Below are 72089 nucleotides of genomic sequence, written 5' to 3' on the forward strand. Positions count from 1 at the left end.
AAAAGCAAATCATTGCATTTAATGCCATTATCAGACGCACCTCCACGCGCCCCCAAGTTCGTATCAGAAGATTGAGGAGGCGGCTGGAGACATTCCTGCAAAAAGCGAATCGCTGCATTAAATGACATCATTTAATTTGCCCCCACGCGCTCGAGGCTCGAGCTAAGGAAACGAGGAGTCAACCGGAGACACTTGAACAAGCCTTGGTTTATTTTTACTAAGTAAACAAGGCTTGGGGGGTAAATGTTGCTCCAGAATTCGCCCAAAATACGTGGACCAGTCGAGAGGGGACACGTGGATCGGATAACTTGGAAAGATTTGCTAAGTCTTTTTGTGCCACCAGGAAGCGCTGTTAGCATGGGTCCCGGAGGAGACACCCGGAGTACAAGGTACTCCAGGAAGCTAGTATAGCACAAAGGCTCTCCGGTATATGTCAGGTCTCTCCCGAGCAATCAAGTCGCATTTAATGCTGCATGGGAGGAAGCGTGTTGGGACTGTAACACGCAATAAAGTCTGACGGCACAACCCCCGAACAGCAGCGCTACAGTAATGATCATTTAAGTCTAGCGACGGCTACTCTGCGAAGAGTCACGTCAATCACAAGGCAAAAAGGACATTCTCCATAAAAACCCTACAGCACCTAAGGATTTGACCATGCATCACCCATGGTATATTCATCGGAAATGCCCAACTTTATGGATACTTACAGACACATGTGTAAGAATAATTCTAGGGATTACCCCACCAAAACACTATAAATACCCCCTCAAAGCTCATTTAATGGGGTCGAGAATCTTGGTTTGCAAAAGAGCAAGAAGAGAAAATACTCACCAAGAACATTCTCTGTATTTAAGAGAAAAACATTCTCTCAAGTGTAGAATCTGTATTAAATACATCCATTAATGACAGTGGCTCGTGGACTAAGGTTCATTAACGCCCCAACCACGTAAAAAATCTTCATCTCACTTTCTTACAGCTCCCTATTATAATTATATTCTAATAGTTTGCCGAAAACCTCGGTCAACAATTTCCATCTTAGTAAGAATTTCCAATAAATATTTAGAAAAATATTCAATTTAAGTTGTTACAAAATTAATTTAAATTAATTTACAACTCAAATTTAATTTTCTATAAATATATATTACATTTCGAAAAATTAAAGTATTTAAGAATACAATTTTCGAAATTGCATATTAAAATAAAAAATAAATCCTGGAAAAATTATTCTAATTTAATGTTGGCCCAAAACTAATTAATAAAATTAATTTACAACAAAAAATATAATTTTCCTATTTAATTAAATATGTATAAGAAAAATTTCAAATATTTAAGTATGATGATGAAAATCAACTTAAATATTAATTTTCTATTTAATTAAATACACTAGAAAAATACTTCAAGCAAAAATATCACCTATCTAGATTTTCCTTTGACTAATTAATTAAATTTCTAATAAAATATATTTTACTTCATTTATTTTAATTTAATCAATAAATGAAAAAATCATTGATTTAAGTTGGTCCAAAATTAAAATAAATAATTTACAACTTTAATCTATTTTTCAAATAAAATTCGAAATTCCAGCATTTAAGAAATGCAATTTCGAAATTTGATTAATAAAATAAAGAAAAAATATATTTTGAAAATTATTTAAATTTAGTTGAAAAAATAAATTTCAACTAAAAATAATTTTCTATTTAATTAAGTGTCATGAAAAAGAAATATTTAAGTATGATGATGAAAATCAACTTAGATATTTAATTTTCAAATTAATTAAATGTATTAAATTCAAGAAATAAATAATTAAGTGTAGAGAAGGCTTAATTATTAATCTCTAGTTTAATACTAGGAAAAATATACTTAAAATAAATTGTACCAAAATTAATTATATAAATAATTAATTTCACAATGTATAATATTTTCCTTTTAATATTAGAAATAATAAGTAGTCTAGAAATATCTATCTAGAAAATATTTTATTGGACTAAGTATCTTTTCCACAAAATTTGAAAAAATATCTAATTTAAGTTGTATTAGAAAAAATCTAGAACTTAAATATTTTCAAATTTAAATTTAATTAAATATCAAAAATTAAGTTATAACCACTTAATTTGAAAATATTCCATTTTAAGTTAATATTCGAAAAGATATTAACTTAAAAAAGTATTTAAAATATTCCATTTTAAGTTAATATTCGAAAAGATATTAACTTAAAAATATCTAAAGAATCTTAATAACCAATGCCTAAAATTCCTCAACTTAATTTTGAAATTTTAAATCCAAAAGATATTCAGATTTTAGTTGATTAGTTAAAGATAACTAAATATCAATTTAAATAGGAATATTTAATGAAAAATTTAAATTAAGCTTCAGAAAGAATCTAGATGGTTATAATTCTATATTTAATTAAATACAAGAAAATACACATAGTTTAGCTTAGAATAAAATTCTTTAAACTATGATTTTCTTAAATTAATTTCAAAATAAATGAAATTAATTATGTTGCTAATCAATTTTATTAGGTTAAACTAATTTAATTAACCTAGTACAGTTGTTCAAATCAGGCAAATGGACCTTCACAATTGGGGTGGTTCATGTGAGGGGGTGCTGGGTTCAGTATGTCGTACCCACTACTATGGCTCCCAACTCTCACACAAGGCCCAAAAGAGAGGAATTTAACCTTAAAATGAACAACTGTTATTAATTGAATAGGCCCCAAAACTAAATGGGCCTGAATAAAATTTATCAAGAACTATGATAATTTATTTAGCAACAACAACCTATATGCATCTATAATAAAATTAAACACATAGGCTCACACAGGCACACTTTGGATGTGCAACACCCTAACTATCTTAGGCGTATTACGTGATTTTTAAACGTACTGTGCAGCTCGTTGCTAGTCAACGAGGTTTATGGAAAAACGTGATTAATTAAAATTTTGCTTTTTCATTAAACTTATAAACCATTTTGCAAAAAGTCTCGGGATCCCGATTTATAAAAATATTTACAAACGTTTTTACTGTTCAACTTTTACATCAAAATAAAGTCGTCTAACGACAGTTACAAAATCTCAGCCTGCTGTCCCGAGGATCGTACGCTCCAGGCCTAACCGCCCCGACATGTACAATCTCATATGCTCGGTCACGGTCCATCGCCCATGACCTTGCCTTTACCTACACATGAACATAAACCGTGAGTCGACGGACTCGCAAGAAAAGCATAATAATAACATACATAAAACCGACCGCCGTGTCCAACACGATGCCGAGTCCCGCCATCGCCATGTCCAACATGGTGCGAGCACTACCGCCATGTCCAACATGGTACCGAGTTTTGAACGTTCGGGGGACGGTACTATTGACAAGTATCCTCTGATCGGTCGAGCCGGTCATACTCCGCCGTTGGTCATACTCCGGCCTCGTACCGACGGGATAGGTCAATAGCACCGAACCACCAACCGGTGTCACTGATCGGTCGAACCGGTCATACTCATTCTGCTGGTCATACTCCGACACATGCCAGAGCGTGACAGGGTTGGGTGGTTCGAAGCCTAAATACATATCTAATGTAATCTAACAGGCTTCCTACATGCACGCTAAACATGTAATCTACATATGCATGCTGTTATACTAATCTTACCTGGATTCCGATTTCAGGTGTGCCGGTCAACCTGACTGGAACTGAAGCTGAACGGCGGATTACTGGCTCCTAAACCATAAAAATCACAACGCTATAAGTGACACGCTAAATCACTTCCCGGGGACTAAAACTTGAAACTAAAAGTTTCCCTATCGATAAAAAGCATGGCAATACCCCTAAAAACCCAAAAACGAGGAAAACTAGGGTTCTGAAAAATCCCCCAACCTACAGACCAGGTTGCCCAACCGAATCGGTTCTGGGAAAATTCAGGACCCCATCCGGAATTCCGGATGCTCAACCGGAATTCCGGTTCCTCGCAGGCAGCCAACTAAAAATCTCCTAACTTGACCAATTCAAACCCAATTGGTCCCAAACTTTCCAGACCTGTTCTATATGCCCCAAATAACAATTCCAAGGCATCAAATTCACCCAGAAAACACATATGCAAAATTCACCATTGGAGCTCAAGCTTTGAGTTCCAAACTCAAGCTTGAGCAAACCACCTAAACAAGCAATCAAACTAGCTTAAAACCCCTTAAACTAGCATAATATAACCTCTGCAAACTAACAGAAACATCCAGCAATAACACAGAAACATATCATAGCATTTCATCCAAAAATCACATATTTTACATAAAAACAACAAAGCTTTGAACACCCTATCTAGCATGCTTCAAACCACTCAATTAACATCACATAAACATACATTGAATCACACAATTTAACCATAAAAACACAGCAGCAAACTCAACTAGAAATCATGCATGCATCTCATTTTTTCACCATTTTTCTCAAGAAATTTAAGGAGAAAGGAACTAGGAAACACATACCACAACAAGAGGTCTCTAGAGTTGCAAAATAGGGCTTGAATCACCACCAAAAATCCTAGCTTTGAACCCCAAGTCTCAGCCGAAATGCAAGAGGAAAAGAGAGAGAGAGTTTTCTATTTGATTTTTTCTAATTTCTTTAAAATTTGACTAAGTGATGGAATTTTGAGAAAAAAGGGAATTTAAATCATATTACTCATTTAATTTCAGCCATATATAATAGAAATAAACCTTTAATTTTCCATTTAATAAATCACATAAGACAAAACCCAAATGGGGCAAAAAGACCATTTTGCCCCTCCACCATAAAATCACTAAAATCATACTAAAGGGGTATTTTTGGGACATTCTAAATTCCCGGCCATTCCCGACATTCCCAATGTCTAAAACCCGTCCCCAAAATACTAACATACTAAGTTGTGATTTCTACTGAGCCAAACGCCGAGTTCCAAAATACGGACACGGAAATGCGAAATAAAAAAGGCGATGACATAATTATGCATATCTGAATTTCATAATTAACAATGATAAATTATTTAAATGGCTATAAATAACTTCCTGATTAACATAAATAACTGCTAATTTCCAAATTAACTAAGCGGGCTTTACAACTATCCCCCCCTTAAAAGGATTTCGTCCCCGAAATCTAACCTGAATAACTCTGGATATTGAGCTCGCATATCTGACTCAAGCTCCCAGGTGGCTTCTTCCACCTTATCGTTTCTCCGAGAGAACCTTGACCAACGCTATGGTCTTATTCCGAAGGACTTTATCCTTCCTATCCAGGATCTGCACTGGCTGTTCCTCATAAGACATGTCTGACTGAAGCTGAAGGCTCTCATAACTGAGTATATGAGAGGGGTCTGAAACGTATTTTCTCAACATTGAGACATGAAATACGTTGTGCACTGCTGATAAAGCTGGAGGCAATGCTAACCGATATGCCACTTGACCTATCTTCTCGAGAATCTCGAAAGGTCCTGTAAACCTAGGGCATAACTTGCCTCTTTTCCCGAAACGTTTAATCCCCTTCATCGGAGATACTCGCAAAAACACATGGTCCCCTACTCGGAACTCAACATCCCTACGTTTCGGACCGCGTAACTCTTCGTCCGCTCCGTGAGGCAAGCATTCTAGCTTTTATCTTTTCTATTGCCTCATTGGTCCGCCGAACCGACTCTGGACCTAGGTATTTCCTCTCCCCGTCTCATCCCAAAGTGGATAGGGGATCTACACTTTCTACCGTACAACAGTTCGTAGGGTGCCATCCCTATCGTACTGCGAGTAACTCGTTGTTGTACGAGAACTCTATTAACGGTAGGTATTTATTCCATGAACCCTCAAAGTCCATAACACAGGCTCTCAGCATATCCTCCAATATCTGAATTGTCCTTTCGGACTGACCATCTGTCTGAGGATGGAATGCTGTACTGAATTTTAGCTTCGTACCCATTGCCCGTTGCAAACTTTGCCAAAATTTGGAGGTGAATTTCGGATCCCTGTCCGAAACTATAGACTTCGGTACCCCGTGAAGTCTCACTATCTCCCTGACATATAACTCGCCAATCGATCCACCGTAAACGTTGTTCTAACCGGCGAGAAAATGAGCGATTTCGTAAATCGATCCACCACTACCCGGATGGAGTCATACATACCGTGGTCCTAGGTAACCCGAGCCACAAAATCCATCGTAATATCCTCCCATTTCCATTACGGTAGGGTTAGAGGCTGCAACAACCCCGCTGGTCTGCGATGTTCGGCCTTGATCCGCCGACACGTGAGGCATCTCGAAACGAATTCTACCAAATTCTTCTTCATACCGCTCCACCAGAAGTACGGTTTCAAATCTTGGTACATCTTGGTGGTGCCGGGATGTAGAGAATATGGAGTAGAATGAGCCTCCTCAAAAATCTCATTCCTCAGTTCCACACTGCTCGGAACACAAACCCTAGCTTTATACAAAAGCATCCCACTGTCTGTCACTGAAAAGTCTTTGGCTTGACCAGCCAATACCTCATCTCGGATCTTCACTAACTCGGATCGTCGTACGAGCAACCTTTATTCTTTCCAACGGATCGTATTGCGGCGTTAAGTTGTGAAGCCGACCTACCACAAACTCGATCTTTGGATCTAACCATATCCTCTGCTAGCTGAGGTGAGATCTGAACCATGCTAGCTACTTGCCCGGGACCCTTTCTGCTCAGGGCATCGGCCACTACATTGGCTTTCCCGGGATGGTAAAGGATCTCACAATCATAATCCTTCACTAGTTCCAACCAACGCCTTTGTCTCATGTTCAAATCTTTCTGAGTAAAGAAATACTTGAGACTTTTATGGTCGGTATAGATCTCGCACTTCTCCCCATAAAGGTAATGCCGCCAAATCTTCAGTGCAAAAACCAATGCGGCCAATTCTAAATCATGAGTCGGGTATCGCTGTTCATAGTCCTTTAACTGACGGGAGGCATAAGCGATAACCCGATCGGCTTGCATCAATACGCACCCCAAACCCTGTTTGGATGCGTCACGATGAACTACGAACTTCTCCTCGTCCGAAGGCAAAGCTAGTACGGAGCGGTAATCAATCTCTGTTTCAGCTCCTGAAAGCTAGCTTCGCATTTATCTGACCAGATAAATCGCTGATTCTTCTTTGTAAGCTCGGTTAGAAGCATTGAAATTTTGGAGAACCCCTCCACGAACCTACGGTAGTACCCAGCTAATCCCAAGAAGCTTCTGATCTCTGTCACTGTCTTCGGTCTCGGCCAATCCCTGACGGATTCAATCTTCCCGGGATCCACCTTGATCCCGTCCTTGCCCACAATGTGCCCTAGAAAGGACACCTGAGACAATCAGAACTCACATTTCTTGAACTTGGCGTAGAGTCTATGTTCTCGAAGTCGTTGCAGTACCATCTGAAGATGTAACTCATGCTCCTCTTCTGACTGAGAGTACACGAGGATGTCGTCGATAAACACAATCACACAGATATCGAGGAAATCCTTGAATACTCTATTCATCGGGTCCATGAATCTTTGCGGGAGCATTGGTTAGTCCGAATGACATAACCGGGAACTCGTAGTGTCCATACCTAGTGCGGAAAGCCGTCTTTGGAATGTCCTCCTCTCGGATCCTCAACCGATGATAACCGAACGGAGATCAATCTTAGAAAAGACCGTCTTCCCCGAAGCCGATCGAACAAGTCATCGATCCTAGGTAATGGATATTTATTCTTCACCGTCGGCCTTGTTCAACTCTCCGTAGTCGATGCACATCCTCATAGATCCATCCTTCTTCTTGACGAACAAAACCGGGGCTCCCCGGGGTGACACACCGGGCCGAATGAACCCTATGTCAAGCAACCCTTGGAGCCGAATCTTCAATTCCTTAAGTTCGAGTTGGAGCCATCCTATACGGGGCTTTGGAAACCGGATCCACCCACGGTGCCAAGTCAATCACGAAGTCAATCTCCTACGAGGTGGTAACCACGGAAGTTCTTCGGGAAAAACGTCCAAAAATTCCCGAACCACACCGATATCCTGCGGCCGAATGGTGTACGGCCGAGTGGTGTCCACCACCACGGCCGAAACCCTAAGCACCCAGGTGCAATAGTTCTCTCACCGACATAGCCGAGATCACGGGATCCGAGATCCCCGAACCGAACCCACAAATACGAACGGTTCTTCACTTTCGGTTGGAAGACCACCATCTTCCTCTTACACCAATGCTCGCCGAATATTTAGATAGGAAATCCATTCCTAAAATAATATCAAATTCGACTAAGCTCATCTCTATCGGATCGGCGCTTAACTCTCTACCATCTATCCCGATCGGCATAGACCTAATCCACCTATTGGAGATAACCAATTCTCCGCTGTGTAACGGGGTTCCAAACCCCGATTCATATCTATCAAAGGGTCTACCCAACTTACTAAAGACTCGGCCGCCACATAAGAACGTGTAGCCCCGAATCAAACGACGGAATAAAGCGAGTCGTTAATAAAAATCCGACCCGTAAATAACCGATGGGCCGGCATACGCATCGGCTGTGTGATAGCGAACACCCCGGCCGGAGTGGGTATCGCCGGAGCTCTCGGTGCCTCCGGCGGAGCCGGGGACATTCCCTCTTGAAGTGCCGGGCATGCCACAATGAAAGCATCCCCGCCCCTTGCACTCTCCCCGATGATGCCTCTTGCGGCTAGGGCACTCGGGAGTAGGAGAATCGGGTCTCATTACCACCGGGACGACTCCCTCCGTTCGGTTCCCCCGAACCTCTTGTTCGGCTCGAGCCGCCGAAGCGATGGGTGCCCTCTTCCTCCGATCAATGGCCGAACCACTACTCCCCGCCGAAGCCCGATGCGGGAGGGGTAGGAGCTCCGCCACTAACCGAGATGCTTGGGCCGATTCGGACATGCACCCCACCGCGCCCTCGGCTCGCGGTGCCTTCTCCACCATCCGAGCATAGGTGGTGCCGTCGTCGGTGGTAATCATCGGGTCATGCACGATCTTGGGATTCAACCCGTCCGGATACTTCTCCTTCCCGCCGAAGTCGGTCGGCACAATTCCCGAGGCTAACCTCGCCAGCCGGTCAAACCGAGTAGTATACTCGGTGACACTCATGTTCTCCCGCCGGGTCGGGTGAACGAACTCTTTCCTCTTGGCGCTTCGACCGCCTCATTATAGTACTTCGCGTTGAAGAGTTCTGGAACCTTTCCCGAGTCATGGTGGTGACATCGTGAATGCGAGACACCATGTCCCACCATACCGGGGCATCCTCCCGGAACCGGAATGTGGCGCACACCACTCTGTCGTTCACCGGTGACACCCATAAAGTTCAGAATTCGGTGATCACCGTAAGCCACCGCTCGGCTTTCGACACATCCGGACCTCCCGGGAATACGGAGGTGCTTGCTTCGGAACCGCTCATACAACGGTTCCAATCTATGGGCCGCCACCACTATCTCGGCACAGGCGGCGGGGGGCGGGGTGCCACCGGAACTGCGGCACCGGGGCTGCGGGAGCACCCCGCCGTCTCAACCTCTCGAATCTCGAGGTCTTGTTCTTCGATCCGGGCTTGCATCTCCGCAAACCGCAACTCCCGGTTCGGGGCTCCCCGATCGGCCGGGGAGCCCGGGCGGCCCGTGGCGGGTTCTCGACACGCCGAGCCACGAGCCTGCCTCGGGGACCTGCTCGCCTCGCCCCCACGCAGGTGGGGGAAACCGAGCTCCCTCTCCCCGATTCGACCCCACGGAGTTGCCCCGACTCCCGGTAGTCCGCCCGGCGTCCATCTAGTTAGAACCGCCTGCGAAACCAAGAGTTGGCATATCAGGTCGTATTCAAGGCGAGCTTACTAATGCCGCTTAATTTGGAAATTAGAAATGAAACATGCGCCTATTCTACTATCAGGCTACTAACATGCTTCCTAACAGGCTTTTCTTTTTCATAACCGAATAAAATAAACTACTAAAGCAATAAAGGCTTATCGAACCGTGAACCGAGCTAGCTCGCCGATGATGATTGTACATGTCGTGACGATCTTCGGAAGACAACACAGCGGCTACGATACCAAGTTGCAACACCCTAACTATCTTAGGCGTATTACGTGATTTTTAAACGTCTTGTGCGGCTCGTTGCTAGTCAACGAGGTTTATGGAAAAACGTGATTAATTAAAATTTTGCTTTTTCATTAAACTTATAAACCATTTTGCAAAAAGTCTCGAGATCCCGATTTATAAAAATATTTACAAACGTTTTTACTGTTCATCTTTTACATCAAAATCAAGTCGTCTAACGACAGTTACAAAATCTCAGCCCTGTTGTCCCGAGGATCGTACGCTCCAGGCCTAACCGCCCCGACATGTACAATCTCATATGCTCGGTCACGGTCCATCGGTACTGACCTTGCCTTTACCTACACATGAACATAAACCGTGAGTCGACGGACTCGCAAGAAAAGCATAATAATAACATACATAAAATCGATCGCCGTGTCCAACACGATGCCGAGTCCCGCCATCGCCATGTCCAACATGGTACCGAGCACTACCGCCATGTCCAACATGGTACCGAGTTTTGAACGTTCGGGGGACGGTACTATTGACAAGTATCCTCTGATCGGTCGAGCCGGTCATACTCCGTGCTGGTCATACTCCACTGTACCGACGGGATAGGTCAATAACTGAACCACCAACCGGTGTCGGCTGATCGGTCGAGCCGATCATACTCCGCCGTCGGTCATACTCCAGCCTGTACCGACGTGACAGGGTTGGGTGGTTCGAAGCCTAAATACATATCTAATGTAATCTAACAGGCTTCCTACATGCACGCTAAACATGTAATCTACATATGCATGCTGTTATACTAATCTTACCTGGATTCCGATTTCAGGTGTCTTGGTCAACCCGACCGGAATCCGAAGCCGAACGGACGGATCGGCTCCTAAACCATAAAAATCACAACGCTATAAGTGACACGCTAAATCACTTCCGGGGACTAAAACTTGAAACTAAAAGTTTCCCTATCGATAAAAAAGCATGGCAATACCCCCAAAAACCCAAAAACGAGGAAAACTAGGGTTCGAAAAATCCCCCAGCCAGACCGGTTGCCCAACCGGAATTCCGGTTCGGGAAAATTCGGGACCCCATCCGGAATTCGGATGCTCAACCGAATTCCGGTTCCTCGCGAGCGACCAACTAAAAATCTCTAACTTGACCAATTCAAACCCAATTGGTCCCAAACTTTCCGCACTGCTCTATATGCCCCAAATAACAATTCCAAGGCATCAAAGTCACCCGAGAAAAACACATATGCAAAATTCACCATTGGAGCTCAAGCTTTGAGTTCCAAACTCAAGCTTGAGCAAACCACCTAAACAAGCAATCAAACTAGCTTAAAACCCCTTAAACTAGCATAATATAACCTCTGCAAACTAACAGAAACATCCAGCAATAACACAGAAACATATCATAGCATTTCATCCAAAAATCACATATTTTACATAAAAACAACAAAGCTTTGAACACCCTATCTAGCATGCTTCAAACCACTCAATTAACATCACATAAACATACATTGAATCACACAATTTAACCATAAAAACACAGCAGCAAACTCAACTAGAAATCGTGCATGCATCTCATTTTTTCACCATTTTTCTCAAGAAATTTAAGGAGAAAGGAACTAGGAAACACATACCACAACAAGAGGTCTCTAGAGTTGCAAAATAGGGCTTGAATCACCACCAAAAATCCTAGCTTTGAACCCCAAGTCTCAGCCGAAATGCAAGAGGAAAAGAGAGAGAGAGTTTTCTATTTGATTTTTTCTAATTTCTTTAAAATTTGACTAAGTGATGGAATTTTGAGAAAAAAGGGAATTTAAATCATATTACTCATTTAATTTCAGCCATATATAATAGAAATAAACCTTTAATTTTCCATTTAATAAATCACATAAGACAAAACCCAAATGGGGCAAAAAGACCATTTTGCCCCTCCACCATAAAATCACTAAAATCATACTAAAGGGGTATTTTTGGGACATTCTAAATTCCCGGCCATTCCCGACATTCCCAATGTCTAAAACCCGTCCCCAAAATACTAACATACTAAGTTGTGATTTCTACTGAGCCAAACGCCGAGTTCCAAAATACCGGACACCGGAAATGCGAAATATAAAAACTGCTGATGACATAATTATGCATATCTGAATTTCATAATTAACAATGATAAATTATTTAAATGGCTATAAATAATTTCCTGATTAACATAAATAACTGCTAATTTCCAAATTAACTAAGCGGGCTTTACAGGATGGGTCCTATCATGTTGCTAGGTCATACAAAGATGAAAGAAGATTGTAAATATACCTGTTACAAATTATTAACTTGACCAAGGGAGCCATCAGATCATTAGATCTGGCAAAAAGTAACCATGGCTATTTGCAATCAAGTAATAATAGGTTTTGAAAACTTACAAACAAGCTAAAACACATACTCCTGCAACAAGGTTAGCTGGATAGTTGGATGTAGGATTTATTTAATTTTAAATAAATAAATAATTTCGAAATAATTAATTAAATAAATAAAATATTTATTTTTCGAAAAATTTAAATAAAAAATTTGAAAAATTCAAAATTTAAAAAAAAATTAATTTAAAATTAAATTTACAATTTTGAAAAATTAGGTTTCAACCAACCTAAATATCATTTCAAAATTTGCTAACTACTTTTAAAATTTAAATGTTATTTTATAAATAAAAATTAGATAAAAATTTAAAAAAAGATAAATGAATATCTTTTTCAAATTTTAAATGTAATTTAAATAAATAAAATAACAAAATTTAAAAGTTAGCAAAATATCTTACATCTTTTTAAAATCACATGATTATAGTTATCTTATTTTAAATTTAAATAAGGTTAAATTATTTAAAAAAAAGATTTAATTTAAAATATTTAAAATCTGACCTTAAATTTAAAATTAAGATAAGATATAATCAAATTTAAAAATAAGATAGATTATTAAGCAAATAAGATAGATACTAACTATTTTTAAATTCAAATTACACTAATATCTTGAATTAAATTTAAAAAATATTAAATTAATTCATAATGATAATTAGAATTAAATTAGGAATAGTAATATTATAAATACAGAACTACACAAAAAATCAGAAGTTAATTCCATGAAAAAGCATGAAAAAACGAAGAAAAACGAAAAAATGGTGAGCTGTACGGACAGTTTTCGCGATCGCAGGAAAATTTCAGCACAACTCCGATTTTTTTCGAATCTTCAAAAAATCATAACTAATTCAAATTAAATCGAAATTGAGTTCTGTAAAAAAGTAACTTGCTTAATTTTTTCCATACTATCCAATAAAAATAATTCCAAAAACAGATATTCAATTATTTTTAACGATAATTCACAAACACCAATCAATCATCAAATAACACTCAATATAACATGATACCATCCAAAAACAAACAAACAATCGTTTTAAAGTCCAAATTTCTTGCAAGTAAATCAATTACCATTGCTCTGAGGCCAGTTGTTGGAAATTATTTTACCAGAATCTTAGATCTACTCACAAGTATGTTTATTAACACCTTAAATATGAACTTTCTAAAACGATGAAATAAACACATATAAAGTTTAGGAAACCTTACACTGGGTGCAGCGGAATAATATGACTCCTTCCGTTCAGATATCTAGCCCTTGATTCCTTTCTGTAGCAGAGCATTATCAATATCTGAACCTGGATCTCTTTCTCTAAATCTTTGATGCTGAAACTTCTTTGTTGATGATCTTTCTTCACGATCTTCCTCACTATGATTGAGGTATCACTTGCTGTGTGTGGGCACTACTCATACACTAAGTATTTCGAAATCTCAATGAGGAAGAGAGAGAGAGTGGGTTCGGCCAAAGATAGGGAGAGAGAAGGCTCAGTTTTTTCTGAATGAAAAAGTAGAAAATTTAAGTGTAATTTTTCTGAAGCCTTCACTATCTATTTATAGCATTCCACTAGGGTTAGGTTTGAATTATTTGGCATTAAAATAATGAAAATATCAGTTTAAAAATTTAAACCAAGTGGCCGACCATGTACAGTAATGGGCCTTACTTGGATTTTGCAGTTTTCTCAATTCTGCATCTGATTTTCTCAAAAACGCCAATTTTCAAATTCAACCATTTAAATGCCAATTCTAACTATTTAATAACTATACATAATTATTAAATAATATTGTCATTTATCATATTTATTAATTGAACCATACAAAGTATCATAATTAACAAATATGCCCCTAAAACTCTTTCTTTACAATTTTGCCCTTACTTAGTGAAAAATTCACAAATAGACATAGTCTAATTTGAGAATTATAATTGATTAATCAAAACCAATTACATGAGTCTTACAAGAAATATTATCTCAACTAGTGCGGGGACCATAGGTCTATATAACCAAGCTTCCAATAAGTAGATCAAGAATTTTTTACTAAAATTCACTAACTTATTAATTCTTCGTTGAATCCACGCATAGAACTTAGAATTGCACTCTCAGTATATAGAATGCTCTATATGTTCCACCATATAGACACATCATTAGTTATCCATTGTTATAATCCTAATTTGATCAATGATCCTCTATATGAATGATCTACACTGTAAAGGGATTAGATTACCGTTACACCCTACAATGTATTTTAATCCTTAAAACACTTAACCCCGTATAAATGATGTTTCAACTTATGTGAAATGAGATCTCCACCATTTATTTTCGTTTGGTCAAGCTCGAAGGAGATCATCCTTTACTTACTATTCTCCAGATAGAAGCTATAGATTCCATGTTTATGTTAGCGCTCCCACTCAATTGCACTACAGTGTTCCCAAAATGTACGTATCACCCTGACCTAAAAGTAGGCTTAACTAACAAATCAAAGAACACGAACAGCCTTTCAAGATTGAGCCTAATCATAACAGGATTAAGATCATTTGATCTAGGATCAACTAGGTGATATTGACTTGAATAGATATTACGGCAAGTTTAATAAATCTAAGTCAAAGTTCAATATCGTTCCCTTCCGATGCATACTCCATGCACCCAACCTGAGCTTTACTTTAACCAATGCTCTGGAAAGAACATAGCACTTCTCCAAATGCAAGTAAACTCTGTTGTAGATTATCATATCAGTAAAACCCTATGTCTGATAAATCTAGGAAACTTTATTCACATAGTCACGTTTACTTTCCAATGTGTTGACGGCACAATAAACAGGATCAAGTATGTGAAAAGGGTTTCAGATGAATTTATACATTATGTACATATAATCATGAAATAAATCATGTGAACCATGCAACATTAAATGTTATTTCTGATCTACATTAATAAGTAAATCTGATTATATTGAAATGAGTTTTATTTAGGGCATAAAACCCAACAGAGATATGCAGCCTGTGCTTCCACGAACTCAATCTACCAGATTCAGGATATTAGCGCTGCCATGACCGCGGTAAGTCTATCTGTTGGTGTTCTCGGGTTTTATTTTATGGCGCCTGTCCTCCCGTACTCACACATTTTTCTTGTATTGCCAGATTGCTGCAGAGACTGGTCGCCTCTCAAAGACTTTAATTGACCATTAGTACATCATGTCCAAATTTGGGGCCGTAGATGAGGCCATGAAGAGTCTGAGAGACTTGGCGGCCGAGAGGAAAGCTATTCGGGAGGAGGCTCAACAAAAGGAGGCTCAGATGGAGCGGAGTCACCAGGAGGCGTTAAAGGCCAAGGCGGAGTTGAAGGCAAAGGACGAAGCCCTGAAGGCCAGGGATGAGGCTATGACCAAGTCAAGGCGTGAGCTTAGAGAGGCCAAAGAGGTAGTTGAGGAACTGATTGCCATGCTAAAGTCCTTAGAGAAGCTGCACCAAGCTGATTTGAAAACGACAGCCAACCTGACTGTTGAGGTGAAGGAGCTGTGTGACTTCAGGGAGCAGGCTCAAAAGAAAGCAAAAAGTGATGAGCTCCTGGCCCCCGTTACCTGCCAGCACTGCAACAAACGTTTTGACGACAGTGTCTTCATGGCTTGGTAGACTAACGGTCAGAACTTAAGCTTGACTTTTATCCCAAGCCTGAGGAGGTCCTCATCCGCTTCTAGGAGAAGAAGAAGAGACTTGATGCCTTGCTGGAGGAGCTCAGAGGTACTCGTCTTCCGCCTCGGATTGATTAAACCGGCTTTCCACTACCACTATCATTATTATTATTTTTCTTTTTCTCCTTACATATTTAATCCTTCTCCCCTCTTTAAGACAATTTACTTGTATATATATTTTTTTTAAGGGGAGACACTTAAGGCCCATCCCCAGGCCCTTATCTTTTATTTTTGAGCTTTTCTTTGGGATCCGAACACTTTATATTCACATTTGAATACATACTTAGCTTTTAACTTTGTTAAATTTGGTCTGTTTACATCTATTTACATTTGTCCGTGTGGTATGCCCTACTACCCCCCTGAGTGACATGAAATTTGATTTTAGGTCACTCAGTTTTACAAACTTTGGATTAGAGGTTGCATATGTTTGTCCGGTACAAATTTACTTTACAGAACATAAACTCTTTTTTTCAACTATTGGTAATACTACTTTCGAAGGTGATCAGCATTCTAGGCCCTAGGCCCCATGGTTCCGTCCATTCGTTTTAGCTTGTAGGTCCCGGAGCCGATTTCGTCCTCAATTTCGTATGGTCCTTCCAAATTTGGCCCAAGTACCCCCACTCCGGGTTCGTGAGTGGCTGGAAAGACCCTTCTTAGGACTAGATCACCAATAGTGAATTTTCTATTTTTGACTTTCGAGTTCAAGTGTTTGGCCACCTTCTTTTGATAAGCTGCCATTCGTATTTGAGGCTCATCCCGGAGTTCATCAATTTGATCCAGCGCTTCTTGTAATAAAGTCTTGTTTGCTGCTGGATCGTAAGTTGTCCTCCTATGGGATGGGAATAATGTTTCCACCGGGACCATTGCTTCACAACCGTATGCCATTGAGAACGGCGAGTGGCTGGTTGTGGTTCTTGGGGTGGTCTGGTAGGCCCATAACACTCTTGGCAATTCTTCGGGCCAATTGTTTTTGCAGGCCAGCAGCTTTTTCTTTAGGGTGACCTTGAGGATTTTATTGGCGGCTTATGCTTGCCCATTTGTTTGTGGCCTTGCCACAGCAGAGAAGCTTTTGATGACTCCGTGTTGGTTGCAGAAGTTGGTAAATTCTTCGCAGTCAAACTGCTTCCCGTTGTCTGAGACTATCTCATGAGGCAAGCCATGTCGACACACTATGTTTTTTATGACAAAGTCTAGTGCTTTTTTAGCAGTTATAGTCTTCATTGGCTCGGCCTCCGTCCATTTTGTGAAGTAGTCTACTGCTACTATGGCATACTTTACCCCTCCCTTTCCTGTTGGTAGCGACCCAATAAGATCTATCCCCCACACCGCGAAGGGCCAGGGGCTAGTCATCAGGGTAATCTCGCGGGGTGGGGCTCTTGGAATGTTTGCGAATCTTTGGCACGAATCACATTTCAGGACATAGTCTATACAATCTTTTTTCATTGTTGGCCAGAAGTATCCTTATCTCAATATTTTCTTTGAGAGACTCAGACCTCTAGTATGATCTCCGCAGAACCCCTCATGGACCTCTAGCATAATTTGCTTAGCTTAAAGGTCCGATACACACCTTAAGTATGGTATGCTGAGTCCTCTTCGGTAGAGAATATTGTCCATCATCACATATCGGTGTGCTTGGTACTGTATCTTTCTGGACAACGCCCTTTCTTGAGGCAACTCACCTTTGGTTATGTATTTGATGACGGGGTTCATCCAGTTTGTCTCTGGCTCAACTGCAGCCACAACATCTTTAACTTTGATGCTTGGTTCCGTGAGGCGTTCAACGGGTACCACCCCCAGTTTCTTAACCTTGCTGTCTGATGCTAACTTAACCAAACAGTCTGCGTGGGTATTCTTTTCTCTGGGGATTCTTTCCACTTTATAATCCGTGAACTCATGGAGTAACTCCCAGACAATTGCTACATACACAACCATTTTTTCTCCATGCATTTGATACTCTCCCGAGACTTGGTTTACCACCAGTTGCGAATCGCTAAAGACTTCTACTCTCGTGGCTCCCACGTCTCTTGCTAATTTCAGTCCAGCAATTAGGGCTTCATATTCATCTTCATTGTTAGAAGCCAGGAATTCAAAAAGTAGAGCCGCCTGGAGTCAAAGCCCATTCGGAGATATCATAGCTATCCCAGCTCCGGATCCATTTTCGTTTGACGCTCCGTCCACGAACACTTTCCATGCTGGGGTTTGTGGTATTGGTACGTTTGCGCTAGCTTCTGCTTCATTGCATTCTGTTATGAAGTCGGTTAGGGCTTGTCCTTTTATAGAAGTGCGTGGTATGTAGTGTATGTCAAACTGGCTTAACTCCATGGCCTACTTCGAGAAGTCTTCCAGATGCTTCCGGCTTCTCTAGGACTTACCAAAGCAGATGGTTTGTTAATACCTTGATGGGGTGAGCCTGAAAGTAGGGTCTCAACTTTCTTGATGCCATTAGGAGGTAGAAAACTAACTTTTCAATCAATGGGTACCGTATCTCAGTCCCTATCATACGCTTGCTGACATAGTACACAGGATGTTGGACTTTTTCTTCTTCCCGGACTAAGGCTGCACTGACAGCGTTCTCGGAGACGGCCAAGTACATTAACAAGTCCTCTCCGTGAACCGGCTTTGATAAAATTGGAGGTTTGACCATATATTCTTTTAGTTTTTTGAATGCCTCCTCGCATTTTTCGGTCCACTCAAATTTCTAACACTTCTTTAAAATGTTAAAGAAGGAAATGCACTTGTCTGTTGATCGGGAAATGAATCGGCTTAGGGCGGCAACTTTTCCGGTCAAGCTTTGCACATCTTTGTGCTTCTTGGGGGAAGGCATGTTCAGTAAAGCTTGAATTTTTTCAGGATTCGCCTCTATTCCCCTTTGGCTGACGATGAATCCCAAAAATTTCCCTGATTTGACCCCGAAAGTGCAATTCTTCGGGTTAAGTTTCATTCCGTACCTTCGGACCACTTCGAAGCATTCTGTGAGATCGTCCGCATGGCTCACGCACGCTTTAGACTTGACTAGCATGTCGTCCACATAAACTTTCATGTTTCGCACCGGGAGGCCTTTGAATATCCGGTTAACCATTCTTTGATACGTTGCTCCAGCATTTTTTAGCCCGAAGGGCATGACCAAGTAGCAGTACACCCCCTTATCGGTCCTGAAGCTAGTGCATTCTTGATCTGCAATGTGCATCTTAATCTGGTTATAGTCGGAGTAGGCATCCATGAAGGACAATAGCTTGAACCCAGAGGTGGCGTCTACCATCTGGTCAATCCGGGTCAGGGGAAGCAGTCTTTTGGGCATGCCTTGTTGAGATCAGTGAAGTCTATGCACACCCGCCATGTCCCATTTGGCTTCGATACTAGCACCGAATTGGCTAGCCACTCCGGGTAATATACGTCTCGGATCAGGCCATTGGTTAGTAGCTTGTCCACCTCTTTTTCCAGGGCCTCCGCCTTTATAGGATCAAGGGGACGCCGCTTCTGCTGGACTGGTGGCATGTCCGGGTTGACGTTCAAGACATGGGTAATTACATGCGGACTTATGCCAGTCATCTCTTTGGCACCACGCAAAAACGTCCGTGGCTGCCCTTAGCGCTTTAATAATTTTATCTTTCTCCTCTGGTTCTAGGTTCTTTCCTACTCGGGGGATCTTGGTAGGGTCGAGGTCGCATACTTGCACTTCCTCGACGTCTTCCATAGGTTCTACAATCATTTCGAATCCCACACGGGGATCCAACTCATCTTCTTCTGCCAATCCTGGCTCAATATTCTCATGGACCATTAACACCGGTAAATGGGCCGCGACATTATAACACTGCCTGGTCTCTCCCTGATTGCCCCTCACGGTCCCCACCCCGGCTTCCTGGGTAGGGAATTTCAGACATAAGTGCCGAATGGACGTAATTGCACCAAAATCCACCAAGGCCGGTCGGCCAAGGATTGCGTTGTATGCAGTTGGGTAATCTACCACCACAAAGGTACAGTACTTGAAAGTACTCTGGGGTGTATCTTGGCACAAAGTGACTGGCAACCTCACTTTTCCCATCGGGATAAGCGTGGTTCCACTGAACCCCGTGAGTTGGGAACCGCTTGGTGATAAATCCCGGTCCGTGAGGCCTATTGCTGTGAAGGCTTCTTTAAATAACAAGTTCACGGAACTTCCATTGTCGATCAATATTCTAGCCACAATTTTGTTGTCAATGAGAGTCTCTATGACCAGGAGGTTATGATGAGGGAAACGCACCAGTTTCTCGTCTTCGTCCGTGAAAGTAATTGGCCTATCCATGAGTCGGGGCCTTTGAGCTGGAAGCTGGGTGACTTCCCATACTTCATCATGTTTGATGGCCCCGACGTAGCGCTTTAATTATTTTCGGGTGGTTCCCCCAATATGGGGCCCACCATAGATCATGGCCACTCTTCCATTGGGTCTAGGTGGCAGGCCAAGGGTCTACTGAGGGATCGATCCCCTGGAGGGTACAGCTGGTGCCAATGCTCCGGGCGTACCTCCTGGCGTCCCTTGAGGCACCGGACCCCCTGCTGGAACCGGTTGAGATGAGGCAGCTGGTTTTTCATCCACTCATACAGGTGACCCAATTGGATAAAGTTTTCGATCTCATCCTTCAGATTCTTGCACTCGCTAGTATTATGTCCAATGTCGTTGTGGTATTCGCATATCTTTCTGGGATCTCTTCGAGAACTATCCTTGTACAGAGGAGGAGGCCTTCGGTAGTGCGTATTTTGCCTCGTGGCAAAATACACTCGCTAGAGCGTGTCCGTCAACTCTGTGTACTGGGCGTATTGGGGAGTATACCCCCTTTTTTGGCGCTTGTCCTCTCTCCGGTTGCTGCTTTTTAAGGACCTTTTACTTTGGGAGCTTTGAGGAGGTCTAGTTAGGCTCACAGCAGGAGCAGAGTGAGGCGGGACTTGTCCACTCATCCCTGAGGGGTTCCCGTAATGCGAAGATGCGGGAGCCAAGGTTGGGCTCTGGTTGTATCCTGGGGTAGCGAAGAACTGTATGCCGCTCATTGGTGGATTAACCGGAGGCAGGGCTCTTGAGAGCTGAACTCCGGGTGCATATCCGGCCACTCTGGTTGGATAGTATCCTCCGTAAGCCACTATTTGAGCCTCTTCCAAATTAATGTATTTTTGAACCCTCTTCTGGAAATCCTGGAGGTTAGCAGCTCCTTCTTGTTGCAATTCGTTCCAGAATGGGGTTCCTGTACAGATTTCGGTCTGAAGAAGTGCAAGCTGCTGTCCGTCATCAACTTTCTTGGTTTTTGAGGCTTCTTCCTTGAACCTCTTTATAAAATTCTTCAAGGTCTCTGTGGGTAGTTGCTTGATGTTAGTTAAGGCGCTGACTTTGAGGTTGATCTTTCTCGCCGCGACAAACTGTCTCCGGAAACTAACTTGTAACTTGTTCCAGCAATCCACAGATCCTTGTTCCAACTTTTTGAACCATTCTTCCGCGGAACCACTCAATGTTAGCGGAAAGCATAAGCATTTAGCATCATTGCTGACCCTCATAACCGTCATTACTCGGTTGAATCGAGATAAATGATCGCTGGGGTCTGAGTCCTCGAGGTATGCTGCCATCTCTGGCATCCTAAAATTTTTAGGGAGTTCCGCTTCTAGTATGTGTCGGGCGCATGGCTCCCGGTCCTCACAGTCGGAGTCTGAATCATCCCCTTTTTGCCTCCGGGAGACCCGAGCGATCTCTTTGCGCAGTGTCGCCAACTCTGCTAAAATTCTTTCGTTCAGCGTTCCTGCGGAGACTACTGGTATATGTTTCTTTTTATCCAGGTGGTCCTGCAAGTCACCGTGCTTTTCGTTGATTTGGTGTCTTAAGTCAACTAGAGGGCATCTCCGGCTCCCTCTTCCTCTTTCTCTGGGTTCTTGGTGCAGAGAAGCGCTCTTTCGGTCCTCTCGATCCTGAGGGCCAAGACTCCCTTTTCGGAGTTTGCCCCTCTGCGGACCTTTCCCTTTCGGGAAATCTAAGCGAACCTTTCGTGGTTCCTACACCTTTTCTTTCTCCCTGGGATAGAAGTAGGATTTTTCTGTTGATCTTCTTCAGAGGGATACCGTATAGGGCTTGGTTCCCTGGACTTATGTTTCTGAGTGCTTAGAGAGGACTCTTCCGGTGCTTCCTCGAGTCCTACTGGGATGGCCTTAGGGTGTATGTGAATCCCTGCTGTCTCCATGGCTTTCTGCATGGCGACCATCACCTCTTGCATCTTTTTGTTTTGTTCCTTTTGGGCTGTGATCTCAGCTTCATGATCGGCAGCTTTTTGTCTTAAGAGCAGCAGCTCTGTGTAACTGCCTTCGTCGTAGGCGTTATACTCGTCAAAGTTTTCCTCGTATTCGTCATTGTTGGCCTCCTCTCGCTCCTCAGAATCCATGTTGACTCTTGAGGCCACTTCCTCGTCTTCGGGATTTTGAGCATCTGGAGGAGGACGGGGCTGACGTGTGTTGCGAGTTTCCACCATTGCTGCTTCAATTTATAAGATTGTTGTCTATTTGAAGATGCTTCCTTCAGCTCTCAATGAAAGCACCAAAATGTTGATCGAAGTTTTCGGCAACCGATTAACACTACAAGAAAAGCTACTTTTGCCGGAGCTTAAGCTCGCCGACAAAAGTATGTGTAACTCGTCGGCAAACTTTTGCCGGTGCCATTTGTCGTTGGCAAAAGCTGTCGGCAATGGCTCGTTGGCGAATGACCTTTTGCCGGCGACATAATGACTTGCGCCGGCAAAAGTACTTACACCGACGCATTTGTTTGCCAGTATAAGGGACTCGTCGGCAATACGTCCGCCGGCTGATGTGTCCCTGACGACGTTTACGTCGCCGACAAAACTTTTGCCGGGGATTAGAGCATTTGGTGCCTTATTTTTGCTGGCGAGTTTAGTCGCCGGCAAAACGGGAATAAAAAAATAATTAAAATTAAAAATTTATCTATGCCGGCGACATATGCGCCGGCAAAAGTGTTTTTTAATTTTTTTATTTAATTAAATAATACTTTTGCCGGCGCATGTTAGGCGCTGGCAAAAGTTTTTTTTTAAAAAAATTTAATTTATAAATTAATTTTAAAATTAAATTCAAATTAAAAATTGAAATAATACTAAATATAATATCAAATATATTATAAAACTGACATTTAATTTTATTACAAAACTATATATATATTAAACGTCATAAACTAAGTAAAAATATTCTGAATTCATAAACAGTAATATATACACTGTAAAGTCAAAAAAATTACAAATCAACAGCATCATCTTCGTCATCAGCAGGAGGAGTAGCCTGTGAGGAGGAACCAGCTGCATGGCCAGAAGGCTGAAATGGTGGAATCAGTAGAATCGGAGGCAGATGTAACACCCCGATTTCCTGAGATGTCACATAGGATAGTCCGTATAAAACAATTTAATAAGATAAAAACAACAAAATACTTCTTTATTGAAAAAAAATATCTAAGCATGAGATCTCATTGTTTAAAACAAAATACTTTTGGTACCGTAAACTTAAATAAGAACTAATTAAATCAAAATAACGGTTCCACAATGTTTAGCATCTAAAAACATTAAAAGCAAAATACTGCGCCAGCCCCGTAACATGCAGTCCATGCCTCGAGCTCTTCAATCTTACTGCTTAGCCTTACCCTTACCTGCACACAGAGTACCTGTGAGCTAACGCCCAGTAAGAAGAGATATGTAGGACATAACCCTCCTAACTAGTTACTTGACATAAGTTACTCTTTAATATTAATCAACAGTAATTCACATTCCATAAATATATCCACAACGCATGTTGTTCTTACATGCACAAATCAAGTCTCATATCGCACATTATACTCACATACGATAATCAACTATACACTCATGTTGATCAGACATGAGGTAACATGCCCTGTCTTGTGTTATTCTCACACTTGGCATCCAATAAGACAATTAATTACCATAAGTTGTTCTCACCCATGATAAAGTTATAACCTGCAAGTGTTATGCTCACACAAGCAGCAAGACCCTAATATTATTCTCATGCTAACGATGCTAACAAAATATAAGGAAATCACAACACAATCAAATTAAATAGCAAACCAAACCTAAGTTGTATGCATAACATACACCTTCTGCACAGATGTCTACTCTTCTTACCTAATTTGCTAAGACCACAGTTGCTACCTCGAGCACCTCAACGAATTTTCTTATTGAGAACAAGATCCTAAACATTCATTAACACAACAATACACTCAAAATACATTCAAGTATGATACTCTATACTCATACAGAAACTTATGTAGAATTACGTAACACGTAAGTCCATTTCATTTGCATGACACACCATACATAAGCATTTATTATTTTGATTCAGACAAACATATTGCATGCACTCAAACAAACATTTTTAACGTAAAACATGAATTCATACAACACCTTTTTACGTAAAATTTTATTAAAATACTATTTATTCTCATTAAAATCAAAATAAATAGTTAATTAATCACCAATAATTATAATAAATACCTACATCAACTAATAAATAATAAAACCTATTCCATTTGATATCATAGACAGTAAATGGTATTACAAAAATACATTTTACTATTTTAACAACACTTATCCATTTTTCATAATTAACTTAAGCATTAATTAAGTAAATTCATGAAATATACCGAAATTGATTAAAAACTAAATCTAACTCTTCTAACACAGTTTATGATATGTACTAAGTCACAAATAATTTTTTTTGAATTTTCTAAGCAACCTAAGTATTTTTCATAATTAAAATAAGAAATAACATCAATAATTCATGAAAAATACATAATCACCTAAAAATTCAATCTACCAATTTTATAACAGTTTATATATCATAGCTCATCATATAAAATAAATCTAGATTTTTCTGAGCAACCTAAGTATTTTTCATAATTAATTTATAAAATATACTAAATAATTCACAATAATTCCAAATAAATTCAGAAAATTATGAAACTTCACCAAGCACCTTAGAATAAAATAAGGAATCAAAATATACAAAAATATCTAAAAAAAACACCTCAGAAATGCTCAAAACGTGGTCGCCGGCGTTCTCGTCGGTTCGTCGCCGGTAAAGTGTAACTTTGTCTCCGATTGCTCTTGAAGCATCCTTTCGATTGGGGAAGCTCTCCACAGTGCTCAGGACCTCAAAACGATCAAGAAAAGTGATCCGAGAAGGCAGATTGGGGTCGTCTCATTCGTTGGCGGTGTACCGTCTTTAATGGAGTCAAAATATTGATTCTTCGTTTTGGACGTTGAAGCTTCATTTTCTTACGTCAAAAACAATTCTTAGGGTCCCATGCACTCATATATAACCTCCCTTGACCCAAGAACAAGCTTAAACACGTTTGAATTCGAGTCCGTTTCCAAGCCACACCTTCGAAGCTTCAAAAATAGCGAATCTCGAAACGATGACCTCCGCCCCTTATACCACGTTAAAAGGCTTTCTTAGGTCGTATATAAGTGATCCCAAACCCCCACTTTTACCCAGGTTGCGGTCTGCTTGAAGAACGAAATTTTTCGGTATCGTATACGCCGTATACGTTCACTCTCTCTCTCTCTCGTTCGTTCTCTGCTTTTAGTGTACGAAAATAGAACTCAAAAATCTAATTTCTATCGTGTTTAAACCCAAGCAAAAAGATCGCTTTGAGCCGAAGTGGAACGATTCTTATTTCACAGAAATCGGTCCTCCGAATCGTGCGTATATACACTCTCATATATACACACTAACAACAACAGCAACTTAACAATAATAATAATAATAATAATAATAATAATAATAATAATAATAATAATATAATAATAACATTAATAATAATAATAATAATAATTGTGTTAAACATACCCTTTAACAATATAATAATATTTACCAATATTATTATACTAAAAATAATAATCACAATCATTATTATTATTATTCCCACTAATAATAATATGTACCAAATCAAACCAAATTGCATATTCATTTAATAATATCCAGATATATATTTATTAGGCATTATGCACATGCCAATACTAATCAAATATTATATAATCATAAAAATCTCATACATATTTAAACCCATAAATATGTAAAATAATAAAAAAACTCTCCGCTAAAGGAAATTACAAAAATACCCTTTCTGAGCTAGCGGTTATTGTTGGGTTTTGTGCCCTAAATAAAACCCATTTCAATATAATCAGATTTACTTATTAATAAAGATCAGAAATAACATTTTATGTTGCATGGTTCACATGATTTATTTCATGATTATATATAGAATGTATGAATTCCATTTGAGTCCAGAACATATGAATTTGTTAATGATTATAGTGTTGTCAGCACAGTGGAATATAATCTTAATTATATGTTCGAAAGTTTATTCCCTGATTTGGCAGAACACTGGATTTAGACTGACATGGTGTAATCAGCGATAGGTATTCTTACACCTTGGAAAAGTGTTATGTCCTTTCCAGGACATTGGCAAAATTTACCAGTATCAGATGTATGGAGTATACATCGGTAGGGACCGATATTGAACTTTGATTAGATATATTAGAATTTACCGTAATATCTATTCAATTCAATATCACCTGTTGATCCTAGATCAAATGATCTTAATCCTGATATGATTAGGTTCAATCTCAAGAGTGTTATTCGTGTTCTTTGATTTGTTAGTTAAGCCTACTTTTGGGTCAGGGTGATACGTACATTTTGGGAACACGGTAGTGTAATTGAGTTGGAGCGCTAACATAAATATGGAATCTATAGCTTCTATCTGGCGAATAGAAAGTAAAGGATGATTTCCTTCGAGCTTAACCAAACGAAAATAAATGGTGGAGTACTCATTTCACTTAGCTGAAATATCATTTATACAGGGTTAAGTGTTTTAAGGATAAAATACATTGTAGGGTGTTACGGTAATTTAATCCCTTTACAGTGTAAATCATCTATATAGAGGATCATTGATCACATTAGGATTATAACAATGGATAACTAATGACGTGTCTATATCATGGAACATATAGAGCGTTCTATATGACTGAGAGTGCAATTCCAAGTTCTAAGAGTGGATTCAATAAGGAATTAATAAGTTAGGGAATTTACTTGGTAAATTCGGTTCGACTTATTGGAAGCTCGGTTATATAGACCCATGGTCCCCATACTAGTTGAGACCATACTGCTTGTAAGACTCAGTTAATTGATTTTAATTAATCAATTATAATTCCAAAAGTTAGACTATGTCTACTTTATGAATTTTCACTAAGTAAGGGCGAAATTGTAAAGAAAAGAGATTCTAGGTTTATTTATTAATTAAGATACTTTAGATGTCTAAATTAATAAATATATTAAATGGCAATATTATTTAATAATTATTTTTAAGTTATTAAATAAGTAGAATTGACATTTAAATGGTTAAATTGAAAAAATTGGCATTTTTGAGAAAATGGGAATGAAAAATAACAAAATGGGAAAGTTGCAAAGTGAGGCCCAATTTCCTTATATGGGCCGCCCACTATGCAAGAGGTTTACTATTTTATTTTTCCATTATTTTAATGCCATACAATTCTAACCTAAACCTAGAGGGCATTCTACAAATAGAAAGTAAATGGCCTCAGGAAACAACACACAATTGCATCTCATTCTTTTCAGAGTGAATTCCTGAGCCACCACTTTCCTCTCTCTTTTCTTCTCTTCAATATTTCAAAAATTCCTTGAGTGATGGAGTAGTGCCCACACACATCAAGTGGTACCTCAATCATAGTATTTAAGACTATGGAAAATCAGCATTAAAGAAGGAGAGAAAGAGATCCAGATTCAGATCTTGATTATGCTTTGCTACAGAAAGGAATCAAGGGCTAGAGATTTGAATGGAAGGAGTCATAATATTCCGCTGCACCTAATGTAAGATTTTCTTAAACTCTTATGTGTTTATTTTCATTGTTTTAGAATTCATATTAGGATGTTAATAAAACATATAGGATGTTAATAAAACATACTTAGTAGTAAATCTAGATCCTAGTAAAATATTTCCAATAGTTATTACAATTATCCCCCTCTAAAAGAAAATTTCGTCCCGAAATTTTACTCAAATAATTCAGGATATTGTTCTCGCATATCAGACTCTAGCTCCCAAGTAGCTTCCTCAACCACGCTTTTCTCCATAGGACTTTCGCCAAGGTAATTGTATTATTTCTTAAAATCCTATCTTTTTTATCAAGAATCTTTACTGGACGTTCATTGTAGGACAAATCTTCCCGCAAACCCAGTGTTTCATAGATCAAAACATGTGATGGGTCTGACACATATTTTCAAAGTTGAGATACATGAAATACATTGTGCACCCCAGATAATGATGGCGGTAAAGCTATTCTATAAGCTACACTGCCTACTCTGTCCAATATCTAAAATGGACCAACATATCTGGGACTTAGTTTCCCTCTCTTGCCAAATCTCTTCACTGAGAGTCCTTTCCGTGGTGTCACACGAAGAAACACATGATCACCCACTTTGAACTCAAATGTCCCTCCGCTTTAGGTCGGCATAAGATTTCTGTCTGCTCTGAACTGTGATCATTCTAGCCCTGATCTTCTGAATAGCTTCGTTGATGTTCTGAACTGCATCTGGCCCTAGGAGTTTGTTCTCTCCCAACTCATCCCAATGTAGTGGAGACCTGCATTTTCTTGCATACAACATCTCATAGGGTGCTACCCCGATAGTAGACTTATAGCTGTTGTTGTAAGAAAATTCAATCAAAGGCAGGTATTTTCTCCATGATCCTTGGAAATCTATCACACATGCCCTCAACATATCTTCCAAGATCTAATTTGTTCTCTCAGTCTGACCATCTGTCTCTGGATGATATGCAGTACTGAACTTCAATCGAGTTCCCATTGCTCTCTGTAAGCTTTCCCAAAAAAGATGAAGTGAACTGAGCATCTCGATTACAAGCAATAGAATACGGTGCCCCATGTAATCTCACAATCTCATTTACATAAAGTTCAGCAAATTGGTCCATGGAGTAAGTCATGCGTACTGGTAGAAAATGAGCAGACTTTGTATACCTATCCACAACTACCCAAATGGCGTCATGCTGCTTTGTAGTCTTAGGTAACCCAGTCACAAAATCCATGGAAATCTCTTCCCACTTCCATCCAGGGAGTTTTAGTGGTTGTAATAATCTTGATGGTCTTTGATGCTCTGCTTTAACTTGTTGACATGTTAAGCATTTGGCCACAAATTCAACTACATCCTTTTTCATACCAGGCCACCAATACAATGCTTTTAGGTCATGGTACATTTTAGTCGTCCCGGGGTGAACTGAATAAGGTGTAGTATGAGCTTCTTCCAATATCCCCTTCTTGAGCTCATCATTATCGGGCACATAAATTCGTCCCTTGAACCGAATTAATCCTGTGTCTGATATTTCATAATCTTTGGCGTTACTATTTAAAATTTCTTGCTTTAGTTCACTGAGCTTTTGATCTGTCGTCTGCCCCTCCTTAATTCTTTGTAACAAGGTTGATTGAAGTGTGACCTTTGCAAGCTGCCCTGTGATAAACTCTATACCAGCTCGTTCCATGTCTTCCACTAATTCCCTTGATACTCCTTGTAAAGTGGAAACTAGTCCTGGACCTCTACGGCTGAGTGCATCCGCTACCACATTGGCTTTACCAGGATGGTACATTATCTCACAGTCGTAGTCTTTGACCAACTCCAACCACCTCCTCTGCCTCATGTTTAACTCCCTCTGGGTGAAAAAGTACTTTAAACTCTTATGATCGGTGTAGATTTCACATTTCACTCCATAGAGATAATGACGCCAAATTTTTAGTGCAAAAATCACTGCGGCTAATTCTAGGTCATGCGTCAGGTATCTCTGTTCGTATTCTTTTAATTTCCTTGAAGCGTAAGCAATTACCCTCCCTTCTTGCATTAGAACACAACCCAACCCTTGTTTAGATGCATCACAATATACCGCAAATTGTCCCTCTTCTGTTGGTAAACTGAGGATTGGTGCCGAAATAAGTCTACTCTTCAACTCTTGGAAGCTTTGTTCACACTTGTCTGACCAGGAAAATTTTAGATTCTTCCTAGTTAATTCTGTTAAGGGTGTGGCTATTTTTGAGAACCCCTCAACAAACCTTCTATAATAGCCTGCTAAACCCAAAAAACTTCGAACCTCTGAGGCGGTCTTTGGTCTAGGCCATTCTTTCACTGCAGCAACCTTGGCAGGATCTACTTTTATTCCCCCGTTAGTGACAATGTGGCCCAAAAATGCAACCTCGGACAACCAGAACTCACATTTTTTGTACTTGGCATACAATTGATGTTCTCTCAGTCGCTGCAAGGTCAAGCGTAAGTGCTCCTCATGTTCCTCATTTGTCTTAGAATAAATCAATATATCATCTATGAATACAATGACAAACTGATCCAGATATTCCTTGAAGACTCGGTTCATGAGGTCCATAAAAGCTGCTGGGGCATTTTTAAGTCCAAATGACATCACCATGAACTCGTAATGCCCGTATCTCGTTTTGAAGACTGTCTTTGGTATGTCTTCATTTCTGATTCTTAGCTGATGATATCCTGAACGAAGATCAATCTTAGAAAACACCTTTTTCCCTTGAAGCTGGTCAAACAGATCGTCAATCCTCGGTAATGGGTACCGATTCTTTATAGTCACCTTGTTCAGTTCTCGGTACTCTATGCACATTCTCATAGTACCATCTTTCTTTTTAACAAATAGAACTGGTGCGCCCCACGGAGAGTAGCTAGGTCTGATAAACCGTAACTTAAGCAATTCTTCCAATTGTATTTTGAGTTCTTTCAATTCAGATGGTTCCATTCTATATGGTGCGCGGGAAACTGGTGCTGTCCCGAGCACTAATTCTATCACAAACTCAATTTCTCTGTGTGGTGGTAACCCGGGTAACTCCTCTGGAAATACATCAAGAAACTCAGCGACTACCCGTGTTTCCTCCGGCTTTCTTTCAATTTTCTTGGTGTCATCAACCACATTAACTAGATACCCTAAGCACCCACGCTGCAATAATTGCCCAGGCTTCATTGCCGAAATAATAGGGGTGCGGGGGTTTCTTTCCTACCCCCCTGAACTCGAATGTCTCTCCATCTTCTGATGTGAAAATAACTTTCTTTTGTTTGCAGTCAATTGATGCTCCATATTTGGTAAGAAAATCCATGCCCAAGATTACATCAAAATCAAATAAATCTAATACAATCAGGTCTACAAATAATTCCCTACCATCTATCCTAACAGGTATACCCCTAAGCCAATTTCTAGAGATTACAACCTCCCCAGATGGTAACATGGTCCTAAACCCCACAGTAAATAATTCACTTGGTGCATTTATATCATTAACTATTGTGCTAGCAATAAAAGAATGAGTTGCACCAGAATCAAACAAAACTTTACAAGTGTTGTTGGGCATAGGAATCTGACCTGATACAACCGAAGGACTGGCCTCAGCTTTTGCTTGAGTGATGGCAAAAACTCTGGCTGGGACATACTTGTCGTCTTTCTTGGGTTCTGCTTTGTTCCTAGTCTGTCCCCACAGTGGGCAATTGCGTTTGATATGTCCTTCCTTCCCACATTTGTAGCATGCTTTTGCGCGACACTCGCCGAGATGACGTTTGGTACATTTAGGGCATTCTGGAATGTTTCGCCCGCTGCTGCCATCAAATCGTTGGTCGTTATCAGTTTTGTACCTCTTGTCTTGACTTGACTGCCCGGACTGGTCCTGTCCCCGTTTCTTGTGGTCATTAGAATTGGCTCCACCTTTCTTAGATTCTCTCCTGGCAGCATTTTCCTTCCAAATTTTGTTTTCACTTCGCTTAGCCGTAAGAGCCATTTCGACAACTTGAGCATAACTGAATTGACCCCTTGACACAATTTCCACATCTCGAGCAACCATTGGTTTCAGGCCTTCCACAAATCGATGTGCTCGCACTCTATCAGTAGGTACCAGATCTGGAGCGAATTTCGCCAATCTATCAAATTTTTGTGCATACTCAGTCACAGTAAGGATCTCTTGCACTAATCCAGTAAATAGTTAATTAATCACCAATAATTATAATAAATACCTACAACAACTAATAAATAATAAAATCTATTCCATTTGATATCATAGACATTAAATGGTATTACAAAAATACATTTTACTATTTTAACAACACTTATCTATTTTTCATAATTAACTTAAGCATTAATTAAGTAAATTCATGAAAAATACCAAAATTGATTAAAAACCGAATCTAACTCTTCTAACACAGTTTATAACTGTACTAAGTCACAAATAATTTTCTTTGAATTTTCTAAGCAACCTAAGTATTTTTCATAATTAAAATAAGAAAAACTTCAATAATTCATGAAAAATACATAATCGCCTGAAAATTCAATCTACCAATTTTATAACAGTTTATATATCATAGCCCATCATATAAAATAAATCTAGATTTTTCTGAGTACCTTAAGTATTTTTCATAATTAATTTATGAAATATACTAAATAATTCACAATAATTCGAAATAAATTCAGAAAATTATGAAACTTCACCAAGCACCTTAGAATAAAATAAGGAATCAAAATATACAAAAATATCTAAGAAAAACACCTCAAAAATGCTCAGAACGTGGTCCCCGATGTTCTCGTTGATTTCGTCGCCGATAAAGTGTAACTTTGTCTCCGATTGCTCTTGAAGTGTCCTTTCGATTGGGGAAGCTCTCCACAGTACTCAAGACCTTAAAATGATCAAGAAAAGTGGTTCGAGAAGGCAGATCGGGGTCGTCTCCTTCGTTGGCGGTGTACCGTCTTTATTGGAGTCAAAATATTGGTTCTTCGTTGTGGACGTTAAAGCTTCATTTTCTTACATCAAAAACAATCCTTAGGGTCCCATGGACTCATATATAACCTCCCTTGACCCAAGAACAAGCTTAAACACGTTTGAATTCGAGTCCGTTTCTAAGCCACACCTTTGAAGCTTCAAAAATGGCGAATCTCGAAACAATGACCTCCGCCCCTTATACCACGTTAAAAAGCTTCCTTAGGTCGTATATAAGTGATCCCAAACCCCCACTTTCACCCAGGTTGCGGTCCGCTTGAAGAACAAAATTTTTCGGTATCGTATACGCCGTATACGTTCACTCTCTCTCTCTCTCTCTCTCTCTCTCTCTCTCGCTCTCTTTTCGTTCGTTCTCTGCTTTTAGTGTACAAAAATAGAACTCAAATATCTCATTTCTATCGTGTTTAAACCCAAACAAAAAGATCGCTTTGAGCCAAAGTGGAACAATTCTCATTCCACAGAAATCGATCCTCCGAATCGTGCGTATATACACTCTCGTATATACACACTAAGAACAACAACAACTTTACAATAATAATAATAATAATAATAATAATAATAATAATAATAATAATAATAATAATGATAATAATAATAATAATAATAACATAATAATAATAATAATAATAATAATAATAAATGTGTTAAATATACTCTTTAACAATATAATAATATTTACCAATATTATTATACTAAAAATAATAATCACAATCACTATTATTATTCCCACTAATAATAATATGTACCAAATCAAACCAAATTGCATATTCATTTAATAATATCCAGATATATATTTATTAGGCATTATGCACATGCCAATAAAAATCAAATATTATATCATCATAAAAATCTCATACATATTTAAACCCATAAATATGTAAAATAATAAAAATACTCTCCGCTAAAAGAAATTACAAAAATACCCTTTTTGAGCTAGCGGTTATTACAGCAGATCCGACATGTTAAATCCTGGAACATCGCCGACCAATTGGATCATCTGTTGTTGGAACGCACTCATGATTTGATTTTGAGTCATCATCATCTGTTGTTGCCACTCGTTCTGTGCCTCTTGTTCTTCCACCCTTCGCTTCAATGTCTCATATTCCTCTTAAGTGACACTGGTCTGCCCGGATGCACCTCGCCTGGGAGTTGCTCTTTTTGCCCTCCTTAAGTCTTGGCAACGGGCCGACTCCTCTAAAGTGACGTGACCGCTCACCCAATACCTGTGTCATAATATGCGTATCTGCAGGAAATTGGATGGGGTCGACATTGTACTGGCGGGGGGCATTAGCTGGCGTTGGTTGAGTGTCACGAATCTCAACCATTTTGGCCTGCCAAAAATTTCATAATGAAACTGTTAGAGTGAAAGAAATTTAAATTATAAAACTAATTTATTAAAAATATAAAGTTACTTACATGCAATTGTTGTGTGTGCTCGCCGCGCCACTTATTATTCTTGTAGTGGAACTTTGCAAATGTATCCACAGCACTCGGAAGCTCCCCCGTCTGCGGATCAGGCTATTTTTTTTACAAAATTGGAATTAGAACAATATTATTAAAAATTTCCAATTGAACCATATTTTTATCATATATTGAAAATTTCATACCCCGCTGACAATGGTCGAAACTATGGTCTTAGATCCCCATCCACCTTGAACCTTCATGTTACCTCGGTTTTCCGCATTTTACTCAGCTCTTGCCTGTAATTTAACGTATAGTTATTGTTAGCAATTTGAGAAAAAAAATATTAAGTAAATAAGAAAAAATATTAAAACTTTCAATTAATACATGTTGTTTCAGATCTTTCCAGTATGCGATAACCTCTGCCCACACCTCCGGTGTCACCATATCTGGACGTGATCTCATGTTCGCTTCTTCCTCCTCATATTTTTCAATATTCTTCTTCGATGCCTTCTTGGTGTCTGATCTCCAGTCACCTATCCTTTTGACATAGATTTGGTGACGTAATCCACGAACATAGGATTATTAGTTGACAACTCAAACTTGGTTTGAAAAAAAATACCAAAGTCATATATATTGTATTTTTTATATAATGATTTCGTTTCATGTATTATTAAAAAAATTAAAATATTACCGCTATTCTATCCCATGTAGTCTGAATGAGTGTAGCCTGAACGTCCTCGAACTCAAACTTGTTCATAGGAATAGTATTACGAACAAGAAACTTTATGTAATTGTTAAACTTGTTGCCATAGTCATCTACAGGGCCCCCAGTCGCCATATGAAATCTAAATTTCAATTTTTGACCTGGTGGCAGCTTGGCTAGTTCTTGTTCAATATTTTTTCCCTTATACTTTCCCCTAACTCCCTTTTTCTGACCACCACTTGAACCTACATCAGCCATTCTACAAATACAAGCTACGAATAATTAATTAATCATACTATTGACGAAAGAGGCATGTATGTCATTAAATCAACAGTGGCGTCTATATTACAATACTTGAAAGTCTACAAGTCATCATAATCATCATCATCATTAACATGTACATTATTTTCATTATCACAATCACTAGTGTCTTCATCATCACTATAAACAATGACGCCATCTAAATCTTCAAGGTTAGACTGCTCATGACGACCCATGTTGGTCACTTGAATTGGGTCAACATCATCACGAACATATTGAACATCATCCAATTGTGGAAGTTGAACGACTAAAGAAATTCCTAAGAGTTTCTTTCTTGTATAGTCGTGGTCTCATCATCATCCTCATCTGAAAAGTCCCAGACATTGCGAGGGGTGTAATAATTGACAAGGTTCCAATCAACTCCATTCTTCAAGTCAGGAATGTAATATATTAATTTTTCTTGGGATGCAAGTATGAATGGTTCATTTTGGTACCATTCACGGGCAACGCAAACACTAGTGAAAAAACCATCACTTTCTCTCCTGTTACTGTTTGTGTCGCACCACTTGCACCTAAAAATAATAACACTACAATCCTTCAAGTAAGTGAACTCCTACACTTGTTTGAGTACGCCATAAAAATTGTTACCATCCTCTCCAGGCACCAAAATACCACTGTTTTGGTTCTTACGATTTTCATCCCGATCCTCGACTAAGAATTTAACACCGTTAATAATACATCCAGGATAACAATAACATGTTGGGTTAGAAGGATTTGCGATGGCGTACAACTCATCTTATACTTCTGCAGGATTATCTGCTCAGAGTTGATTGATCTATCATTAAGAAAAATAATTTAATCATTGATGCGAGATTAATACACAGTATTTTAATAACAAAATAAGTAGAAAGCAATACTTACTCGAGACTTGAACCAACTAGGAAACTCATTCTCTTGAATTGTGTCAAGATTTTGATGACCCCTTAGTTGTAGCTCGTTCCTATGCTCACTACATGAAAAACGGGGAAAATGTTAGATAATGTCGTCACTAAAGAGAACTAAATTGAATATGAAAAAAGTAATCTTACGTGATATACTTCTCCACTTCATTACAATTGTTGAGAATGTACCACTCTGCCTTCAATTTATCTTGCATTGGTAAAGCAAAAATGGTCCTCTGACCAATTGGTCGCCCAACATGCTTAAATACAGAGAATTCCCTTTCAGGCTTATTTGGGAAGACATAACTATTTCAATCTTGACGATTAAATCGAGTTTCTACTTCCCAGAAGTACATTGAACAAAAGGTTAAGGCTCCGTTAACTGCATAAGCTTCAAAAATAGATCCTTCCGGTCGAGAACAATTTTTGACATATTGTTTGTACACAGACATGGCTCATTCAATTGGATACATCCACCTGAAGTGCACTGGTCCCCCAAGTATCGCTTTTTTAGGTAAATGCATCACCAAGTGAACCATTATGTCAAAAAATGCTGATGGGAAAATGGTTTCCAATTTCCAAAGAATGTCTAGAATACTTTTTTGCATGATCTGCAAGTCTGTAACATTTAATGTTTTACAGTAAAATTTTTTGAAAGATACACAGCTCAATTATTGTATCCCTAACTTTTTTCTTCAAGAACTTTCTAATGGCACCGGGCATCAAGCGTTGTAGCAACACATGACAATTGTGAGACTTCAGACCAGAAATTTTGTCTTCAGTCTCATTGACATTTTTCTCTAAATTTGAAGCGAATCCGTCTGGGAACTGCACAGACTTAATGAATCCGCAAAATTCACGTCGTTCAGGAAGAGTAAGTGTGTAACTAGCATGCGGTTTCCTCAAATTCCCGTTACGGTCTTCAAATAACCACAACTCACGACGTATTTTAAGGTCCTCCAAATCCAATATTGCCTTGTCTGTGTCCTTAGATTTCCCCTCGATACTTAATAAAGTTCCAAGTACACTGTCACACACATTTTTCTCGATATGCATTACGTCAAGATTATGTCAGAGAGACAAGTCCTTCCAATACTTTAGCTAAAAAAATATACTCTTCTTTGACCAATTTAACTCAGCTACAGAACGTTTACGTTTGACTCCACCAAATTGCTTGTGTTTTCCAGGCAAACGAAATTGTAACTGCTGAAGCTGAGCTAAAATATCGTCCCCTGACAATTGTGGAGGAGGTGGTCTTTTCTCAATTTTTCCATCGTATTTTTTACTTCTACGCCTTGGATCATCCATTTCAAGAAACCTTCTATGCCCAACATAACCAATCTTGCTGCGTAATCCAATGGAAGGAGTGTGTTCGTTACAGGTGGGGCACGCCTTGTACCCTTTGGTGCTCCATCCAGACATCATTGCATCCGCCGGGAAGTCATTAATGGTCCACAAAATAACAGCTCTCAGTGTGAATACAATCCTGTTGTAAGCATCTCGAGCTTGGACACCTGAATCCCACAACTCCCTCAATTCATCAATCAATGGTCTCATGAAAACATCCATGTCTTTTCCAGGGGCAGTGCGTCCTGGCACCAAAAGAGACAACATCAACGACTCAGGTTTCATGCACTTCCACGGGGGTAATTTGTACGGGACTAAAATAACAGGCCACACACTGTAAGCGTTACTCATGTTAACCCAAGGGATTGAACCCGTCGGTGGCCAATCCCAATCTCACATTTCTAGGCTCAAGTGCAAAGGATGGATGACGTCTGTCAAACTGCTTCCACTATTCTGCATCTGCAGGGTGTCTAAGCACGCCATCCTCTTTAGGTCTCTTAGAGTAGTGCCACCGCATGTCTTCTGCTGAGTATCTTGAACTGTATAACCTCTTCAGTCTCGGAATTAAAGGAAAGTACCGCAAAACTTTTCTAGCAACTATTTTTCTGTCTCCCTTTCTCTTTTTCCAACTACTCTCGCCACAAATAGGACATACTTCTTTTTTTTTTTTCATTCTCTTTCCAAAATAAGGCACAATTATACTTGCATACATCAATGGTTTCATAACCCAAACCAAGGTTATGCAATTTCATCTTCGAGTCGTAATGGGACTTGGGTAATTTTGTACTCTCTGGAAATAACTCAATCAATATGGCGAGTAACATATCAAAAGAATGGTTACTCCACTTATTGAGAACTTTGCAGTGCATCAGCTTCACCAAAGCGTTGAGCGCTAATTTTTTGCAACCTGGGTACAATTCAGTTTCCATATCCTTGAACAAATCGTCGTACTTACCACCACCATTCACAGGGGGCTCATTAAAGGAAGCAGTGGTAGAAGTTGGATCGTCAAAACTAGGATCTTCTCTTAAAATATCTGCCATTACATCTGCCATTTCTTCTTCTTCGTTGTCTAATATTTCTACAACCGGTTGCGTGAATGACTCCCCATGACAATACCAGGTCGTGTACGATCGTTGGATGCCATGCACAAACAGATGTACCCTAATATTATCGGGAGTTTCAAAGTTCACATTCAGACATCTCATGCAAGGGAATCGTGTAACTCCGGTAGAATTTATTTGCATTTGAGCAACTCCAACAAACTAATCCACAGCCCTACGAAACTCTACAGATCGTCTGTTTGAAGTCATCCAGCTTCTGTCGCTCACCATATTGCTACACAATATAAAAACACACAATTTAAATTAAAGTTGAAAATATGTCCTACTCCACCTTGTCACTCCATTTCTAAAAGGGTAAAGAACCTATCCCATTCAGGTTCGTAATATACATATAGTGTAATCTATTCTCTTAAGATTGCTTCTTTTTTTTCAAAATTTCAGCATCACCTCCCTACAGTTCTCATAAGTAAGCAAACTATTACCAAGTATGCCAACTTACAAGAACATGCAAAGAGATGATGTACCGAAATATTTAACAAAGAAACAATCAAATGAGCAATAGATCACACTATAGGTATAAAACAAGCCCAAACTATCCATGTGGACATAAAAAGTCCTGGATAATTTGGAGAAGCGTATTTAAGAGTCCTTACTGACTCAGCCTCTCCAAACGGGTCTAAGGAAAAATGTGTGTGTGAAATAAATTATCACTATGTGATAATACAAACAAAATTGTTCTATCCTATCTTTGGTTTATAACCAAAGAAATCAATTCAGGAGAAGAATTTCATTTTATGCTATATTAAAATGTCTTATGGTATCTTATAATGTCTTATGCTATTTTATGTATACCACCTATGTATTTTTATTAATGTTCTTATTAATTCAATGTTGAATGTTATTTTTAATTCAAATTTTTTTTATTTTAATTATAGTCTTTATAATTTATGAAAACTTAACTTAATTAATGAATTTCACCTATTAGTGATAAATATAGTTTTTTTGTCACAATTTTAATTATTTTTTCAATTATCTAATTTCTTTAAATTGACAATTTATGTAACATTATAACTAATATAAATGAAAATTTTCAAATTAATTAATAAGTTTTTAATTTATCAATTTTTAACTTAATAAAGTTTCTAATTATTATTTAGTAATAAGTAAATTTGTAACATTTTAAAATTACCAAGTTATTTAAATGAATTTGTGTTACAATTGAAGTCTTAACTAATTAAATTATCAATTTTTAATTTAAATTTACTTAGTGATGTTGTAATTATTTTTCAAAAATAAACTATTACCAATATTTTTATTACAATTAATAAACTATTAACTAATTTTTTAAAATTTAACCTATTATCATATCTATAATATTAGTGATGTTCTAATTATTTTTTAAATATAACTTATCATCAAATTGAAAATGTTATGCTACCGAAAATTTGACAGCATAACACTTTACAATTGAGCATTCCCAAATTTATAACACCTACACAAAAATCACAAACACGATACCAAAACAGTTTACATGCATATTAAATTATACCTATTATCATATCTATGATATTAATGATGTTCTAATTCTTTTTTAAATAAAAACTATTATCAAATTAAAAATGTTATGCTACCGAAAATTCGACAGCATAACACTTTACAATTGATCATTCCCAAATTTATAACACCTACACAAAAATCACAAACACAATACCAAAACAATTTACATACATATTAATTTTTGCCACCCATCCGACCGCAGTATATTTTTCACAGAACCTACTTCACTATGGATGAATATATAAGATATTCAAACTCTACTAATATGCATTTTCAAGTAAATTTTTTTTAATACTATAAATAATATAACATAAGCATACTAATCTTCCAATATAACGAGAAGTGATTTTTGTCAAACACCGAACAAAGGAATACCAAAAACCTATTTAGCAAAAAAATAAATATTAACTAAATAAAATTAAAAGTATAGTACTATGTATATATATATTATATATGTAATATATACATTTACATATACACATATATGTACATATATATATACACACAGGGGCTGGCTGTTGTCACACATGGGTTTTTTGAGTGACTAGTGTCGCACACCATTAATAGCCATTAGATTGTCTTGATTTTGATCTAAAGGCTGATATTAGATGTCATATATCATTTTTATATAATATTTAATTTGATAAATAGAGGGGTATTTGACTTGAAAATAGGAAGTACAACCGGTTGTAACCGGTTGCAAACATTTTGGTTTTTGCGCTCATTTAGTAAAGTGAAGGAAACTTTTTCAGCTCTAAAGAACTTCACTTTCACAAACAAAAACTCACTTTCAGGTAAAAAAAATCAAAAAGAAGCTCCAAACAGGCCACAAATCACTTTTCAGTTCTCTTTCATTGTTTGAAGATCATCACCAAGGTATTTTAGTGCTTTTATTATCATTTTTTGTGTTCTTATTAGTTCTTTTTAGGGTTCTTAAACTCCTTTGCTACATCTCAGAGGGTATCGCCACCGGAGAAGCTCGCAAAGAAAGAGATCGAAGAAGATTTCATCTCTCTATTAGGTCACAAACCTCCTCGCCGACCTAAGAAGCGACCAAGGAACGTTCAGAGGCAATTGCATGTAAGTCAAATGTTATGAACGTGGTTTGCCTACATAACAATTGTTTTAGTTTTTTAGTCTCAAAATTGTAGAGTTTGGAGGGAATCTAGTTGAAAAAATCAAGTATTTTGATGTCATACTTGGTGTGTATTTCATAGTGGAGGAACTGGTTCGAATCTAGCAGGTCAGAATTCTTTTTTTATTTATTTCATATTGCTCTGTTTTCTTTGTTGGGTCGGAGCCAGTCTTCTTGCTCAACACCTCAGTTTCTCACTCGCATGGAAGGTAAGCCCCCATAAATGATATGTTAGATGACTTTTCAAAAATTTATGTATGTACATATTTTCTAATTAGAGTCGTGTATAACATATCTGATTAGCATAGAAAATTTTAGAATAACAGAAGAAATTACCAATTATTTAAAGGGGCTTATTTTGTGAAATGGATAATTTTGATATGGGTTTTACTCTGTTCTCTTAATTTTTTTTAGTGGACTATTATTAATTGATTTTGTTGTTCTTCTTTTTTTGTGCCCTATAAATCAGTCTTCGGTAATTGCGTTTTTTCAGAAAAAGAAAAAGAAAAATTACCCTCCATTTCCAATTGTTCATTTTATGTAATGGCCTTTTGATTTTTGTTTATTCATTATGTTGTGTTGCTGCTTGTTTCTATGTTTGTTGTTTTAGTATGCATATTGTAATTTGCTGTTGGTTTGTATATGAAGTGCAAAGAAATCTAAATTTTGTTTAATAGTGTGGTAATTGAGTTTTAGGGATTTGTAAAGGGTTCCCAGTAAGCAAAAGTTTTCGCAGGGTGGTCATCTCACCTTGAGAAAGAAGAGCCAATACCAAAAATTGTTTGTTAATCCCCAAACTTCATAATGTTAAGAGAAACCTGGTCTTTGTGTGTGTGTAAGCTAATTATGGTTCTCTCAAAAAGTAGGGAGTATCTATGCTAACTTTTTTTTTAATTACTGTACAGAATCAAATTTAATTTGCTTCATTTTAATAATCTAATTTGCAATAAGACATAGAAGGATTGTTGAACAAATTGAGCCAATCTTTATGTCATAGAAAACTATATGAAACATGTGGAATAAGCTCTTCCCCAAAATGATTTTTATGCCTTCTAATTGAGCCATAATCTAATCCTTATTGAGCAAAAAAGCTTTCTGTGGCTCATGTGGAATGTGGCTCAATAATCTAATTCCAAATAAAACATACATGTGTTAATCTGAAACATGTGGAATAAGCTAACTTTAATGAAGTAAGCCATTGGGTACTCCTTAAGCTAAAAAGTAACGAACGATTGTTTAGTAAGCGAGTGTTAGACTGCACAATGCCTTAATGAAGTTAGTTTGCATTATTAAATGTTTGTCACCACTGAGAGGTTAGTGAGTTTTAATTGACTTTTTTATCATTAATACTTATGTATCCTGATTTTAAATTGCTGCTAGTAGAGAATGAATGAGTGGCTTAACATAGAAAATTCAATTTCACAATTAACAGCTACCTGATTTGATTTAATTGGAATTTTATATCTATATAGAATTTGGTTTGTTATAGATAATGAATGAATACTAAATGGAATTTAGTTTGCTGCATGACAATGTAGTGTGCTTTACTAAAATTGCTTCTCAGTATCACTTCATTTAGTAACTTTAATTAGATTTTGTTCATATGCTATCAACAATTCTAGAATATGAAAGCTATAGTCACTTACTGGTACTAGATCATTTGGCTGCTATTTTGGTCCGTTTAAAAGTTTAAGCTATAGATTGGAAGAGGATTGTGTTCTGTATGTCCGTATTCATCAAAATCAAAGTTTTTTTTCTTCTTCATTGCTCATATATAGACATAATTGTTGAGAAGTAATTATTGTTATTTTGCTTTTCATATCGATTACTGTTTTTGAATTTTGATTTGGGGAGATTTACTTCTTTAGGGTTATGAAATATTGATTTGGGGCTATACCCTTCTTTAATGAATTCGTTATTCTTCAAAAGATGCATTTTTTTTCTCATCATAACACTCCTTTGACGACATTGGTAAAAATAAGAATGGACTGCAGAATCATAAATTAAAAATAGGAATGTCATGTTTTTGTTTTGTGTCTCTCTCTAATTTTCTTAGTAATTTATTAGCATGAATAAAACTTTCTTAGACATCTAGAATAAGCCCTCCTTGTTTAGCTATTTTCTCATTATTCTTATGTGATCTTCTGTCAAGTACATTTGGATAGTATTAAACTTTGCCATATTTGTAAGGAAGTGTGTGCATTCCTCCAACAAGAAAGGCCTTTGGCTATGCTAAGCTAAGCTCTGAAAATGCTTACAGTAGTTTTTGGTGAAATAAATTTAACAAAAGTTACAACCTTTGATTTGATAATTTCTGAGTTTGGATGTTTTAGAATTAAACATATTTGTTACATAAATTTTATTGGATTTAGTAATGTTTTTTCAGCATGTCTTTTATAGCAGTCCTTTTGAAACCAAAAGCAGTTGGTTGCTTCAGTTGCTTTGACAAAATTTATGCTTTGCATTACCTACATGTGAGAGAACATAAATATTGACATGTAACTGTTTGCTTATGTATTTGTGGTATGTATGATTTTGGGCTTCTGTTTTTGCCTTTCTGGCATTACATTGTTGTGTTGTTATTTATCTTCTTTTGTTCCTTGTAATGCTGTAATTTTATTTCCTCTTCTCATTAATTATGTGCTTTGTTTGTTTTGGGTTGCCTTGTTGTACCCTTTATCCTGGTTTTCTCCTATCTTTCTTCCATAACTATATATTTCATTGACTGAGGGACTAGGGAAACAAGTACATTTTTTTGCAGATGACTTAATGATATGTCCATTGTTTGAGTGTTAGCTGCAGTTCTGGGAAATACATTTTTCCTTCTACAATTATATCATAGTTTCTCTGCAATTATATGTCACATGGAATGGAAGAATATTAATATGTGTATATATATCTCTTCATTATTGCAGATGTGATCTCTTTTTTATAATCAGAATCAGTCATGGGCATGTACTGATATAGACTAGTTTTTTTCTATTCTTTTCTTTTTTTATTAAGAATAAAATCCGAAGACCATTTTGTTTTGATGGGCTTGAAATCTTTGTTGATATTTAGTTTTATTGATTTAAATGTTTGTTGTAGATGTCATCGGGAAAGCACAATGTCGAGGAAGATGATAAGTCACTTGCTAAGCGCACAAAGGCCTCCGACAAGGGGAAAAATGTAGTTACAAATGAGGTAAATTTAACATGTATGCGTAAATGTGTGCTGTCACATAATTATTATTATTGTATTATATTGCTAGATGTACTTGATCTATGTGTAGAAGGTATAAATAATTTGATCTTTTACATTATTGCAGGAACAATGTATAAACAACTCACTTGAACGTGCACTGCAGCGTCTACTACAAAAAAAAGCATCAATAATTCAAGGGAAGATCACTGCAAAAGAAAAGATTAAGGAGCCAACAGTAGAGAGTGACAATGACGAAGATCATTGTAGGGTCCAATGTAGATACAATCCAGAAAGATTAAGAGAAATTGTGATCGGTTTGAACGAAGCACAGAAGAAAGTCATTTCAGATATAGGCTTCGGGTCCCTCCTTAATCAAGAAATTTGGTCAGTGCGTAGCTCTCTCATATGGTACTTGTACAACCATATGGATCTTTAAAAATTTGAACTAGTCCAAGATGGGGTAACTTATCCTTTTACTATTCAATCGTTTAAGGCAATTATGAAAATCGAAGATGGTGGTGAGGACATCAACTTTGAAGATTATGTTGACATTGACAACAAAGTCCGAAATGAAGTGTGCAACGTCGAAAAATCCATTAGGTGCACTGACTTGGTCGAGCTTATAACCAACTCTGAAGAAGTTGATGTTGTGTTCGTTGCACGTTTTATGTTGGTAGCATTGGGATCCTTCTTGGTTCCCACATCTGGAACGTACGTAAGAAAGGATTACATAAATGCACTCTTAGATGTTAGGCGGATAAAGAAGTTGAACTGGGCTTCGTTCATCTTTAAGTTTTTATATGAGAATCAGAAAGCACATAAAAAACGACTCTATAATTCGAAAGTTAAGGGCAAGGTTCATTATCTCCCGGGTGGCACTATTTACCTTCAAGTAAGTTTTAAACCATCTTTTAATTAATTATGCATCCCTTTCACTGTAGTTTTAATTGCAAATAATTTTTTTTGCAGATATATTATTGGAGCCATATAAAAAGGAAGTTGTACACTTCTCCTCGCCTTGGCCTTCCCATGGCTTACTGGAATGAGGACCGAGTGAAAGGAATATCCTCCTTCATCTCCAAGAGTGGGGGATTTATGAATGGGAAGGTACATTTTTGGTTTACAACTCTTCAAAGTTACTTGTTATTAGGAATAGGCCAATACAATTTTGTTAATTGCTACTTTTTTTTGTAAAGTGTTCTTGAAATTTTTCTCATTTTGGGGCAGATTATTCTACACCCACCTATGTTCAGGAAGACATATGACCATACAGAAGACAATTCCATTCCATCATCTAACCAGGGAGGAACCTCATCCTCTACATGCTGCAACTGCATCTTAAGAGATGAAATGAAGGAGAGGGATAAAAAGTTAGACACTACTTGTCAAGAACTACTAAGATTATTTGACTCTTTCAAAGCCGACATCTCTAAGGACATCGGAAAGGGCTTCGTCACTATGAAGCAATCTATCATTGACGAGGTTAAGGAATCTTTTATTCCAGAGCTTCGTGAATCTATATTACCTGAGGTGAGAAAATCTGTGACAGCCGAGTTGCATCAGACAATGATGAAAGAGTTGAGGCACTCCGTGATAATGGAGTTGAGGCAATCTCTACTAAAAGAACTGATGGAAGTTATTGATAAGGACAGGGAGAGAAATGATGAGGAGTCCGACAAAGAAATGATGGAAGTTATTGATAAGGACGGGGAGAGAGATGATGAGGAGGCCGACAAAGAAACTAACTCGATGAGCACTTCAAATGACGATCAGTTTGAAAATGAAAACACGAGAAATTTGGAGTTTGACAACCCGCCTACCAACAATCAATATGAGGTTGACCCTGTGAATTTGACAATGGTAGAAGACATTGGTCATGAAGATCAATGCACCTCGGCCCTCAAAGTTCTCCTTGCTTCAAACGCGTATCAAAAGACCAAAAAACGATTCCACTCAAGCAAGGAAATGTATGTGGACACTTTCCAGTTGAAGGAGCCAGCAAGCGAGATTGAATTTAAGCTGGCAATGTTCGTTTTCGGAAATTATTTTGATAAAGGGTAAGTCTTTAATTAGTAGATTGGTAGTTGAGTAAGACTGTGTATTAGTATTACCATATATTGTACCTGATTCCATTGTCTCATTGGCAGGTACCCTTTTGTGAAATTTCAAAAACATAAACTTTTTCAGCATCAACGACTGTGCTTGAAGCCTGGAATGGAAATAACTGATTCAGTAATTGTCTTCATTAGTATTTATCTGTTCTAAGCATTATTAGAAGAAAAAAAATTACTACCAACATATTATGCTTAGTGGCATGTTGATTTGTGCAAGTTATTAGTTGCTACGTGTTGGGTTTTGTGCCCTAAATAAAACTCATTTCAGTATAATCAGATTTCCTTATTAATAAAGATTAGAAATAACATTTTATGTTGCATGGTTCACATGATTTATTTCATGATTATACATATATAATGTATGAATTCTATTTAAGTCCATAACATATAAATTTGTTAATGATTATAGTGTTGTCAGCACAGTGGAATATAATCTTAATTATATGTTCGAAAGTTTATTCCCTGATTTGTCAGTTCACTGGATTTAGACTAGCATGATATAATCAGCGATAGGTATTCTTACACCTTGGATAAGTGTTATGTCCTTTCCAGGGCATTGGCAAAGTTTACCAGTATCGGATGTATGGAGTATACATCGGAAGGGACCGATATTGAACTTTGATTAGATATATTAAAATTTACCGTAATATCTATTCAATTCAATATCACCTGTTGATCCTAGATCAAATGATCTTAATCCTGATATGGTTAGGCTCGATCTCAAGAGTATTATACATGTTCTTTGATTTGTTAGTTAAGCCTACTTTTAGGTCAGGGTGATACGTACATTTTGGGAACATGATAGTGTAATTGAGTGGGAGCGCTAACATAAATATGGAGCCTATAACTTCTATAGGAATTTAGAAGTGAAACGATGATATCCTTCGAGCTTGGCTAAACAGAGATAAATGGTGGAGATCTCATTTCACTTCGCTGAAATATCATTTATACGGAGCTAAGTGTTTTAAGGATAAAATACATTGAAGGTGTAACGGTAATTTAGTTCATATTCAATGTAGATCATCTATTAGAGGGTCATTGATCAAATTAGGATTATAACAATGGATAACTAATAGCGTATCTATATCGTGGAACATATAGAGCGTTCTATATGACTGAGAGTGCAATTCTAAGTTCTAAGTGTGGATTCAATAAGGAATTAATAAGTTAGGGAATTTACTTGGAAAATTCGGTTCGACTTATTGGAAGCTTGGTTATATAGGCCCATGGTCCCCATACTAGTTGAGACCATACTACTTGTAAGACTGAGTTAATTGATTTTGTTTAATCAATTATAATTCTAAAGTTAGACTATCTCTAGTTTATGAATTTTCACTAACCAAGGGCAAAATTGTAAAGAAAAGAGATTCTAGGTTTATTTATTAATTAAGAGATTTTATATGTCTAAATTAATAAATATATTAAATGGCAATATTAGTTAATAATTAATTTTTAGTTATTAAATAATTAGAATTGTCATTTAAATGGTTAAAATTGGAAAATTGGCATTTTTGAGAAAATGGGATTGAAAAATAACAAAATGGCAAAATTGCAAAGTGAGGCCCATTATCCCTTATATGGTCGACCACTATGCAAGCCTTTTACCATTTATTTTTCCATTATTTTAATGCCATACAATTCTAACCTAAACCTAGATGGCATTCTATAAATAGAAAGTGTTGGCTTCAGGAAAATATGACTTGGATATTGTTCCTTTCAGAGAAAAGCCATAGCCACCCCTCTCTTCTTCTTCTTCTCTTGAGTTTTGAAATACCTTGAGTGATAGAGTAGTGCCCACACACATCAAGTGGTATCTCAATCATAGTGTGTCAGACTGTGAAGAATCCAAACAACAAGAAGGAGAATCAGCATCAAAGGAAGGAGAGAAAAAGATCCAGGTTCATATCTTGATTATGTTCTGCTACAGAAAAAAATCAAGGGCTAGAGATCTGAACGGAAGGAGTCATTATATTCCGCTGCACCCAATGTAAGGTTTCCTAAACTTTATATGTGTTTATTTCATTGTTTTGGGATTCATATTAGGATGTCAATGAAACATACATGGTAGTAAATCTAGATCCTGGTGAAATATTCTAACATCTGGTATCAGAGCCATGGTAATGATTTACTTTCAGGAAATATGAATTAAAACGATGGTATGTGTTGATTTGGATGGCTTCATGTGGTTTATGTGTTGTACAGAATTTTTTTCCATGAAAAATATATTTTTTATTTTTTTTTTAAAAAAATATTTTATTTGAATTCCTTGTGAAAAATTAAGCAATTTTGTTTTTTACGGAAGTCGATTGTGATAAAAATTGAGAAAGTTATGATTTTTAGAAAAATCGGATTTCATGGTGTCGAGTGGGTGCTCGTGAGCACCAGACACTCGGACTGGGAAGCCCATCCGCGTGCGTGAGCCTCGGTCACACACCCTACTGTCCGTCCACGATCACCCTGCTGGCGTCGAGGTTTCTCGCCCAGCTCCTCCTGCTCTGCGCGCGGAAGGCTGATTTGCAGCCTCCTGGGGCTGCACGTGGAACCCTTCCTGGGCAGCCAGCACCCATTGCGATTTTTGTGGGATTTTTCCCCAAAAATCCGATTTTTGGGATTTTTTTTTCCCAAAATTCGATTTTTTTCCAATTTTAAATATTTCCAATTATTGTCAGATTTAAAAATTTGTTAATTTCTTTAATATTTATATATTATTAAATTATAAGATTAGATATTTTGATATTTAACATATTTTAAACTAAAAGATAACTTTATCTTTTTATTTGAAATATGATATTAAAATTATCTTATATGACAAATTAAATAATTAATAAATTTGAAATTAACCTAGATATTTTTATAGATATTTTAACCATAATATTTTTTTCAAATTCAAAAGTTTGTTATTTTGTTAAATGTCTAATTATTTATAAATTATAAGTTTAAAAATGATATTTTAATATTTTATATCATTTCTTTACTTATTAGATATTTATAAATTATCTTTAAATATTTAAATAACTTAGATATGTTTGTAGAAATTTGAATATTGCTTAATTTGAGATATTTTGACATATAATTATGGTAATTATTATTTATTTATTATTTTATTCCTAAAATAATAACTATCTAATCATATCTATTTTAAAATTGGTTTATTTTATTATTTTAATTAAATTATAAAATTTGAAAGTGATATTGAAGATTCTTTCTTTCAAATCATTGATCTTATTTGATCTTATTTAATTTGATAAAAAATAATTCAAATAAACCTAGATATTTTAAATTTAAATTTTGAGATTTTTTAAGGTTTGTTTTAACAACCCTAAATTTTCAAAATTTAGTTGGTTAGTTTAAGAATAATAATTTAATTATATTAATATCTTATTTCACATTTGTTACATGGATAATGTTTGTTTAATTTTATATTGTTTATTCAATTTTTTTTAACAAACCTATTATTTATTTAATCTAAATTATGATTAACTTGTTGACAAATCCAATGATCTGATTTTAATCATAGTCCAATTGTCAATAGATCTTATGAATAATTTGTAACAGGTAAATTTTGTACTCTCTTCATCTGTGTAAACCTAGTAACATGATAAGGCCCATCTAAATCATTTTGACCTGTGTGAGCCTATATGTTTGCTATTGGGCTTAGATGCATATAGGAAGCCCATTTAAGTTTTACTAAGTAAATGGACTAGGTTGCTAAAATAAATTTTGACATAAGTAAATTTATTTAGGTCCAATTAGATTTGGGCTTATTCAATGAATAATAATTGTTTATTTAAAGGTTAAATTCCTCTCTTTTGGGCCTTGTGTGAGAGTTGGGGGCCAATAGAAGTGGGTACGACATACTGAACCCAGCTCCCCCTCACATGAACTACCCCAATTGTGAAGGCCCATTTGCCTTATTTAAATAATTGTATTAGATTAATTATATTAGTCTAACCTAATTAAAATTGAATTAGCAACATGATTAACTTTTAAAATATATGAAATTTATTTTTCATTTAATATTTTAAAGTTAATTTTAGAAAAACACTTAGCTAATGGTATATATTCTAGATAGTTATTTCTAGTACTAATTATATTTTCTAATATTTAATGAGGAAAATATCATAGATTGTGAAATTAATTGTTTAATAATTAATTTTGGTACAATCTAAGTTAAGTATATTTTTCCTAGTATTAAACTAGAATTAATAATTAAGTTTCCTCTATACTTAATTATTTATTTCTTAAATTTAATACAGTAAATTAAATTAAAAATTTCAATATCTAAGTTGATTTTCATCATGATACTTATATATTATTATGATATTTAATTAAATAGAAAATTATTTTAAGTTTGAAATCTTATTTCAGAATAACTTAAATTTGAATAATTTTCAAAATATATTTTATTTTATTTTATTAATCTTTTTCCCACAATTTCGAAATTGCATTTCTTAAATGCAGAAATTTCAAATTTTGTTTGAAAAATAGATTAAAGTTGAAAATTATTTATTTTAATTTTGGACCAACTTAAATCAATGATTTTTTTTCATTTAATGATTAATTAAAATAAATGAACCAACCCATTCAAAAATAAATAAATAAATGAACCAACCCATTCAAAAATAAATAAATATATAAATAAATGAACCAAAATATATTATAATTAGAAAAGAATTAATTAGTCAATGAAAATCTAGATAGATATTATCTGTTTTGCTTGAAGTATTTTTCTAGTGTATTTAATTAAATAAAAAATTAATATTTAAGTTGATATTCATCAAGATACTTAAATATTTGAAATTTTTCTTAAATATTTAATTAATAGGAAAATTACATTTTGTTGAAAATTAATTTTTATTAATTAATTTTGGGCCATTAGAATAATTTTTTCAAGATTTATTTTTATTTTATTTTAAAGTTTTTTTCGAAAATTGTATTCTTAAATACTTCAATTTTTCGAAATGCAATATATATTTATAGAAAATTAAATTTGAGTTGTAAGTTAATTTAAATTAATTTGGAACAACTTAAATTGAATATTTTTCTAAATATTTAAGATAGAAATAATTCATGTTATTTTCATATCCATCTAAGTATAATTTATAAATATTAAATTAAAATTTATATTTAGAATTGTTCATTCTAAATTGGAAATTTTAATTAAATAAATATATATTTAAAATAAATTGATTAAAATAAATATTAGAAGAAAATACACTTTAAATAATGAGCTTTATTATTAGGACATTCGATCTCCATTGTTGATTCTACATAGTTCTTGTTTTAGTAAGTAATCCTCCCTAATGGAGGAACGTTCATTAGCAATTTAACGCCGTAGAATCTCGAAAGATAATATTATTTGTAAGTGTTTTATATAGTATTGATCACCCTAATGGTGGCGACTGTATTTGACTTACAAAAGTATGAAACAATGGTGGAAGCTCATAAGATAGAATAGTCTTGACTCTCACCTAAACGGGACAACGCTGGATTCCAATCTTGATCGGATAAAAGGTCGCTAGAATGTTTATAATTTTAGATGAGCTGACAACTCTATTCAATGGATGGTATCACTGACTCTCGCCTAAACGGGACACTGATATCAGTTTGTTGAAGACATTGGAAATTATTTAGGATTGTAAGTTTTAGTATTTTCACTTGTCATTCCTACTTGCTATATGTTTAATAATTTCTGAATTGTGTATGAATTTATATTGAACCATGTTATTTTTTGTTATTAAATTGTAGTTTAATTTCGAATCTTCATTGTTGGTCTAACTTGGTTTGTTGTTCTAATAGGACAAATCCCTAAAGGATTATCAACATTAGACAAACATAATAGTGTTAGATCTCGAATGATAAATATTGTAAATGCAACATCTAGTTGTTCATCAATTGATGACACCTTAGACTAGTATTTACAATATGAAACAAGAAGATTGTATAAATAAGATTACTTTGACTCTCGCTAATCGGAGCATCGTTGGATTCTTATTTAAATACGAAATTATCCTAATTCCTCTTAGCTTATTCGTTTCGAATTAGCTCAATAACAAATCATTGGATGAATGGTCTATAAATCATTTCATGTCATTCTATATTTTCTCTTAAGAAATTAAATGACACATATGATTATATTCCCGAAATTCTATCCCAAAATGATATAAATCCTCAATCTTAAAAAATCTCCTACTTGTATAGGCAAATCAGACTTAGAGTTAAAATTAGTAGTGGTGGTCCAAGAAAGAATTACTCATTATACAGTTACACTTTCACAAGTGTTTAATAACCATTTTCTATCAATGGATTCAAACTGTATGTTAGTATGGAATATGAGTTTAGTCTTCTGTGACCAGAATCCACTTGCACTATTCTAAGAACTCTTTGATGTAACTAAAACCTAAGTCATCAAAAGACTACAACCACATTTTTTTTAAATCTATGGCATTTGTATCTTGTTCGTAGTGGTTTTGACAAGATCAATCTCTGCAAAGAGTTAATATGCCTATATCCACTGAAAGTAAGTTCATCTCATTCGCAGATGGATGTACATTCAGGGGTGGATATGAGTTTTTCGTTGTATTCTTAAAACGATCACTAGATTTTACCTTATGCAAAAGAAATTTGAAATGTTTGAAAAATTTCATGAATTTCTAGCAATGGTGAAAACCATTAAGGTAAGTGGTTAAAGATCTTGTGAACTGATAGGGGTGGAGAAATAGTTAGTAGATATGCAGTTCAAAGATCATTAAATTGACTTTTGAATTATATTCAAACTTACCTCTCCAGAAATTCGATTTTCATATTGATGATTAGTTACTAGTCATTGCCTAAATCCTTCTATGGTAATACAATTTTAGAATGATGCAATGGTTGGGTACTTAGTGTAAACCATTACTAGATTCATGGATGACCTAATCGAAATCTTAAGAAAAGCTAGAACTGTTAACCACAATTTACATGTTTGTTAGCTATTCAAGTGATTAGGGGTGCAACATCCCATAGGCAATAGATAAGAAAGTGTTTGTTTAAACAAATACCACTTTTCTAAGAAAATGACTAAGTTTGAAAATAAAGTAGCAAATAAAGGAGATAATTTTTTCTTGATTCCAAAAGTGTTCTATCATCTCATTCTTTACATGATGATCCCACTGCCTCTGTTGTCTTGACACAACCGAAGAGGTCAATACAATTTAGTTTTCTTAGACATAATTCACGGTACCTTGTCGTAGTGGGAGGGTTTCTAGGAACTCACCTTCTTATGACTTGGAAGACACTAGTGATTAAAATCCATTGTGAGTTTAAACAAGTAATGGATAGTCAAGATAAGAAACTAAGAAGAAAAGCCAAGAGAACTATGGTTTAATCCATTCACATGGAGTAACCTAAATTTTTCTATTACAAGGACATGAAAGGAAATTTTAGTTTATAAGTCTATTCAATGGACTTAACAAAACTTCCTGTTCCTAATATTATAGGTTTGAGTTTATCTAAACCTATGGCTTGTGGTATACCTGGAAATTACTTACTCTAATGCAAGCAACTTACTTTAGTAAGATACTGAAGCTTTTTCTTTCTAATGGCAATCTATAGAAGTTTCTCGACTTCTAGACATAGATTTTATTTATCTAAAGAAGTCTTAATTATTCTAGAAAAGATAAAGCCATGAAAGAATTCCTTAAATCAACAGTGAGAGGTCTCAGATATGCTTGTGTATGCCTTAGACCAGACACCTGCTGTTGAGTGGGAGTAATGAGTAGGTATCAGATTAATCCAAGAAAGGAACATTGGAAGACAATCAAGTAAATCTTAAGATTAAGAAGAGGAACTATATGTTAGTCGATAAGGGTGTGTTTAAAACTCTTAGACTACACCACATCAAATTTCAAGACTTGCCTTTGTGCTAGAAAGTCTGCTGTTAAGATGGTGATTATTCTGGGGGTGGAGTAGTGATTTTGGAGAAGTGTAAAAACCTATCTGAAGTCTCTAAGAGAGACTGGATGTTAAAGTTGCAGGAAAGGTACTTATTCAGTCTAAGGAAAGTTCTATACATTTGTGGCACCGTTCCAACTTGTCTTAACTACTATTGTTATTTCCTGATTAACCAAAAAGTAGTTGCCAAAAGTATAGAATCCAGTATCCCAAGAGAATAGACATATAGAGAGGAATTTCACAATATCAAGAATTTTGTGATTAAGGAAGAGTAATGGTGGAGAAAAGATTGTGTTTAATTCAACCCGTCAGATCCTATTACAAGGAGTATACTACTACTACACTTGATTTGTATATCAAGGTGTTGAGATTATTTGAAATGCACATTTTGTTTTATATTAGTGCAAGTGGGAGTTTGTTGGATTTTGTGCCCTAAATAAAACCCATTTCAATATAATCAGATTTACTTATTAATAAAGATCAGATTAACATTTTATGTTGCATGGTTCACCTGATTTATTTCATGATTATATATATAATGTATGAATTCTATTTAAGTCCAGAACATATGAATTTGTTAATGATTATAGTGTTGTCAGTACAGTGGAATATAATCTTAATTATATGTTCGAAAGTTTATTCCCTGATTTGTCAGTTCACTGGATTTCGACTTGCATGATATAATCAGCGATAGGTATTCTTACACCTTGGATAAGTGCTATGTCCTTTCCAGGGCATTGGCAAAGTTTACCTGTATCGGATGTATGGAGTATACATCGGAAAGGACCGATATTGAACTTTGATTAGATATATTAAAATTTACCGTAATATCTATTCAATTCAATATCACCTGTTGATTCTAGATCAAATGATCTTAATCCTGATATGGTTAGGTTCGATCTCAAGAGTATTATACATGTTCTTTGATTTGTTAGTTAAGCCTACTTTTGGGTCATGGTGATACGTACATTTTGGGAACATGATAGTATAATTGAGTGGGCGCGCTAACATAAATATGGAGCCTATAACTTCTATAGGAATTTAGAAGTGAAACGATGATATCCTTCAAGCTTGGCTAAACAGAATTAAATGGTGGAGATCTCATTTCACTTCGCTGAAATATCATTTATACGGAGCTAAGTGTTTTAAGGATAAAATACATTGAAGGTGTAACGGTAATTTAGTTCCTATTCAATGTAGATCATCTATTAGAGGGTCATTGATCAAATTAGGATTATAACAATGGATAACTAATAGTGTATCTATATCGTGGAACATATAGAGCGTTCTATATGACTGAGAGTGCAATTCCAAGTTCTAAGTGTGGATTCAATAAGGAATTAATAAGTTAGGGAATTTACTTGGAAAATTCGGTTCGACTTATTGGAAGCTCGGTTATATAGGCCCATGGTCCCCATACTAGTTGAGACCATACTGCTTGTAAGACTGAGTTAATTGATTTTGTTTAATCAATTATAATTCTAAAGTTAGACTATGTCTAGTTTATGAATTTTCACTAAGCAAGGGCGAAATTGTAATGAAAAGATATTCTAGGTTTATTTATTAATTAAGAGACTTTATATGTCTAAATTAATAAATATATTAAATGGCAATATTATTTAATAATTAATTTTTAGTTATTAAATAATTAGAATTGGCATTTAAATGGTTAAAATTGGAAAATTGGCATTTTTGAGAAAATGGGATTGAAAAATAACAAAATGGCAAATTGTAAAGTGAGGCCCATGATCCCTTATATGGCCGGCCACTATCAAGCCTTTTACCATTTATTTTTCCATTATTTTAATGCCATACAATTCTAACCTAAACCTAGATGGCATTCTATAAATAGAAAGTGTTGGGTTCAGGAAAATATGACTTGCATACTGTTCCTTTCAGAGAAAAGCCATAGCCACCCCTCTCTTCTTCTTCTTCTCTTGAGTTTTGAAATACCTTGAGTGATAGAGTAGTGCCCACACACATCAAGTGGTATCTCAATCATAGTGTGTAAGATTGTGAAGAATCCAAACAACAAGAAGGAGAATCTGCATCAAAGGAAGGAGAGAAAGAGATCCAGGTTCAGATTTTGATTATGTTCTGCTACAGAAAGGAATCAAGGGCTAGTGATCTGAATGGAAGGAGTTATTATATTCCGTTGCACCCAATGTAAAGTTTCCTAAACTTTATATGTGTTTATTTCATTGTTTTAGAATTCATATTAGGATGTTAATGAAACATACACGGTAGTAAATCTAGATCCTGGTAAAATATTCCCAACACTACGCACACTTACTGACGCTGAATGACCGTGAAATAGTCCCAGATGGAGTACTGAAATATTGGTTTATGCCTTGTCGGGTCCCCGTAAGTCTCATTAGTATTAATATCAGCACGTGTATTTATATTTTCTATTCAAACTGTGTGATTTGTTTTATAAACTTATTTAATTTATTTGTCTCATATCGATTGTTTATTTATATATGAAATTATACAATCAAAGTATTGCCGAATGTTTATTTAATTTTTTATTTGTGTTGTTGGAACAATATTATTCATGAATGACCTTATTCACATGTACTTCATGAATAATGTATGAACTTGTGATTAAATATGATACAGAATACAGTTGAGGAGGAGGTTAGCTTTTCTTCATATCGAGTTCCCATTTATTATTCAATTTACGAAAAAAGTTCTGATCTTTAACATTAATTGATTAGGTTTCTTGTCAATTTGTATTTGGAATAATTACTTTCATTAATTTATGATATATTTATAAACCTGATGTCTCAGTTAATTAGGATCATGAGCATTGTTTTCTCTATTGATGGTTGTAGTTTTATTCCCAAATATTGGATTGGTTTCAGCTATTGAAGCATGGAAAGAAGTTCAAACTTTCTAGAAATTAAATCTCATAATTTTGTTCTTTAAAATTTGAGTTGGATACTATTTCTCATAAGTTATTTGTTTCATTGTTGTGCTGTTTTTCTTCATTCCGTGAGTAAACCTATATTCAGTAAAAGCATTTTAATTGCTTTAGCTTCCTTGCCTCGTTCAAGTGGAAATTTTTTACCCTGGTTCCAAGTTTTAATAGAACTCTAGTATGAAACTAAGCTAAGGGGGTTTTGTCTTGTTGATCATTTATGTTTATAGAATTCTACATTAGTTTTTATCTATACCCTTTACTTATTTATGTCTAAAATACTTAAGGAATACTTTTTTCTTGTCATTTGTTCTATATACCAAAAGTGTTTTATTGTTTTTATACCAAAATATGTTATCTTTTGATATAGAATAAAACAAAAGAAATCTGCTTCTTCTCGGAGTTTGTCACTACTCTGCATTCTAAGCTCTTGAATATTCCATTACTTGATATCTGCATAACAATAATAATGGTTATGATTTTTGTTTAAATAGCATGAAAATCTTGGGTTGTCATGCTTTGTTAGCACTTGGGCAAGACAACAAAATTGGAGGGATCTATTTTACGACAAGTTGGCAAAAACTGAACATGTAATGACCCTTCAGTTTTTTTAATCATTTAGTTAATTATAATGATGTTATGGTAATAACTAATTAATGTCCCTTTCATATGCAGAGATGTGTCCCAGTCATATACAAAACTAAAACTCCCCACTAGTTCATGTGTGACATAGACATGTTAGCGAGTAAGGCATTCATTTGGGACAGCCTGAAAACACCACGCGGGAAGGATGTGAAAGATTTTTGTGTACGAGCTGCTTCTGAAATAGTATTTACTTTTGATTGTTTCATTTCACATTCTAGAATCCAAGTTTTTTTTAGATGAAAACTAGAATCCAAGTTGAATAACAAAATTAATAAGTAATTTGAAGATCTTCATCTCTTATACCTTGCAGCTAAGAACACTTGATGATCTTCTCCAAGTGGATATGGCTCTGGAATTAGGAGAGAAATTTAACTTTGCATCACTTCCCCTAGATTACGCAAAACGAGTGCCGCAGCAAGATAATGGGGTAGATTGTGGAGTATATGTAATGAAATTCATGGAACATTTCTTCAATAGAGGCAATGTTGTTGAAATTGATGTTGAGGTATTTTTTCAAGTACAAGTGATTGAAATTAGACTTAAATTGAAAATTTCATATAGTGGATAAGCAATAATTAACTATTATTTGTTTTGTCTTCCAACTTTCAGCATGTAACCAGTCAAGACAAGTTTAATATCATGATGAATCTAATTCAGCATCCAAAAAATGAGTGTAGGGCTACTGTTTTGGCAGATGTTGTTGAGATGTATTCAGTTAACAATGTCATAGATCTTCCCCCATCAATTATAATTCTCAAATTAGACTATGTCTATTTGTGAATTTTTCACTAAGGGCGAAATTGTAAAGAAAGAGTTTTTAGGGCATATTTGTTAATTGAGATACTTTGTATGGTCCAATTAATAAATATGATAAATGACAATATTATTTAATAATTATTCATAGTTATTAAATAGTTAGAATTGGCATTTAAATGGTTGAATTTGAAAATTGGTATTTTTGAGAAAATGAGATGCAGAAATGATAAAACTGCAAAATTTGCAAAAGTGAGGCCCAAATCCATATAGCCTTGGCCAGCCACTTTTATAGGAAATATCATCTGATATTTTCATTATTTTAATGCCAAATAATTCAAGCCTAACCCTATGTGGTATGCTATAAATAGATAGTGAAGGCTTGAGGAAATATAGACTTCACATCTTGTTTCCTTTAGAGAAAAACCTGAGCCTTCTCTCTTTAAACCTAGCCGCCACCTTCACCCTCTTCTTCTTCCTTGAATTATTTCGAACCTCTTAGTGATAGAGTAGTGCCCACACACAGCAAGTGATACCTCAATCATAGTGAGGAAGATCGTAAAGAAAGACATTCAACAAGAAGGAGATTCAACACTAAAAAAAGGAGAGAAAGAGATCCAGGTTCAGATCTTGATAATACTCTGCGACAGAAAGGATACAAGGGTTAGAGATCTGAACGGAAGGAGACATTATATTCCGTTGCACCCAATGTAAGGTTTCTCATACTTTATATGTGTTTAATTTTATAATCGTTTTAGAAGTTCATATTTAGGGTGTTAATCAACATACTTGTGAGTAGATCTAAGATCCTGGTAAAATAATTTCAAACAACTGGCCTCAGAGCCATGGTAATTGATTTGCTTGCAAGAAATTTGGACTTAAAACGATTTGTTTGTTATTTGGATGGTATCATGTTGTTTTGTGTGTTCTATGATGATTGATTGATGTTTGTGAATTTTCGTGAAAAATAATTGAATATCTATTTCTGGAATTATTTTTATTGGATAGTTTGGAAAAAATTAAGCAATTTACTTTTTTACAGAACTCAATTTCGATTTAATTTGAATTAGTTATGATTTTTTGAAAATCGGAAAAATATCGGGATGGTGCAACTGCCACACGCGTGCGCATGAGGGGATTCCCTCGGACAGCACGCGCACGGACACGAATTCGTGTCCGAATCTGAGGCCTGCGCGTGAGGAGAGGCTGCTAGCAGCCTCCTGTACCGAGGTTTCTCGGTCAGTCCAGCCCGTGCACGCCCATGGACATGGAATTAACTTCCGATTTTTTGTGTAGTTTTGTATTTTGATTTTTACTTTTAAATTTTCAAATCTAATATCAGAAATAAATTAATTTGAATTTTTTAAATTTAATTTTAGATATTAGTGTAATTTGAATTTGAAAAAATAAGTAAAAATCTATCTTTTTGCTTGATTTTATATCTTATTTTTAAATTTGATTATTTTATCTTATTTTTAAATTTAAAGGTCAGATATTAAATATTTTTAAATTAATTTTTTTTAAAATTATTTGACCTTATTTAAATTTAAAATAAGATTACTATAATCATGTAATTTTAAATAGAAGTAAGATATTTTGCTAACTTTTAAATTTTGTTATTTTTTATTTAAATTAAATTATAAAATCTGAAAAATATTTTTTTATTTTATATTTAATTTATAAAGTAACTTTAAAAATTTAAAAGGTGGTTAGCAATTATTTTTTAAATGATATTTAGGTTAGTTGAAACTTATTTTTTAAAAATTGTAGGTTTAATTTTAATTTTTTTTTATTATTTTATTTTAATAAAAACCGAATTTTTTTTATTATTTAATTATTTTTCGAAAATTATTATTTAAAATTAAATAATTCCTACATCAACTATCCAATTCATCTTGTTGAAGGAGTATGTGTTTTAGCTTGTATTTAAGTTTTATAAAACCTATTATTGCTTGATCTAAATTGACATGGTTAACTTGTTGACAGATCCAATGATCTGATTTTAACCCATGGTTCAATTGTCAATAGGTCAAGTAAATAATTTGTAACAGGTAAATTTTACAATCTTCTTTCATCTGTGTATGACCTAGCAACATGATAGGATCCATCCAAATGTGTGCCTGTGTGAGCCTATATGTTTAATTTTGTTATAGATGTATATAGGTTGTTGTTGCTAAATAAAATATCATAGTTTTTGATAGATTTTATTTAGGCCCATTTATTTTTTGGGCCTATTCAATTAATAGCAGTTGTTTATTTTAAGGTTAAATTCCTCTCTTTTGGGCCTTGTGTGAGAGTTGGGGGCCAATAGAAGTGGGTACGACATACTGAACCCAGCTCCTCCTCACATGAACTATCCCAATTGTGAAGGCCCATTTGCCTGATTTGGATAACTGTACTATGTTAATTAAATTAGTTTAACCTAATAAAATTGATTAGCAACACAATTAATTTCATTTATTTTGAAATTAATTTTAGAAAAACATAGTTTAATGAATTATATTCTAAGCTAAACTATATGTATTTTCTTGTATTTAATTAAATATAGAATTATAACCAACTAGATTCTTTCTGAAACTTAATTTAAATTTTTCATTAAATATTCCTATTTAAGTTGAAAATTAGTTATCTCTAACTAATCAACTTAAATCTGAATATCTTTTGAATTTCAAATTTCAAAATTAAGTTGAGGAATTTTAGGAATTGGTTATTAAAATTCTTTAGATATTTTTTAAGTTGATTTTTTTTTTCAAATATTAACTTAAAATGGAATATTTTCAAATTAAGTGGTTACAACTTAATTTTATATTTAATTAAATCTAATTTGAAAGATATTTAAGTTGATTTTTAAGATTCTTCTAAACAACTTAAACAAGATATTTTCAAATTTGTTCCATTCTTTTCGAATTTATTTTTCGAATTTAATTAATAATTGAAATTTAATTAAAGTTGGATATTTTTTTTTAAAACCAACTTTAATTTTTAATTTTTCATTATTAAAATATGGAACAGATGATTAAATAAAATACATATTTTTAAATAATGAGCTTTAGTCAAAAAGATATTCGATCTCCATTGTTGGTCTTACAATAGTTAAATTTTTTCAATATAACCTCGAGATGCTAGACTTCGTCCCCCTTATGGATGGTTATTCGTTGAAAATTTTTAACACCGTAAGATCTCATTTGATAAGTGTTTTGTGAGTTTTCGTCTCTATTAGACTCTCCCCTACGGTGACTACTTAGAGATAAACTCATAAAACATGAAACAATGGTGCAAGCTCATAAAATGAGAATAACCTTGACTCTCGCCTACCGGGACAACGTTGGATTCTCATTTTGATCGAATAAAAGGTTGCTAAAATGGTTTTATTTTAGATGAGCTGACTACTCTATTCAAATAATGTTATCTTTGACTCTCGCCTACCGGGACATTGTATTTCATTATGTTGGAAACCTTGGAAAATAAACTATGTTAGATTTAGTATTTTTATAACATAAGTGATTATTTGTTATTTTCTGAACTTGTGTATGAATTTGAACCAAAAACTTACTTCTGTTTTATTGATGTATAGTAGTGCCAATAACCCTCATCCCAATCTACTCCTAGTTAATATCTTAGCAAATGAACTTGAAGATATGAATAAAACTCCTGGTCAGAGTAATACTTCAAATGTGCTCATGATGAACATGAAATTCCAGAAAGCAGGTAAGCTGGGAATTGTTCACTCTGAAGAGCAAATAGTTCATAACTCCATAAATCCTACTATTTCAAGCTTAGTTGAGAAGATAAGAGAAAGTCATTCCACTTCCTCAAGTTATACTTCACAACAAAATGAACCAGCAAGAACAACAATTCACAAACGAATAAGCAGTGATGCTTTAGTCTTCGAATCATGTGTTTTAGAGAATGATAAATCCGTTTGGATTCTTGATTCTGGGTCTACAAACCATGTAAGTTGTTCATTGCAATTGCTTGAGAAATGGAATTATTTGAAATCCGGAGAGTTGAAACTTAAGGTTGGTAATGGCAAAATGGTTTCGGTTAGAGCTAGAGGAAAAGCCAAACTCAAGTTTCAAAACAGAATTTTGGAATTAGACAATGTCTTATACATTCCAAATTTCAGTAGAAACTTGGTTTCTGTTTCATGCTTACAATTGCAAAAATACAAATTAGATTTTTCGAGTTCTGGTTCTACCATTTCTCGAAATGACATTCATATTTGTGTTGCATCCATGGAACGGGGGCTTTATGTTCTTAGACCAGAAACACCATTTGCCCTACATAACGAACTTTTTAAAGTAGCTAAACCTAGAAACCGCAGAAAGCAAAAGATCGATGATGATAATGAAACATATCTATGGCATTTACGTTTAGGTCACATAGGCTATGACAGACTAAATAGGCTAACCAAAGACGGTCCATTGAAAAATGTCGTCTTAGGTGAATTACCTGTGTGCGAGTCTTGCCTAGAAGGAAAGATGACCAAACGTTCTTTCTCTGCAAAGGGAGAGGGTGCAAACAACCCCTAGGGTTAGTGCATTCAGATGTTTGCGGACCTTTGAATGTAAAAGCCCGAGGTGGTTATGAGTACTTTGTCACTTTCATTGACAATTACTCTATGATATGGACATATTTACCTTATGCATAAGAAATCTGAAACATTTGAAAAGTTTCACGAATTTCATGCATTGGCTCAAAACCAATTGGGTAAAACGTTAAAGATCTTGTGAACTGATAGGGGTGGAGAATATATGGATATGCAGTTAAAAGATCATTTGATCGAGCTAGGCATTGAATCCCAATTAACTGCCCCTAGCACTCCACAATAAAATGGAGTTGCAGAAAGACGGAATTGCACGCTTTTGGAAATGGTTAGGTCCATGCTTAGTTATTCAACTCTACCTATGTCCTTCTGGGGATATGCAATTCAGATGGCAACCGACATTCTAAATGTTGTTCCATCTAAATCAATCCCTAAGACACCTTTAGAACTATGGAATGGTCGTACACCTAGCTTACGCCATTATAGAATCTGGGGGTGCCCTGCTCATGTCTTAAGAAAGAAAGATGGCAAACTTGAAAAGCGAACTAAAGTTTGCATGTTTGTCGGGAATTCTAAAGAGACTAGGGGTGGACTTATTTATAGTCGCAAGGATGATAAAGTGTTTGTTTCCACAAACGCCACTTTCCTTGAAGATGACTATATTAAGAATTTCAAACCACAAAGTAAAGTAGTGTTGGAGGAAATGCTTGCAGATATAACTCCTTCCTATGTTTCGTCCTCTTCCACTCAAGAAGAGGATAATCCCACTCCCTCAGTCGAACCAACTGAGAAAACTACTACCAAAGTTCCTGTTCAGAAGATCACCGCTCCTCGTCGTAGTGGGAGGGTTTTCACAAAACCAGCTCGTTATGGCTTGGATGGTGAAATCAATATGGTCGTTGGTGACAGTATCGATGACGACCCATTAACCTATAAATAGGCAATGGCTAGTCTGCAACGGAAACGATGGTCAGCCGGCATGGATTCAGAAATGGATTACATGAAAAAGAACAAAGTCTGGGAATATGTAGCACACCCGATGACTATCATCCAATCGGATGTAAGTGGGTTTACAAGAAGAAAAGAGGCGCTGGAGGCGAAGTCGAAACTTTTAAAGCTAGACTTGTAGCCAAGGGTTATACCCAAAGAGAAGGTGTGGACTATGAGGAAACTTTTAGTCCTGTTGCCATGCTCAAATTGTTGGGTTTTATGCCCTAAATAAAACTCATTTCGATATAATCAGATTTACTAATTAATATAGATCAGAAATAACATTTAATGTTGCATGGTTCACGTGATTTATTTCATGATTATATGTACATAATGTATAAATTCATCTGAAACCCTTTTCACATACTTGATCTTATTTATTGTGCCGTCAACCATTGGAAAGTAAACATGACTATGTGAATAAAGTTTCCTAGATTTATCAGATATAGGGTTTTACTGATATGATAATCTACAACAGAGTTTACTTGCATTTGGAGAAGTGCTATGTTCTTTCCAGAGCATTGGTTAAAGTAAAGCTCAGGTTGGATGCATGGAGTATGCATCGGAAGGGAGCGATATTGAACTTTGACTTAGATTTATTAAACTTACCGTAATATCTATTCAAGTCAATATCGCCTAGTTGATCCTAGATCAAATGTTCTTAATCCTGTTATGATTAGGCTCAATCTTGAAAGGCTATTCGTGTTCTTTGATTTGTTAGTTAAGCCTACTTTTAGGTCAGGGTGATACGTACATTTTGGGAACACGGTAGTGCAATTGAGTGGGAGCGCTAGCATAAACATGGAATCTATAGCTTCTATCTGGCGAATAGTAAGCAAAGGATGATCTCCTTCGAGCTTGACCAAACGAACATAAATGGTGGAGTACTCATTTCACATAAGCTGAAATATCATTTATACGGGGTCAAGTCTTTTAAGGATAAAATACATTGTAGGGTGAAACGGTAATCTAATCCCTTTACAGTGTAGATCATTCATATAGAGGATCATTGATCACATTAGGATTATAACAATGGATAACTAATGATGCATCTATATGGTGGAACATATAGAGCATTCTATATAATTGAGAGTGCAATTCTAAGTTCTATGCGTGGATTCAACGAAGAATTCATATGTTAGTGAATTTTAGTGATAAATTCTTGATCTACTTATTGGAAGCTCGGTTATATAGACCCATGGTCCCCGCACTAGTTGAGATAATATTGCTTGTAAGACTCATGTAATTGGTGTTGATTAATCAATTATAATTCTCAAATTAGACTATGTCTATTTGTGAATTTTTCACTAAGTAAGGGCGAAATTGTAAAGAAAGAGTTTTAGGGGCATATTTGTTAATTATGATACTTTGTATGGTTCAATTAATAAATATGATAAATGACAATATTATTTAATAATTATTTATAGTTATTAAATAGTTAGACTTGGCATTTAAATGGTTGAATTAGAAAATTAGCGTTTTTCGAGAAAATCAGATGCAGAAAAGATAAAACTGCAAAATTGCAAAAAGTGAGGCCCAAATCCACTAGTATAGGGGTCGGCCACTTTTATAGGAATTTACCTCTGATATTTTCATTATTTTAATTCCAAATAATTCAAACCTAACCCTAGTGGAATGCTATAAATAGATAGTGAAGGCTTCAGGAAAATTACACTTTTCTTCTCACACTTCTGATTCAGAAAAAACTGAGCCTCTCTCTCTCCCTATCTGGCCGACCACTTCCTCTCTCTTTCTTCCCTCTCAAATTTCGAAATTCTTAGTGTATGAGTAGTGCCCACACACAGCAAGTGATACCTCAATCATAGTGAGGAAGATCGTGAAGAAAGACTTTCAGCAAGAAGGAGTTTCAACATCAAAGATTCAGAGAAAGAGATCCAGGTTCAGATATTGATAATGCTCTTCTACAGAAAAGAATCAAGGGCAAGATATCTGAACGGAAGGAGTCATTATATTCCGCTGCACCCAATGTAAGATTTCCTAAACTTTATATGTGTTTATTTCATCGTTTTAGAAAGTTCATATTTAGGGTGTTAATCAACATACTTGTTAGTAGATCTAAGATCCTGGTAAAATAAATTCTAACAACTGGCCTCAGAGCCATGGTAATTGATTTACTTGCAAGAAATTTGGACTTTAAAACGATTGTTTGTTTGTTTTTGGATGGTATCATGTTGTATTGAGTGTTATTTGATGATTGATTGGTGTTTGTGAATTTTCGTGAAAAATAATTGAATATCTGTTTCTGGAATTATTTTTATTGGATAGTATGAAAAAAATTAAGCAAGTAACTTTTTTACAGAGCTCAATTTCGATTTAATTTGAATTAGTTATGATTTTTTGAAGATTCGAAAAAATTGGAGTTGTGCTGAAATTTTCCTGCGATCGCGAAAACTGTCTGTACAGCTCGCAATTTTTTCGTTTTTTTTCAATTTTTCATGCTTTTCATGGAATTAACTTTCGATTTTTTTGTGTAGTTCTATATTTATACTATTACTATTCCTAATTCAATTCTAATTATCATTATGAATTAATTTAATATTTTTAAAATTTAATTCAAGATATTAGTGTAATTTGAATTTAAAAATAGTTAGTATCTATCTTATTTGCTTAATAATCTATCTTATTTTAAAATTTGATTATATCTTATCTTATTTTTAAATTTAAGGTCAGATTTTAAATTTTTCAATTAAATCTTTTTTTTAAATAATTTGACCTTATTTAAATTTAAAATAAGATAACTATAATCATGTAATTTTAAATAGATGTAAGATATTTTGCTAACTTTTAAATTTTGTTATTTTATTTATTTAAATTACATTTAAAATCTGAAAAAAGATATTCATTTATCTTTTTTAATTTTTTATTTAATTTTTATTTATAAAATAACATTTAAATTTTAAAAGTAGTTAGTAAATTTTGAAATGATATTTAGGTTGGTTGAAACCTAATTTTTCAAAATTGTAGGTTTAATTTTAAATTTAATTGTTTTTTTAAAATTTCGAATTATTCAAATTTTTTTTAAAAATTTTCGAATTTTTTTTTATTTAATTAATTATTTTCGAAATTAATTATTCTATTTAAAATTAAATAAATCCTACATCCAACTATCGAGCTAACCTAGTTGCAGGAGTATGTGTTTTAGCTTGTGTGTAAGTTTTCAAAACCTATTATTACTTGATTGTAAATAGCCATGGTTACTTTTTGCCAGATCTAATGATCTGATGGCTCCCTTGGTCAAGTTAATAATTTGTAACAGGTATATTTACAATCTTCTTTCATCTGTGTATGACCTAGCAACATGATAGGACCCATCCAAAGTGTGCCTGTCTGAGCCTATATGTTTAATTTCATTATAGATGCATATAGGTTGTTGTTGCAAAATAAATTATCATAGTTCTTGATAGATTTTATTTAGGTCCATTTAGTTTTTGGGCCTATTCAATTAATAACAATTGTTCATTTTAAGGTTAAATTCCTCTCTTTTGGGCCTTGTGTGAGAGTTGGGAGCCATAGAAGTGGGTACGACATACTGAATCCAGCACCCCCTCACATGAACCACCCCAAATGTGAAGGCCCATTTGCCTAATTTGAATAACTGTACTAGGTTAATTAAACTAGTTTAACCTAATAAAATTGATTAGCAACATAATTAATTTCATATATTTTGAAATTAATTTAAGAAAATTATAGTTTAAAGAATTTTTTATTCTAAGCTAAACTATATGTATTTTCTTGTATTTAATTAAATATAGAATTATAACCATCTAGATTGTTTCTGAAGCATAAGTTAAATTTTTCATTAAATATTCCTATTTAAGTTGATATTTAGTTATCTATAACTAATCAACTTAAATCTGAATATCTTTTGAATTTCAAATTTCAAAATTAAGTTGAGGAATTTTAGGCATTGGTTATTAAGATTCTTTAGATATCTTTTAAGTTAATATCTTTTCGAATATTAACTTAAAATGGAATATTTTAGATATTTTTTGAGTTAATATCTTTTCGAATATTAACTTAAAATGGAATATTTTCAAATTAAGTGGTTACAACTTAATTTTTGATATCTAATTAAATCTAAATTTGAAAATATTTAAGTTCTAGATTTTTCTAATACAACTTAAATTAGATATTTTTTCAAATTTTGTGAAAAAGATACTTAGTCAAATAAGATATTTTCTAGATAGTTATTTCTAGACTACTTATTATTTCTAATATTAAATAGGAAAATATTATACATTGTGAAATTAATTATTTAAATAATTAATTTTGGTACAATTTATTTAAGTATATTTTTCCTAGTATTAAACTAGAGATTAATAATTAAGCCTTCTTTACACTTAATTATTTATTTCTTGAATTTAATACATTTAATTAATTTGAAAATTAAATATCTAAGTTGATTTTCATCATCATACTTAAATAATTTTTTTTCATGACACTTAATTAAATAGAAAATTATTTTTTAGTTGAAATTTAATTTTTCAACTAAATTTAAATAATTTTCAAAATATATTTTTTCTTTATTTTATTAATCAAATTTCAAAATTGCATTTCTTAAATGCTGGAATTTCGAATTTTATTTGAAAAATAGATTAAAGTTGTAAATTATATATTTTAATTTTGGACCAACTTAAATCAATGATTTTTTCATTAATTGATTAATTTAAAATAAATGAATTAAAATATATTATTAGAAATTGAATTAATTAGTCAAAGGAAAATCTAGATAGATGATATTTTTGCTTGAAGTATTTTTCTAGTGTATTTAATTAAATAGAAAAATAATATTTAAGTTGATTTTCATCATCATACTTAAATATTTGAAATTTTTCTTATATATTTAATTAAATAGGAAAATTATATTTTTTTGTTGTAAATTAATTTTATTGATTAATTTTGGGCCAACATTAAATTAGAGTAATTTTTCCAGGATTAATTTTTTATTTTAACATGCATTTTCGAAAATTGTATCCTTGAATACTTTAATTTTTCGAAATGCAATATATAATTATAGAAAATTAAATTTGAGTTGTAAATTAATTTTGTAACAACTTAAATTGAATATTTTTGTAAATATTTATTGGAAATTATTACTAAGATGGAAATAATTCATATTATTTTCATATCCATCTAAGTAAAATTTATAAATATTAAATTAAAATTTACATTTAAATTTTTTTATTCTAAATTGGAAATTTTAATTAAATAAATATATATTTAAAATAAATAGATTAAATTAAGAGAATCAAAGAAAATACAACTCACTTTAAATAATGAGCTTTATTATTATTAAGATATTCGATCTCCATTGTTGGTCTTACAATAGTTAAATGTTTTCAATATAACATCGAGACGCTAGACTTCGTCCCCCTATGGATGGTTATTCGTTGAACGCATTTAACACCGTAAGATTTCGTTTGATAAGTGTTTTGTGAGTTTTCGTCTCTATTTAGACTCTCCCCTAGGGTGACTACTTAGAGATAAACTCATAAAACACGAAACAATGGTGGAAGCTCATAAAATGAGAATAACCTTGACTCTCACCTACCGGAACAACGTTGGATTCTTATTTTGATCGAATAAAAGGTTGCTAGAATGGTTTCTATTTTAGATGAGCTGACAACTCTATTCAATAAATGATACTTTGACTCTCGCCTACCGGGACACTGTATCAGTTTGTTGAAAACCTTGGAAATTATTTAGGATTGTATGTTTTAGTATTTTTACTAGTCATTCCTACGTGCTATATGTTTATAATTTCTGAATTGTGTATGAATTTATATTGAACCATGTTATTTTCTGTTATTAAGTTGTAGTTTAATTTCGAATCTTCATTGTTGGTCTAACATGTTTGTTTTTCTAATGAGATAAATCCCTAATGGATTTTCACCATTAGACATACATAATAGTGTAAGATCTCGAAAGATAAATATTGTATATACAACATCTAGCTCTTCATCAATTGATGACACCTTAGACTAGTATTTTTACAATATGAAACAAGAAGATTACATAAATAAGATTACTTTGTCTTTCGCTAATCTAAGCATCGTTGGATTCTTATTTATAAACGAAATTATCCTAATTCCTCTTAGCTTATTCATTTCGAATTAGCTCAATAACATATCATTTGATGAATGGTCTATATATCATATCATGTCATTCTATATTTTCTCTTAAGAAATTAAATGACGCATATGATTATAATCCCGAAATTCTATTCCCAATTGATATAAATCCTCAATCTTAGAAATCTCCTACTTTAAGAGCAAATCTGACTTAGAGTTAAATTAGTAGTGGTGGTCCAAAAAGAATTACTCATTATATTTGGTTGAATTTAAGTCTTTGACTTTAATTTTAAAATCCAAACAGAAATTTTCTTATATTTCTATTTCCAGGAAGCAATACAGTTACACTTTCTCAAGTGTTTAATATCCATCTTCTATTAATGGATTCAAACTGTATGGAATATGAGTTAGGTATTCTGTGACCAAAATCCACTTGCAGTATTCTAAGAACTCTTTGATGTAACTAAACCTATGTCATCAAAAGACACTACCACATTTTTTTTAATCTATGGCATTTGTATCTTGTTCATAGTGGATTTGACAAGATCAATCTCTGCAAAGAGTTAATATGCCTATATCCACTGAAAGTAGTTCATCTCATTCGCAGATAGATGTACATTCAGGGATGGATATGAGTTTTTCGTTGTATTCTTAAAACGATAACTCTAGATTATACCTTTTAGCAAGAAATTTGAAATGTTTGAAAAATTTCATTAATTTCTAGCAATGGTTAAAACCATTAAGGTAAGTGGTTAAAGATCTTGCGAACTGATAGGGGTGGAGAAATAGTTAGTAGATATGTAGTTCAAAGATCATTAAATTGATTTTTGAATTATATCCAAACTTACCTCCCCAGAAATTTCGAGTTGCATGTTGATGATTAGTTACTAGTCGTTGCCTAATTCCTTCTATGGTAATACAATTTCAGAATGATGTAATGGTTGTATACTTAATGTAAATCATTACTAGATTCATGGATGACCTAATCAAAATCTTAAGAAAAGCTAGAACTGTTAACCATGGTTTGTTAGCTATTCTAAGTGATTAGGGGTGGACCATCCCATAGTCAATAGATAAGAAAGTGTTTGTTTAAACAAATACTACTTTTCTAAGATAATGACTAAGTCTGAAAATAAAATAACAAATAAAGGAGATAATTTTTTCTTGATTCCAAAAGTGTTCTATCATCTTATTTGACATATGATGATCCCACTGCCTCTGTTGTCTTGACACAACCGAAGAGGTCAATACCATTTAGTTTTCTTAGAAATAATTCACGGTACCTTGTCGTAGTGGGAGAGTTTCTAGGAACTCACCTTCTTATGACTTGGAAGACATTAGTGATTAAAATCCATTGCTTAAACAAGTAATGGAGTGTCAAGATAAGAAACTAAGAAGAAAGCCAAGAGAACTATGGTTTAATCCATTCATATGGAGTAACCTAAAGTTTTCTATTACAAGGACATAAAAGGAAATTTTCGTTAATAAGTCTATTCAATGGATTTAACAAAACTTCCTGTTCCTAGTATTATAGGTTT

At 35.1% G+C, this 72089-nt stretch overlaps 1 protein-coding gene across 1 annotated transcript; it reads right to left on the reverse strand.

Annotated features, from left to right (window-relative positions):
- Positions 1-20854: 20854 nt before the first annotated feature.
- On the reverse strand, positions 20855-21685 carry LOC133037024 (uncharacterized). The gene has a single exon (XM_061113823.1). The coding sequence runs from the start codon at positions 21683-21685 to the stop codon at positions 20855-20857; it is 831 nt and encodes a 276-aa protein (XP_060969806.1).
- Positions 21686-72089: the final 50404 nt, after the last annotated feature.

Source organism: Cannabis sativa, chromosome 4 (assembly GCF_029168945.1).
Source record: "Cannabis sativa cultivar Pink pepper isolate KNU-18-1 chromosome 4, ASM2916894v1, whole genome shotgun sequence".
NCBI classification, from domain to species: domain Eukaryota; kingdom Viridiplantae; phylum Streptophyta; class Magnoliopsida; order Rosales; family Cannabaceae; genus Cannabis; species Cannabis sativa.

Excerpts from the sequence above, each read along its gene's own strand:
- LOC133037024 (XM_061113823.1), bottom strand. The coding sequence starts at position 21,685 with ATGGCAGCATACCTCGAGGACTCAGACCCCAGCGATCATTTATCTCGA.